The sequence below is a fragment of the Sturnira hondurensis genome, unplaced genomic scaffold, assembly GCF_014824575.4.
Source record: "Sturnira hondurensis isolate 20B ecotype Veracruz unplaced genomic scaffold, ASM1482457v3 Scaffold0011253, whole genome shotgun sequence".
NCBI lineage: Eukaryota > Metazoa > Chordata > Mammalia > Chiroptera > Phyllostomidae > Sturnira > Sturnira hondurensis.
In genome coordinates this window covers 1,831,773-1,901,000 of record NW_028083884.1, presented here as the reverse complement: position 1 = coordinate 1,901,000, position 69,228 = coordinate 1,831,773, and the positions used below count along the sequence as shown (strand labels likewise).

Genomic DNA, 69,228 nt, shown 5'->3' with positions numbered 1-69,228 from the left:
AAGTGTGGAGACTAAGAAGGTGGTCGGGAGATCAGAGCATATAAACAGGCCTTGGTGAGGTTTTGTTGTTGTTTAATTTATATAAGTTTATTGTCGTACAAATATTTCATAGAAACAGCAATGTATCAAGCAAGGTCAGGGTAGTAGGAAACGACTTTAAAATGTAGGTTTGGCCCTGGTTGGGTAGCTGAGCTGGTTGGAGCGTTGTCCTGGTATGCCAGGGTTATGGGTTTGACTCCTAGTCAGTCAGGGCACCTCCAGGAGACAACCAATGGATGCATGATGAGGAAGGCAGTGACTCAGTCCCCCCCGCCCTCAAATCAATAAATACAAATTTTAGAAAATAATGGAAAATGTAGGTTTGTACACACTGTTCTGTTTACGTGAGGGAACAGGCTTTTCCAACATCAGGCTGGTACAACACGGGAGGCATCGGCTGCAGCGGCCGCAGGTAGGTCTCTCCTGCAGGAGTGTGTCCGTACCCTTTGCACGTTTGGGAGCGGTGCAGATAAGAGTTCCGGAGCCCCCCAGCAGGAATGTCTGGGGCTCATTTTGGGGCTGAGGCGAGGTCAGAGGCCCAAAGCAAGTGCTGACAAAGTACCGGGGCAGGTGGAAGGTGTGCTCCGGAGCAGGCTGTGAACTTACTTACGGGGCGATCTGGCCAGGCCATCCTACTGGGCAACCTTGACTTCAGTGTCTCTTTCGTTCCCATAACCCGGAGACGATTCTTCTAATATCTTCCTGCCCAGAGGTTGAAGACCTGGCAACAATGTTTCTGTTGTTGAGCAGAGAAATCGGGCTGGGGTTGTGGGAGAAATTGTTTTATGATTCAGTATGTACATATTTGCCTAATCTTCATTTTGTGTTGTCCTCTCGAGGAGGGAAAATTTACAGTCTTCTTCCAAGAAGGGGGTGGTTTATGTTCCAGTTACTCAAGTTGGGGAGGGGACCTAACTGCTTCTTAAACAGTTTCAACCAATCCTCCTAATAATGTGACCTCTCTCTTCCCCTTCGCTGCCACTTCCAGAGGTGTCTGAGGTTATCCGGTCCTAAACCTTTAGGTGATTCCGTGATGCCAATAAAATAGCCTTTGAGCTTCCCCCATAGTTGGTTTCCTAAACCGTCCATTTGGGGATACCTTCCAAAATGTTGTTGCCGCAGCATCCTCTCCCATTCTCCGCATCCTTAGGCACTGATGCTTACAAAACCAGACCCATTTGTGTTTTCAACAGTTTTAGGAGAAAGAAAATAAAGATACATCTGTTCCATCTAGTGTCTTTCCCCGGGGAGCTACTCCTGGTTCTGCTCACGCCTCCTGTGACTGCTCTATAATCTGAGCCACCTCCGTGGCTCCGCTGGTCCTCTGCGGCCGCCTGTGCACTTCCGGGCCCAGTCCCAGGCTGCTCTTTTCTGACCCATTTTATCACACCGAGGTCAGAGTGGACTTTCCACAAAGCAAGTGTTATTATTTCTCCACCCTCCTTTACACACTTTTTTGATTCCCTTTTCCTTTTAACGGTAAGGCCCTGCATCATTCAGCCTTGATCTGTTAGTGGGGAAACGGCACCAGAAAGTTACTGGTGATTGAAACTCGGTTCAGCAGCCTTGATACTTGAGCTCTGGCTAAGAAAGAATTCAGAGTCAAATTGTAACAGTACAACCAGAGGCCCCCCCCACCCCAATAGGGGTTTATAATGGGGGGTCCTGAACTCAGGGTATCCAGGAAATATTAAAAACGACACAGGATGTCTGTCCTTAGCCCCTCGAGTTTGAACTGGGGGATGGGACCCACGAAGCAGGGCTATTGAGAGTTGTTCTGCATAGCAACAGTTTTGCAACTAACCTCAGGCATGGTCATTTAACATATCTGTAACTTTTGACTGTTTTCCTGAGTATGTTAAATAGCTGTGGCCCTGCTTTGAGCCAGGGAGATGGGAGTGACTTCAACCCATGACTTAACTGGGAGGCAACTCCCCCTGGTTACAGAGCCTGAATGAGAGCTTGGAGGTGATTTGCTCTATGCCATGGGGTCATGCCTGCTTGGGCTTATTATAGCAGCCCAGACAAGCAGGACAAAGATGGGAATGCTGGCAGGTGGAGCCAATTGTGGGAGGAATTGGAAATGGGGCCGCAGAGGATTGGCGCTGAGATTTAAACCCAGGCACGGCAGCCACGCTCATTGGGACCACACAGCTCTTGGTGGGTAAGGAGAGTCATGGGGTGTGGGGGCTCCCTTCACCACACAGCTCAGGAAGCTGGGAAGCAAGGTGTGGCCGTGATGCAGAGCTTGCTCTCAGCAGTTTGGAAGGATGCAGGAGAGATGCTGCGGGAAGGAAGGGGGTGGAAGGACTCTTGCCGGTGGGCCATGGGAAGTGCCATGCAGTTTGGGGTTAACTGGAGATTGTGGTGACGACACGGCTGATGGTGCTGGGAACTGCAGGAGGCCTGCCAGCTGAGCATGGACTAGTGGGAATAACCAGGGCTACCTGAGCCACAGACCTCTATTTCTTTTCCTGAGATATAGTACCCCAGACTGGGCAAAGGGGGAAAGGAAGGGTTATGTGTTTGTCGGTATTTTAAGGAACATTGGGATCTTAATGAAGACATGAAGTCATTACTCTAAGTCTGTGTAACCTTTGAATAAATAATTCCTTTCCTTTTCACCAATCTCTGGCATTGAGAGCTATAATTCCCTGGTAGCAGACAAGGGGAATCTAGTTACAGGGGAACCCCGGGAGAAGTGGGGGGTCCATTCAGTAATAGAATATCATCTCACCTCGCCTTGGGTCCATTCTGTAACAAAATGTTTATTTAGAAAGTCAAAGAGGTACAAAATGTGAGCCAGTTGGGCTGTAAGGGCTCAGGAAATGAATTATTGGAGCAAAAGGGGCCCTTGGAACTTAGGAGAAAGAAAGCAAGGATACAGATTCCTGGGGGGAGGCGGGGGCAATGTCTGGGTGTGAGAAAGGGGGAGCATTCGCATGGGCTGGGGTCTTTTATCCCCTTTAAAGGTGGGGACCTTCGGGGAGGTCCTGGAGGAGGATTTCAGTGAAACATTCGTCAGCTTTCCAGGTGTGTCCTTTCACGGTCACGGTCTCTGCTGATTGGTTGGCACCAGAGGGGGAGGTCATTAGCCATCACACTTGGTCCTGATGTCAGCTGTGGCATCACCCTGCCAGGCCTTGCTGCTTTTCTGGACCTGGGGCTGAAACAACAGAAGCCTAGATGTTATCAGTAGTTAGACCAAAACTGTCTCGGACTTCTGGTTAAGATGGCAGCATAGGTAAACATGGCTTGCCTCTTTGTAAAACCGTAACAAAATTACAACTAAAATACAGAACAACCATTGCTCAGAACTGACAGCAATTGAGTTGAATGGAAGTCTGATAATTACAGAATTAAAGAAACCACATCCATCCAGACTGGCAGGAGGGGTGCAGATGTGGAGTGGGCTTTTAATCATATGTGGTGGAGAAAAATTCAGGAAGGATATCTTGGGGGTGAGAAGTCCCGGCCCCACACCAGGTCTCCCAGCCCAGGGTTCTAGTGCCAGGAAGATAATTCTCCACTTATCTGGCTGCAAACACCAGAGGGGATTGACTCAGTGGAAGAAACTTTTGGAGCCCCAAGCAGTTCCCCTTAAAGAACCTACACATGGACTTGCCTACTCAGACTCACTCCCTCTGGGTTCCAGCGCTGGAGCGGCAGGTAGAGTGGCATCAGTGGGTGCAGGCAGGGGCTGAGGTGTCTGGCATCAAGGTGAGAAGACGCCATTGTCCCTTTGCTGAGCCCTCCCCCTGCAGAACTGGCAGACTGGTAGCATATCCAAGATTCCATCAACTTCACTAACACTGTTTGATCTGCCTTGGAGATCCCCAGAGACTCTGCCCCATCCAACTTATGGGCCCATCCAAGCCACTTTTCCATACGAATGGCTGGTCTTAGCTCAAGCTGCACAACTTCCTAAATCCTCTCAAATGGCAGTAGCTGTCCTCAGTGGTTCCCAGGCCTGGAGCTTGCAGCTTCGATTCACAGCTTGGCTTCACCTGGAAATCGCCAAGCCCAGTACAAGTAGCAGCCACCTCAGACTTCTTTATAACTCAGGAAGGGTGGCCCCAAGCAAAACACAGGTGGGGGCTGATCTTGGCCTGCACCATCCAGGAACCCCCAGGGGTCAGCACACCCAGTGGACAGCTACAGACCCTGTCAGAGCACCACCACCCCATCCCTGTCTCTGCACAGCTGATCCTCCACGGAGGGCAGCTGTCGGTGGTCAGTGGTCACAGCCAATCCTTGCAGCTGACTGGCCTGGGAAAGTCCCTCCCATTGATCTGCCAACAGCAACCAAGGCTCAAGAGGCGGGTGCACCTGGAGAACACAGCTTGGGTGGTAGTGAAGCCAGAAAAGATGCCAGAGTTCAGGCTGCCTGTCACTACCAAACCCAATAAGCAGAGACAGGGACTGAATCTTTATGGGTGCTTTATTCAGATGGCTGGCCTAACAGACCATCTTGTCTTTTCTTTCCAGGCCAAGGTTTTTATAGCAGGGAATAAAGGAGGTGTGGTAAGAGGTTTTGAAATTCAGGGAAAAGCTAACTGATTAAAAAACTGGCTTCAGCATTCTTGTCCGGGGCGGTGGTCTCTCACCCTGGAGCACAGTGGCTCAGATATCATTTTGAGTTGTTTGCAGTCCTTTTGAGGCACAAAGGTGGAGCTGCTTCTGGTCTCCTGGAGTCAGGGTGGGTCAGACCTTCAGTTCCCAGAACGAAAGCTTTTGCATGCATTGATTACTAAGCTCTCACTTAAACTAAAATTTTCCAACTCTTAAGTCCCCTATCAATAAGGAGGGCCGTGCCACTGGACCCTACAAGACACCTACTACATTAGGTCACACTACCAAGACAGGGAAGCTGACAAAATGAGACAAAGAAACATGGCCCAAATGCAAGAACAGACCAAAACTCCAGAAAAAGAACTAAACAAAATGGAGATAAGCAATCTATTAGATACAGAGTTCGAAACACTCGTTAAGGATGCTTGAGAAACTTAGTGAAGACCTTAACAGTGTAAAAAAGATCCAGTCAGAAATGAAGGATACACTAATTGAAATGAAGAACAATTTACAGGGAAATCACTGTCGCATGGATGGAGCCGAGAATCAAATCAATAATGAACATAAGGAAGCAAAAACAATCAATCAGAACAGCAAGAAGAAAAGAGAATTCAAAAAAACAAGGATAGTGTAAGCAGCCTTGGGACAACTTTAAGCAATCCAACATTCACTTCATAGGGTGACAGAAGAAGAGTAAGAGCAAGAAATTGGAAATCTATTTGGAAACATAATGAAAGAAAACTTCTCCAATTTGGTGAAGGATATAGTCATGCAAGTCTAGGAAGCACAGAGTCCCAAATAAGATGGAGAAGAGGCTCCCAAGACACATCATAATTAAAATGTCAAAGGTTAAAGATAAAGAGATGGGAGGGGAGTGTGGGAGAATCAGTGAGAGGTGAGGGGATTAAGAAGCACAAAAGGTAGTTACAGAGTAGCCATGGAGATATAAAGTCCAGTGTAGGAAAGGGAGTAGCCAAAGAACTTACTTGGATGTGAACAAGGGTGGCGGGGGGGGGGGGGGGGGGGNGGGGGGGGGGGGGGGGGGGGGGGGGGGGGGGGGGGATTGCCTGAGGGATGACGGGTGCTGGGTGAAGGTGGCAAACAGGGAAAAATCAGGAGAACTGTAACAGCATAATCAATAAAATATAGTTAAAAACAAGGAATACCCCTGGCTGGTGTAGCTCAGTGGATTGAGCGCGGGCCTGCGAACCAGAGGATCGCAGTTCGGTTCCCAGTCAGGGTATATACCTGGGTTGCAGGCCAGTTCCCAGCAGGGGACTCACAAGAGGCAACCATACATTGATATTTCTCTCCCTCTCTCCTTCCGTTCCCCTCTAAGGATAAATAAATAAAAGTTTAAAAAAAACAACACAAGGGGCCCTGGCTGGTGTAGCTCAGTGGACTGAGCGCGGGCCTGCAAACCAGAGGATCGTGGTTCGATTCCCAGTCAGGGCACATGCCTGGGTTGTAGTCCAGTTCCCTGCAGGCCAACTCCCAGCAGGGGACGCACAAAAGGCAACCATACATTGATGTTTCTCTCCCTCTCTCCTTTCCCTCTAAAGATAAATAAATAAAAAATTTAAAAAAAGGAATAATGTAAAACCAAACTAAACCCTGTCTCTGTGGAGGCTTTGATTCCAAGATTATCTGACCCAGGTTAGAACCTCATCTTGAAGGCTCACTGCTGATGGGAGTGCTGATGGGAGTGGCTGAGCCAGGGCAGGGCTTGTCTGGGAGGCTGAGCTTGTCTGGGAGGCTGTTCTCTGGCCCCTTTGTTCCTCCCTTCTACCACATGACTAGCCACCTGCCAAGGCAGGAAAGAGGGTCTGAACTGCGTAAGCAGTGATATGCAGGGGGAGGAAAGGTCACCCTGGGGGTGAGGTCCCACTCTATAATTGTCTGTTGCTAGGCACCCAGGGCTCTCCGCACTGGCTCCCTTCTGTACCTGACCTCTTGCTACTGTTCTGCTCATGCCTGTCTAACTGCCCTCTTTTCATCGCAGCTCCCAGTTTTCTCCCACTTGCTCACAGGGCTCCAGCCATACTCTAACCTCTATTTCTCTGAACACAGAAATTAGCGTCTCAGAGTACCTTTAAGAACTGTCCCTTACCACTTCCTCCAAGCCCTCCTCCTCAAGCTTTTCCAGTTAATTTCTACTGGTTGTCTTTTACAACTTTTGATTTTGCTTCTTCAAGGAAGCCTTTTAGGTCACTCTAGAGTAAGTTGTTGACAGTCTGATTGCTTGAAATGTTTGTTATCTCTCCCCATATAAAAATTATACTTCCCTCTCTTGAGGGGAAATCCTACACTATAACTTTCATCACACTTTACTTTATTGTTGTTATGGGTTTAAGTGTCTGTCTTTCTGACAGACAGGACAGTTGCCATGAAGGAAGGGTTCCGTGTCTACACAATGCTACCCCGTGTTTAGTATACTTCCTTGCCTGTGCNCTACTGGTTGTCTTCTACTAGTCTTTTCCAGTTAATTTCTACTAGTTGTCTTTTACAACTTTTGATTTTGCTTCTTCAAGGAAGCCTTTTAGGTCACTCTAGAGTAAGTTGTTGACAGTCTGATTGCTTGAAATATTTGTTATCTCTCCCCATATAAAAATTATACTTCCCTCTCTTGAGGGGAAATCCTACACTATAACTTTCATCACACTTTACTTTATTGTTGTTATGGGTTTAAGTGTCTGTCTTTCTGACAGACAGGACAGTTGCCATGAAGGAAGGGTTCCGTGTCTACACAATGCTACCCCGTGTTTAGTATACTTCCTTGCCCGTGCATGGTGGCGACATGGACTCTCCTTGGACAAACTTTAGAAGGCTTCTAGCAGCTTAAGGCCATGCGCCTAGGATGATCTGTCCCCTTTAAAATGCCTGCCTGAGAAAGCTCAAGACTGCAAGAAGAATTTACCGTTTGTTCCAGCCAAAACCTGGTGCTAGGCATATAGTCCCCTGACCCCCTTCTTAAAGCAGTTACTTCAGAAAGCTTGCAATTATAAATCCTTTCTCCTCCCCTTTGAGATGCACATCATGCAGAGCTATTTCCTCCAGGACTGGAGAGTTGTCACCGCCCAGCTTGGTGTGTACCTTTCTCTAACTTGTGTCACTGCCTAAGAACAGAGACCTTGGTTGCCCCTCCAGATGAAGTTCCAATGAACAAACTCAGGTGGCCTAGCCCATTGGACCAGTCCGCCTCAGCGCCCTTCAGTGGCTCTGCCTCAGCACAGTGTTTAAAAAGTCTCAAGCCTTTTGTTTTGGGGAAGTTTAGTTCGCAATGTTCCCTCTTCCCTATTTCAATAGTTAGTATTTAATAAAAATCTATCCTTACTGCTTTTACTAGTGTCTGGGTTTGTTTTTAGGTTTGACAGTAAACACTAAATAGTTACTGAATTAACCAATAAACAGGTTCTCCGTAGGTGTGAACAGCTATAGGGGAAGGTGTCATAATTTCGAAGCTTCTTTTGAGGTCTCTTCTGTTTCCCTCTTAGAGAAACTGCTTGTCTGTTATTTTTTTCTTTCTTCATTTCTATGAAAAAAAAGACAATTAGATCCTTATTATCCACAGTGCATGTTGGGGATGAACTAGTCAGATTATTGTAATATAAAAAGCTATTTAAAAAGTCACAACCCTGAATTTCAATGACCTGGTTTCTCTCTCTTTCTTAAAAGGGATTGTCCTTACTTACTTTTAGAGAGAAGGGAAGGGAGGCAAGAGAGAGGGAGAGAAACACCGATGTGTGGTTGCCTCTCCCGCGCTCCCCTACCAGGGACCTGGCCCATAACCCAGGCATGTGCCCTGACTGGGAATCCAACCAGTGACCCTTTGGTTCACAGGCCAGCGCTCAATCCATTGAGCCACACCAACCAGGGCTGGTTTTATCTTTTAAACATTTTTTCCCCTTATGGCTTATAAACTTCAAAAGTTTTACCATTTCTATTTCTGAGCCAAAGACAAGTTCAGTTCAGCCAGAAAAAACACGTAGGCGAGTGAGGCATGGCTGAATTTGGCTAGGCCCGGCTACAACTGCCCCCACACCCCTTTTTTGCCTGCGGATTGCGCCCTGCTGCCAGTTCCCGTGGGCTTCTGCTGTTCCTCCAAAATGTTTGCCACTTACATACTCTTGTCAGTACTTTTAAAAAGCTCCCCCTTCAATTCAGGACTTTCTCCATTTAGAGCCAATACCGCTTCCTCTTCCGCAACCCTGCCTCTAGCCTCCGCCTGCACCTCCAACCTCGCCTCCGCTGCGGCCAGGTGTCACGTGCTAGGACTCCAGCATGAAGCCAGCGCCGCCATATTAATTCATGGCAGCTCCGAGAGGGTCACGGACCATCCGGAGTTCTGGTCCTTGTGCGCAAATGCGGAAGTGTGTTGGCCCTGAGTGTGACTGGTTTCCGGCCGGTGGTGCTTCACCGGCTTCCCGGAGACGTGTAACGGGTGGTGGGCCACAGTCATGGCCGAAAGGAAACCTAATGGTGGGGGCGCCGCCTCCACTTCCTTGTCGGGCACTAATTTACTCTTCTCATCTTCGGCAACGGAGTTCAGCTTCAATGTGCCCTTCATCCCAGTTACTCAAGCCGCCGCTGCCTCGGCCTCCTTGCTCCTGCCTGGAGGTAGTGAGGGATGGGGGTCTGGTGGGGCGAGTGTGTGGGGGAGGAGGGGGAGGGGCGGGTGATTGGGTGACAACAGTCGGACTGCAGGTTTTTCTTCTGCCTCCACCCGACCCCCTGGGTAGTTGCCAGGGCCATCAGTGGCTAACTTTGAGTGGCCTGGGTACTTTAGGACCATGGAGGCGGGGTCAGGTCACAAGACTTGCTTTGCTCTTCGTTAAAGGACCCCTGTTCCGAGTGGTGGACACCACTGCGCTCCACAGATTTTTATTGAACACTTCCTGGTGTGCCCGGTACTTTCAGGGAATGCACACGAAGTATACAGGGCTCTCTCTTCTAGGATACAGTAGGGTATCTCCTAGGGTAGACGTGTAACATTCGCAAAGTTGAGGTACGGAATTCAATGCTCATCTCAAGACGCTGCATCACTTCCTCTAGGGCTGTTTCTTGTTCTCTTAGGTCCCACTCCTGTGTGTACCTTAACTCCTCGTTCACATTTTTGTTATTGTAGCGAGACTGCTTTTTAGTGGCCGTGTGGGATAACCCAGAGAGTGGTGTTTAGGAGCACAGGCTGTGCTTCTGCCCTGGCCCTGCCAGGAACTTTCTGTGCGACCTCGGGCATGTGGCTTTACCTCTCTGTGCGCAGTTTCCATTATGTGCAGCCTGATAGGGCTGTAATGAGAAGTGAGTTAATTTTTGTAAGGCGCTGAGTATAGTATAGTGCCTGGTGCATAGTGTTACATAAGTGTTTGCAAAATAAACACACATGCCTATTTGGATTGTGGGCTTCTTGAAGTTTGCAGCTCAGACTTACTCGCCGTTTTTATTTCTAAGATATTTAGTGCCTAGCACACAGATCCTCAGTAAATGCTGACTATTTTCCCATTGAATAACTCGTTCTTGCTTGGGGGACTGAGAAGAGGTTTCGTTGGAGAGGTGAAGGGCAAGCTGGAGGCAGTTGTACGTGCAGATTCCCCTTCCCTTGTGGTGTGTTTCTTCTTGGGGCTTGTCAATGACCTGAACATATATTTATCCTACCCTCTAGGACATAGGCTCCACAAGAGCAGGGATTTATACCCAGAACGGTTCCTGGTACGCTGTAGACCGATTTTTCAATGGTTGGTTGTTGAATAAATGAAAGGATGGGAGTCAGGAATATATACGTCTCATTTTGACAGTGTGGCTGGAAGGTTAGGCGTTGCCGTGTTGGGTGAAGGACTAGCATGGTTGGAGCAGAATGCGGCAGGAGGTTGCAGAAACGAATAAGGCCATACGCGGGACTTTTGCATCATCCCCTGCTTCACAAATGCTTGGTTCAGGCCCACCTTCCTTGCTCTACAGTGTTTCGTCTGTGTGTGTCGCTGTCAATTAGTGCTAAACATTTTCGTTGTCAGGTACTGGGGGAATGTACCTATTTTGAAAACTCTGGGTTCTTGGACATACCTTATTTTGTAGTGAGAAAATTAATATTTTTTGGAACTGAAATTCTGTACAATTATTTTTCCATTGCTAAAAAACATTTGATCATTAGCAACCCATTCAGAAAATTTCCAGAGACAAAGGAAGTAACAGTTAATCATCTTGGGGAAGGAGATAACCTCATACATAGGAAGCAGTTTCATTCGATCAGCAAACATGGATTGAGTAGCTTCTGTTTGTCAGGCCTTGTCCCGTGTGTCTGGGAGAGCCAGAGCAGATAGCGTTGCCCACAGTGATTGCACAGTGTACGTGTACACACTAGCCAACTGCGTGAGCAGTTGCGTTGCAGGCTTATAGTGGCTAGAGGGGGGGATTGATAGGCTGCTGTGAAAGCTGTGGGTTTCAGTCTGGCTGACCTGGGAGTGGACATTGCTTGGGCCTCGGGGCCTCCAGGCCTCCCAGAAGAGGTGATTCTTGAACTCAGTGCAGAAGGATACACAGAAATTAGGGAGTCTGGAGAGGCAGGCATATGTAAGAGTCTGAGGTGTGAGAGAATATCTGCATGTCTGGCAGGGTTTGGTGGTAGGTGCCCACATTCTCTCTCCTCACCCACCTCCTCTCCTTGTCCCTCTCCCCTCCCCCTCCCAGTAGAGCAGTATGACCAGAGGGTGTGCAGGGGGGCAGCTTGAGTGGTCAACGGGGACCAGATCATGAAGGGCCTCTTGTAACATACTGAGTTTGTGACCACCCTTGATAAGCAAGGCAGCGAGATTAAAGGTTTCAGAAAGACTGGAGTGTTCTGAGATTGCCCTGGAGTAAAGCTGGTGGTAGCAGGAGTGGGTAGCACTATAGCCCTAGTCAGCCACGTTGAGTATGGAGAGCAGGGAATGGATGCGAGAGATTTTCAGGCTATAAAATCGTTGGGACTTAGTGACTCATTGGTGGCCAGGCTGTCTACTGTAGTGACTCCTCCTCCTAGTTCAGTTTTAGCCTCAAGACCTAGCTCCAGCACCTGGCACGTAATGGATGCTTTGTACATATTTCTTGAATGAGGATCCGAATGATTAAATGGAGGGGATGGGAGAGAGGGTGGAGTCCGAGGGGCGAGGTTCTGGTTTGAGAGGGTGGATGGAAGGATGGATGTCGTGGTAGTGTGACGTGGTAAAGGAGCACGTGGAAGGGGGCGGTGGTGATGGTAAATTCCATTTTATGCATACTGCACTTGAGGTGTATGTGGCCGAGCCTGCTGAAAGTCCAGAGGAAGCAGGTGGAAAATAGGTTCTGGAACTAATGAGAACAGTCTTGTTTGAGACAGAGTTGGGAGTGTCACAATATACAGGTAGGTAGGTGCCCATTAAAGGTGTGGGTTTTGATGTTAAGGGTGTTCACATGTAATTGGAAAGTGCCTGTGAGGTGAGGCTGGCATTATGGTGAGATCACTATTTCATTTGTAATTGATGCTAATCAGAAGAAAGCTTCCTGAATGAGAAAGGTTTCCCCAAATTGTCCTAAAGAGTGAAAGAGGTTCCCCCCCTCCTATGCTTGTAGTTATTTTTCTTTTCTTTAAGATTTTCTAAATCTATTTTTAGAGAGAGGGGAAAGGAGGGGGAAAAAGAGGTAGAGAAACATCAATGTGTGGTTGCCTCCCGCGCACTCCCCTACTGGGGACCTGGCCTGCAACCCAGGCATGTGCTTTGACTGGGAATCGAACTGGTAACCCTTTGGTTCTCATGCCCGCATTCAATCCACTGAGCCACACCAGCCAGGGCAATGCTGGTAGTTATTGAGAGGTAAATAAGTCCAAGTGAGGTTTACGTGACTGAATAGAGAGGGTGGAACTGGAAATACGTAAGAAAAGTAGAATGATACAAGCAGACAGAAGCCCTTGTGCAGGAGGTGATATTTTATTTTTAGTTACAGAGAAACAACCTAGAAGAGTATTTTGAATAGTGGGTTATTTTTGTTAAGTGGATGAAATATAGTGGGAACAACCTAGAAGCTCAAGCCAGAATCCGCCAGCCCAGGGTCCTCCTTCAGCAGATCAGGATGGAGCCTGCAGCTGGAAAGAAGGCCCCCTTTGTCAGGTCTCAGAGGCAGGGACCACAGTGTGCCTGAGTGCTGGGAGCAGGTCCACCCACGGACAGGCTCCACCCTTCAGGAGTAGGAGATGAGAGGGGATGAAACCAGAGAGGGGAGAGATTAGGGAGAAGACAACAGAAGGTACAGCAAGCGGAGGGCTCACCCAAGTTAGGGTGGAAGAGTGGGCTGGGCTTTTGAGGCCACGTAGAGGAGAAACGCTTTAATTTTACAACTTGGTAGTAGAATAGAAGTTAAATAGATGGTGCCGATAATACCTACAGTGAAGATCAAGTTGGGCAAAGGGAGGTGAGGGAACCTCCCTTGGTGAGAAAAGGACTTTCTAGTGATTGGGCATTCTCTGATGACAAATGACCTGGTTGTGATACTCTGTGGTTTTAGGGCTGGCAGTTCGTGGTTGACCTCTTTTGCCTTGTGAATACAAATGCCACGTGTTCATTTGTACAGTCTGTGCTTTGCTGGTGAGAGCCCTGACATACCCCTTCCTGTCTTGCCATTACTGTAGAAATAAAATAATGTGTATTGGGTAGCAGAACACTATTTGATTTCTTACCAGGAAACAAGCGCATTCAAAAGAACATGTAAAAAAAAAGGGTACATGTAAAAATAGTAGGCATAGATTTTGTTTCTGTTTTTAAAATTTTCTATATACAAACATGTATAATGTCCGTATATTTACAAAAAGAAGTAACACGTAACTATTTATATTCATTTAAAAAGTATGGAAAGGTATGGACCAAAATGTTGTTAGTGGTGATTGTCTCTGGAAAGTGGGCTTATGAATGAATTAGAATTTTTTCTTCCTTTTTCATTTCTTTTCTTTATTTATTTTTAATTTTTAAAAATATGTTTATTTTTAGAAAGGGGGAAGGGAGGGAGAAAAAGAGGGAAACATGTACAAGAGATACATCAATTGGTTGCCTTTTGCATTCTTTCAACTGGGGACTTGGCCTGCACCTCAGGCAAAAACCCTGACTGGGAATCGAACTGGCGACCTTTCGGTTCACAGGCCGGCACTCAGTCCACTGAGCCACACCATCTAGGGCTATTTATTTTCTTTAAAAATGTTTTTTTTACTAATTGACTTTTAGAGAGAGAGAGAGAAACATCAATTTGTTGTTCCACTTATTTATGCATTCATTGGTTGATTCTTGTATGTGCCCTGACTGGGGATTGAACCTGCAACCTTGGTATATGGATATGACAGTCTAACCAACTGAGCTACCTGGCAAGAGCCTTTTTGTTGTTTCTTATTAATATTTTTTAGTCAAAAAGTAGTTTTCAAAGGAAAAAATAAAAGTTTTTCATTTTTTTCCTGTAATGTGGAAATGAAAGTTTGAACAACAAAATAAGAGTTACAGGCGCTAGATCTGTAGAATGATGTCATACTTTTGAAACCATTTGGCCTTCTGTCTTTTTCAGAGGATTCCGCAGATGTTGGTGAGGAGGACAGCTTCCTTGGTCAGACTTCTGTTCACACGTCTACCCCACAGACATTTAGTTATTTCTCTCAGGCATCAAGCAGTGGTGATCCGTTTGGGAATATCGGGCAGTCGCCGTTAACAACTGCAGTAACGTCAGCTGGGCAGCCAGCGTTCCCCGAGCCCCCAGCTGCTCTCCCTTATGCAGCCGGGTCCCAGGATGCGTTTCCACCGTCCAGCTCGAAGGCTCAGCATGGTGCTCCACCGTCTTCGCAGATGGGAACAAGTAATTATTTGCCTTCTCAGCCAAGTAGTCTCCCTCCTTCAAATTTTGGGAGCCCACCCCAAGGAATGCCGCAACAGGGGTACAATCCCTATCGCCATACTCCTGTAAGCAGCAGAGCTAACCCGTACATCACACCACCACAGCTGCAGCAGTGCCAAACGCCGGGCCATCCCGCCCACGCCCCACCCCCTGGACCCCCTGTTCACATGTACCAGATGCCGCCGGGATCTTTGCCACCGGTATGGAGACCTGTTTTTGTTTATTTTATTTTGTTGTACTAACTATTCACTTTGTAAGCTCTCTCATTGCTTTTTGTAATCAATATGATGATACGTTATTTTCAGAGGATAGCTTTGTAAGCTGTATGCTTTGATTTCTTACCAGGAGAAAAAAGTATTCAAAAAAACGTAAAAATACTAGGTACAGATTTTGTGTCTATTTTCAAAAACTTTTTATACCAACATGTTTTAAAAGTAGCGCATGAATGGTTCACATTTTAGTTTCTATTATCTGTATTGAAGCAGTAATTGATTTTAATGAGTTAATCTGTGCCAATATTTCCAGATTTTAGTGCTAGATAGATATCAATAATTAATGGGATCTAAGGACCAGTGAGAGTCAAAGCAATTATTATCTTAACAGACTGCCAACCTCTCATTTTTTAATTATGCTTTTTAATCTAGATAATTACAGGGACTAAAATTAATTACTCCAGTAGTTTCTTTTATTTACATTTATGGAGTTTGGAGCTAGACAGTTAAACTCTGTTTCAGGAGAGTGATAGTGACATTTACATAGGGTAAATTTTGTAAAATTCCCTTACGCTTTTTTCCCAACTGATATCCAACTGACTTCCAAGGGGAAATCAACTAAATCAAAAAAGGGGAAACAGTGGAAAGGACCCAACCCAGAGTGGCAGAAATATCAGTATTATAATAAGACTGTAACATAACTTTACTCTTGGGGATGGAGAATGGGTTTCATTTTATTCAATTTATATCAGACTAATACACAGACTCTTGATAATGGGTCTGAAGCGTATACAAAACTGCTCCTTGGAACAAGCGTGACAGTCGGAACTTCTTGTCCCCTCCAGATTCCTCCTCCAGTGCAGTCAGGGCCCCCCTCTGCAGGACAGCCACAAGCCCACGCTAGACCTGCGGGCCCTGCTGTGCAAGGGCCGCCTCCTTTCTTACTTCAGAACCAGTATGAACCCGTCCAGCCGCACTGGTTTTACTGCAAAGAGGTCGAATACAAACAAGTGTGGTTGCCTTTCAGTGTGTTTGACTCTTTGAATCTTGAAGAAGTCTATAATTCAGGTAAGCACTGATTATAGGTCATTTATCGATATAGCAGATTTTAGGGAGAGAAGTGAAGGGTGTTTAGCCATGGCTTACTTTTTGTGAATGTCGCATTGCTTAATCCTCGTCAATCCCAGCAGACTGTACTTTAAGATGGTGATAGTAATATAATTCCTGAGTTATTTGAGCAAGTTATTTGGAGAAGTGTTTTAACAGAGGCCTTTTGAATCAGAGAAATAGAGCAGTTCATATAATCTAGGTGTCAGTTCTCTTTTGGGGTATAAATTTTCCTATTTCCCTTATTCATTTTAGCTATAGGGTGTTTGTAAAGTGTTTTCTCTGGAAATTTTATTTTTTAAGATACTGTGGAAAAAAGTGACCACGGTCAGCTGAGTCTTGGAACTGCGGTAGCTACATCTCTTGAAATAGCCAGTGCACAGGAGCGCGCTAAGGCTCTGAGAAGTCTTGCAGTATAGAAATATGGTGTGTTCTTTTTGGTGTATCCTGATGATATTTTATCATGAGACTTAATTACCTATTGATATTCTTTAGAAATATACTTCATGAGTATTGCTGCTTTGGTTTAAAAAATATACCAGTTATTTCACTTATTTTACTATCATATTTTTAAAAAGTTTGCTCTGGCTCTTTGTTCACTTGAGCAGAATCATGCCCTGGTCAGCGTGGCTCAAGTTGATTGAGTGTTGTCCCTCAAAATGAAGGTCGCTGGTTCGATTCCTACTCAGGGCACGTGCCTGGGTTGTGGTCTTGGTCCCCTGTTGGGCATGTGTGAGGGGCAACCAGTCGTGTTCCTCTCACACATCAGTGTTTCCCTCCCTCTTTTTCCTTACCCCCCCCAAAATACATAAACAAAATCTTTAAAAAAATCATAATTTTGATCAGCACAGATTAATCTTAAATATTTTCAAATAAAAATGAGCTTAGTTCTTTGTCTTTCAGGATCAGTCACTGGATTCATTATTTATTACTTTTAAACATGCCTTGTAACTGTCCGGTTAAAATGTGGACTTTGCAGTGCAGCCAGACCCGGAGAGTGTGGTTCTAGGCACGGACGGAGGGCGCTACGACGTTCACCTCTATGAGCGGATGAGGAGAGCTGTGTACTGGGAAGAGGAGCCTGCTGAAGTGAGGCGCTGCACTTGGTTTTACAAAGGGGACACAGACAGCAGATTTATTCCCTATACAGAGGAGTTCAGTGAAAAGCTAGAGGTATGTGCGCTTTATTCCTTTATGCTTTTGTTTGAAAAACGTAGGCCCTGTGTACATTGGAGCCTCAGGTAATCCCACTCACAGGAGCGGACTTTGTTTACTGGAGAGCCTGTCTTGGTCCTGTGCACAGAAATCGTCGTCGGTGTCAGACGGTTGCAGGCAGGAGTGAACTGCAGCTCTGCCTTTGTTGCTTACCGTTGTAATCTCACGCAGCTGTGAACTTGAAAGGCCTGCTAGGGGTTGAATTGTGTCCCCTCCAAAAAAGGTATGTTGAAGTCCTAACCTCCAGTAGCTCAGAATGTGATTTTGTTTGCAAATAGGGTCGTTGGCACTTTATGATGAGATGATTGTGGAGTAGGGTGGCCCCTTCTCCCATATAACTGGTATTTTAAGAAGACAGCATGTTGCCCTGGCTGGTGGAGCTCGGTGGATTGAGCACAGGCCTGTGAACCAAAGAAGACAACACGTTTAGACAGACATAGGGAGAACGCTCTATGAAAATAGAAGATTGGAGTGATGCTCCTGTAAGCCAAAGGGCACTGAAGGTTGTCGGCAAGCAGCCAGCAGCCGGGGGAGGAGAGGAAGGAGTCCCCTGTAGGTCTCCAGGGGAATGTGGCCCTGCGGACACCTAGGTTTCAGGCTCCTGGCCTCCAGGGCTGAGGGAATCGGTTTCTGTTATTTTGAGCCTTGCAGCTTGTGGTCCTTTGTGATGGCGGCTCCAGGAAACAACTGACTCTCTAATCTTGGTTTTTGCTGCTGTGTAATGTGGATAGTATTGTTAGGAAGTGATTGAAAGTAATTAATTAAATGAGGTAATACATGTAGAGTGATAAGTATGGGAAGCAGTTAGTACATGAGAGCTGCTGTTACTGTTATTTTTATTACCATCATAGTTACGATTTTCTCCCTTTTTCTCTTAATATGTTACAGATTTGTAATCATGAGTATATGTTCTTTCCATTATCGTAGGCTGAATACAAAAAAGCTGTGACCACAAATCAGTGGCACCGCAGGTTAGAATTTCCAAGTGGAGAGACAATTGTTATGCACAATCCAAAGGTAATGGTATTTTTTAAGATATTAAAGTTTATAGGTTCATTAAAATAATTATTTTGTAGAACGTGTTTGATAAATGTTTGTTTTTATTTCTGCAGTAGGGATAGATTTATGACAGTGCATTGAATGCTTTTAAGTTTATAGTTCACATTGATCATAGAAACAAAAATAACACTTAAATCTGGCTCATGAAGTTTCTGTTTGTGGCAACATGTTAGCTGAGCTTAGTATGCGGTACAGAGGTTGCTTGATGAACTTTTGCACTTGATCAGAGGTCAGCTGACTTTTTCTGTAAAGGGCAAGAGAGTAAATATTTAAGGCTTTTTACATCGTATGGTCTTTGCTGCAGCTATCAGCTCTGCCTTTGTAGCCTAAAAGCAGCTATAGGCATTGGGCATTGGGCATTAGACATTGGGCATGGTTGTTTTTAATAAAACTTTATTTGCGAAAACAAGTGGTGAGCCAGTTTGGCTTACAGGCCCTAGTTTGCCCACTGTGCCCTTGATGACAGTTTGTTTCAACCTTTGAAATGGAAAATGTGTTTTTCCTTCTTATTTGTATTGTCTTTAGAATAGAGACTTTTCTAAAGATAATAGAGACAATAGAGACTTTTTTCTGCTTATTATTTTTAATGTACTGTTAGTGGTGTTTGCATCCTTTTATTTACCATTTTCAATCTCTGAGCTCCGGCTTCCCCACTTGCAATAAGATTCACCTCCCTGGGCCATAGTGGTTTGTCTAGTGATTTAACTAGATGAAGTGAGGTAATTTATGCCAAAGCATCTAGCATAGTGCTTGGCATACAGTTGCTCAGAACACAGGCTATTTATTTATTACAGGAAAGTATAAAGTAACCTATACTCTAACCACCTCTGTAGTCCTTATTGATATATTCTTATAAAAATAGCCCTGGCCAGGTGGCTCAGTTGGTCCCATACATCAACAGGTTGTGGGTTGGGACACATACGGGAGGCAACCCATTGATGTTTCTCCCTCATACTGAAATCTGTCTGTCTATATCTCTCTCCCCTCCCCTCCCCCTCCCTTCCTCTCTCAAATCAATTAAAAAACGTATTCTTGGGTGAAGATTAAAACAAAAAAATAAGTAAAAATAAAAACATTTATATGTCAACAAAGTTTAAACAGTATAAAAAGGTATGAAATGAAAAATAGCCTCAAAATAACAGCGTCTTACTTCTGCATCCCCCAGTATTTTGTCTTGATGGTAACCACTCTTATCTTTTTGTTAAAAAAAATTTTTAAACTTTTTGTTTTGTGTACAAACACAAAATTTTGCATAGCATTTTGCATGCATTTATTTTTTTGAAAGACATATTTTCATATGACTTCAGGTTTAATTTAATACAGTTGGATTTAACAGAATATATGTCTTCCTGCCCTGGCTGGTGTGGCTCAGTGGATTGAGCGCTGGCCTGTGAACCAAAGGATCGCTGGTTCGATGCCCAGTCAGGACACATGCCTGAGTTGCAGGCAGGGTCCCCAGTAGGGGACTGGTGAGAGGCAATACACAGTGGTGTTTCTCTCCCTCTCTTTCTGCCTCCCTTCCCCTCTCTCTAAAAATGAATAAAATATTTTTAAAAAAAGAATATGCCTTTCTAAAAAGTGGTGAGTAAGTCTGTTTTTGGCAGTGAAAAAGCAGTTGTCAATAGACTCCTGTTGCAGGTAACTTTTCCTTAATTTCTTATGTGTAAACTGGGATGTTTATATTACATTTGTAAATCCAGGTATATTATTTCTGATTTAGTTGTATTATTTTCTGACATCAGCATTGGAAATAATGGTATATATTTGCTTAGTTTTAATGGTTACTGAACCCTATCAGGACTGTTACAGATTGGTTTTGGGGGAACAGTAGTAGTACTTGGCGTATAAATTGTCCATACTCTGAAGGTAGTTTATTATGTACTGAAACACATATTTAGCCCGCAGTGGAAATGAATTTGGTAGTGAGACCTGTCACAGTGCTTCTGTTGTATCTTGAAGGTTATTGTTCAGTTCCAGCCTTCATCAGTGCCAGATGAGTGGGGGACCACACAAGATGGACAGACAAGGCCCAGGGTTGTAAAGCGCGGGATTGATGACAACCTTGATGAAATTCCTGATGGTGTGTATGATTTGTTTGGGACCAGTGTCGTTTCTAGACTTCTCTCTCTTAGCATCATTTATAGAAGGAGGACGTAAAGAGGCAGATGTTAGGGTTACCTGCCATAACATGCAGAAATCAGCCAGGTTTATCTTTTAAAATTTTTTATTGCCTTTTTTCTTTATTTTTACATTTTGAATTCTGTGAAGATATACAAATCATGTAATGTAGATTCTAAATTTTGTTGGTTGAAACTAGGCTTTTCGCTGTGTTTATGGGCTTGTTTTGTCATGCCTTAATTCGTTTTTCTTACTTTAGTGCCAGCATGGCAAATGTTTTCTGTAAAGGCTAAGTAGTAAATATTTTAGGCTTTGCAGGCCATATGGATTCTGTTGCATCTATTCTGCTCTGCTGTTGCATTGTGAATGCATCTATAGACTATGTGAACAAATGGGCATAGCTGTGTTTCAATAAAACTTTATTTATATAAACAGACAGCATGATTAGGACCATTAGTCCTGGTTTGCTAATCCCTGCTCCAGTGTTGGTCCTGTGAACCAAAGAAGACAACACGTTTAGACAGACATAGGGAGAACGCTCTGTGAAAATAGAAGACTGGAGTGATACTCCTGTAAGCCAAAGGACACTGAAGGTTGTCGGCAAGCAGCCAGCAGCCGGGGGAGGAGAAGAAGGAGTCCCCTGTAGGTCTCGGGGGGAATGTGGCCCTGCGGACACCTAGGTTTCAGGTTCCTGGCCTCCAGGGCTGAGGGAATCGGTTTCTGTTATTTTGAGCCTCGCAGCTTGTGGTCCGCCACTTAAAGTATAGATTTTATTTTGACAGTTACATACTTTATATTTATTTAATTGTGTTATGAAATTACAAAATGAATGTACTCATTATGAATCTGAATGAAATAACCAGAATAAAATAGTAGATTTAACTTGGAGATGTTCTTATTATAGTATATGTGAATCTAACAAATCAAAGAAAAGGATTTGGGGGAAATATTTTGAAGTTTTATATTGGCAAATTGCTTCTCCATAGAGGGTTCATAGAGGGTTCTTCACTCCCTGTGGAGTTCGGAAGAAATCCCAAGGTTATGGAGCCTCTGTAGGTACAAACCTGCTGGCCATCGTGTGCTGATAACTTCTGGGACCAGAGACAGCCTGCTTCCTCCGCTCCTTGGTCCAGCTCGCGGCTGTTTGCCGAGACAGACTTTGGGTTTTGTTCTAATTTGGTAGAGGGTAATGAGGCTCATTAGGTTGGAAGGGCCATGCATTTTGGGGGAACTTTGTGATGACAAAAGGGAAATCTGAATATTGCTGTTCAATTAAGGAAACCCAAACACATGTCCAGCTTACATGTGTGTGTATTTCTTTTGTAGGGGAGATGCCTCAGGTTGACCATTTGGTGTTCATGGTACATGGCATTGGGCCTGTGTGTGACTTGCGCTTCAGAAGCATTATTGAATGTGGTGAGTGTTAGTCATTTTACTTCATGGAATGATTTGAGAGCTGATAGAGGGACTTTTAAATGTTCGTTTTTAAAATAGCTTCCAGCTGAAGGGCTGTAAGAGGTGATTTATTTGATCACTGGGAATATTAATTTGTACTTGATTTGATTTTATGACGTGTATAACTCATAAAAATCTAGACTGTGAAGAATTAGACGGGATCTGGGAACTGACTGGGCCTTTCTCGTAGCCTCTGCTGAAGCGCCTCTAGCGACTGGGGCACCTGTACATGAAACCGGTTTACAGTGAGTCAGTGGTGGGGGGTTGTTTAGTGGGCGTGGGAATCCCTGTGGTTCACGGAGATTTTTGAGGTTTTTTAAAGTATATTTTATTGATTATGCTATTAAGAGTTGTCCCTTTTTTCTCCCCTTTATTCTCCTCCACCCTGTAATCCCCTCCCTCCAGCATTTCCTCCCCGTAGTTCATGTCCGTGGGTTGTACATATAAGTTCTTTGGCTTCTCCTTTTCCTGTACTATTCTTAACATCCCCTGTCTGTTTTGTATCTACCCGTTATACTTCTTATTCCCTGCACCTTTGCCTCCATTGTCCCACCAACCCCTTCCCGCTGATAACCCTCCACATGATCTCCGTTCCTGTGATTCTGTACCTGTTCTAGTTGCCGGACCACCCGGTCTGCCAGCTGCCAGCCTGCTGCATATCTTCCCCCCCTGGTTGCCCATCTCCGCCCCTCCTACCAGTCTGGATGAATGTTTCTTCTTTACCTCCTTGGTTGTCAGACTTCCTTACAGTTCAATTTTCTGGCAGTTCTTGTGGTTTTTTGCTTTTAAATTGGTTGCTATCCTCCTTCTGGTTTTGTGAGGAAGCACAGTGTGTCCACCTATGCCTTCATCTTGTCTGGAGAAATCTGAAGCTTTATTTTTATGTCTGTGTAAATAGTTCTTATTTATTGAATACTTAGTAGGTGCCAAATATCTTGCATGTATATATGCATTTATTTATTTCCTCACCTGAGGACATGTTTATTGATTTTAGAGAGGGGAAGGGAGGGGGAGAGAGAGAGAGAGAAACACTGATTGAAGAAACATTGATTGATTGCCTCTTGTATGTTTCCCAGCTGGGCACCAAATCTGCATCCCAGGCATGTGCCTGACTGGGAATCGAACCAGTGACCCTTTAGTTCAGAGGCCCAGGCCCAGTCTACTGAGCCATGTAACTCAGGGCAAGTTTGTGATAGTTAAACTAACACTTTTTAGTCATCAACATGCCTCTAAAATAATGAAAAGTTTAAAAGAACTTTCTAAACATTAGGTTTATTTATTTTTTTATTCTTGAAAAGTTGGTGTTATAAAAAATACTGATCTAGTTGAGATAATTGCTAACTACCTATCAAGCTAGGCGAATTTAATTAATATAACTTGTTGTTTTCCTTGATATTTTTTTTGAAGTGGATGATTTTAGGGTGGTTTCACTCAAATTGCTACAGACACATTTCAAGAAATCTTTAGAAGATCGGAAAATAAGCAGAGTGGAGTTCCTTCCAGTCCACTGGCATAGTGCGTTGGGTGGGGATGCCACAGGCGTTGACAGGTTTGTGGGTTTTGTTACTTGTTCTTCAGATTATTCAAACTTAGATTCAAAATTTAAGCCGTAACATGAAAGTGTTTATTATGACTTTAATGAATGTATTTTTTAATTTTAAATTTATACTTCCTCTGAAACATGATTAAATACTGGTTACATGTACATGGTACTTTTCTGTGTGTGCGTGCATGCACACACGTATATATGCAAGTATATATGTATGCATATATTCTTGTTATCAATATTTAAGAGCATCTAGGAAATTTACGGTGGTTTTAGAATACTGGTGTGTAGTGGTTTAGCGAGGGGCTGTCCTGTATGTTGTAGGTGTTTAGCAGCATCCCTGGCCTCTACTCTCTGGATAGTAGTAGCTCATTCCTTCCCACAGTGTGACCGCCAAAGATGTGTCTGGTCATTGCCAAAGGCACCCTGGGGGTGAAACCACTCCTAGTTGAGAACCACTGATTTAGACGATTGTTTCTCAGTGGAGCACTTTTGGCAGGACAGTTCCTTGTCACGTCAGACTGTTTCGGGTGTGCTGTACGCCATTTTGTATCCTTAGTCTGAATGCCACTGAGTGCCCATAGCACTTACCCAGGCACTGCGACAAGTAAGAATGCCCTCACTCGATTTTGAATGCTCCTAATTGAGAACCACAGATTTAGGTGATTTTTTAAAAAAATTTTTAAGAAAAATTTTTATTTATTTACTTTTAGAGAGAGGGGAAGGGGGGAGAAAGAGAGGGAGAGAAACATCGATTGGTTGCCTCTCACATACCTCCAAACGGGGACCTGGCCTGCAGTCCAGGCGTGTGCCCTGGGTGGGGATCAAACTGACAACCTTTTAGTTAACAGGCTGGCGCTCAGTCCACTGAGCCACACCAGCCAGGCAGGTAATTTTTTTAAAAGTTTAGGTAATATTTATGCTAGAACACAGGGTTAATAGCATCTGAATTTTGGTAAATCATCATGTTTCAGAGCACATGGCTTAAGAAAACTATCCCTGCAAACAGCATTCTGTGCATGCTGGCCCTGTTATGAGGGTGTTTTCTTTTCCTGTGGATGTTCTTGAACTTCGCTATGGCCATTCTGAAACCAGAAAGGATTTTCATCTCTTTAAGCCCCTTTCTTCCTGATACTTTCTCTGTTGTCCTTCCTACCCACAGTTTTTGTCATTCTGATTTCCAATAAATTGGAAGACAAATGAAACTGTAGGCTTTCTTTAAAAAGAAAAATCTTTTTGTAAGCCTTATGTCATATCATAACTCTTCAGAGAGTTCCAAAATTCATAATATAGTTAAAAGCACAAATAGCAAGTTTTTTTGCTATAACTCTGTCTACAAATCAGCTCATAATTAGTCTGTGGGATTTTTTGTACGCAGTATATTTTCAGGATTCAAAATCCGAACTTTAAAAAATTCATAGGTTTAAGGTAGCTACTGACAATATACTTTTTTTCCTTTCTGAACAGGAATATTAAGAAAATCACTTTACCAAGTGTTGGTCGGTTTCGTCACTTTACCAATGAAACCTTGCTGGATATTCTGTTTTACAATAGCCCCACCTACTGTCAGAAGATTGTGGAAAAAGTGGGAATGGAGATAAACCGCCTGCACGCGCTCTTTATGAGTCGGAATCCAGACTTCAAAGGAGGGGTCTCTGTTGCTGGTCACAGTTTAGGTAAAATTGTCAAATATCCACATTTTAAGCAAAATATTTCTGAGTCATCACTGCTTTCAGTGTGGATGACATTGTTAGTGCAGGATTTAGAATTATCGATTTTAAGTTTAATGAAGGATAGAAGTGAATGCTTTGAGTTTAGATTCTGCCATTTCTGTTCACCTTTCATGTTACCTAGTAAAACTTTATATTTTAACTTATTCTGCTGTTGGGTAAAACAAGAATATTTGATTAGCATCAAATATTAGCATCAAATATTATAATTTTTGTATAACTTCTGCCCAGGGACGTGGAGGAAAAGGAGGAGGATGTATTTCGTGTTATAAAAAGCACCTAGAGCATTGTAAAGCAAAATGTTCTCTTTTTTTTTTTAGGTTCCTTAATATTGTTTGACATCCTGTGTAATCAAAAAGATCTGGCTTCACCAGCATCTCCAAGGCCTTTTGCAGTCGCTAACGGAGCGGTGGGGCGGCCGCACTTTCAGGAGAAGCAGGTGCGGCTCACTTAACGTTTAGATTGGAGTTGGAGCCACTAGTTTCCCAAAATCCAAACTGTTGCTGTGGATCGAAGTCCACTGAGGTTTACAGGTGTAATGGAATCGTGTTGCTTGTTGTTGCTGTAAGAAATGGGAAAACAAGTGATTTATTACATTTATATGCTTTTTCAAAAGATAAAACTTGGATGACAAACTGTTAAATATTATGATTTGTTTATGGAGCAGAATGATTTTAGAGTTTCTGTAGATTAGGAGACATTTTATGGGAGTTTTTCTGAGCTTTGTAATGTTTCCCCAACTTTTTTAAAAGATGCATGAAGAGCCAAAGCTGACCTTGGATGAGTCTTGTGACCTTGATGTTGAAAATGAAGAAGTCCTAACTTTGCAAGGAACTCTGGCAGCACTTAGCCTCTCTGAATACATTAGCACTTTTGAAAAGGAAAAGATTGATATGGAATCTCTGGTAATAATGATAGTTTGATTCATTTTTGTATAAAGTTATTTTTCCTGTGTATAAATTCAAAATTCAGAATGATTTACACACACTTATAGTCTTACATCATAATACATTCCAGATAAGGCAGAGACTTAAATGTTTAAAAAGTGGAAAACCACAGGAGAACTTTAAAAAAAAACTGAGGAGATTGTTCTAAGTGTGACACAAAACCCAGAAGCCATAAAGGAAAAACCACTGCAGAGAGGAGAGGCCATAAACAGCATCTAAAGGCCAGTGATAGGGTAAGAGGACTGTTTGAAACACACATTGTGTGCAAGTGGCTTATCTCCTTACTGTTCGAAGCTTCTACAACTGAGTTATGCAAAGATATTGACACAGTAGGAAAACAGGCAACGACTAAGAACAGATGATATACAGAAAAGAAAATAACATGGATTCCTATACTAAATTTCATAGGATACATGCAAATAAAAGTGCAGTGAGATTTTTTTTAACCTATCAGTCTGGCAAAAATAAAGAGTTTGCTGATAGAGTGTGGGGAAAAAGTAAGTTTACAGTTTGTGAGTATGTGAAACACAGTTTGTTTTTGTTATTATTTATTGTTTATGTTCCATAGGAGTGACTGTAGACCCACTTTTGCCCTACTGTGTGTACTGTGCACCTAGGATGAGGGGAAGTCGGCACTGTTACATATTGTCAGTAGCAGTGTGAATCACTCTGGAGGGCAGTTTGCCATTATCTTTTAAAATATAAAAAATACTCTGTCCCCCAGCATATTCACTGCCAGGAATATTTCCTGTAAAGAAATACTCACTCAAGAAGATGCACAAGGGTACTGCACTGTTCACACTAGCAAAACCTTAGAAACACCTTTTGTGCCCCTTTACTAGCAGGGCACTAGTGAGGTTATTTATGGTGCATCTATGTAATGGTGTACCCTGTAGCTGTTGAATGAATGAGCAGTGTCACAGATACCAGTGAGAGTAATCCCTTAGGCACGTCACGTGAAAAGACCAAAAGTTCAGTCCTGCTTGCATAGTAAGGCCACGCACACACACACACGGAAAAGCATGTAGTTGCTATATATGTATAAGATCCCTCTTGAAGGAGAGAGGATTGCCAGCAGCTGCTGCTGAGAGAGCTGGGTTGGGTGGTTGGGGCAGGACTGGCGGGGAGAGACTTCAAAACTTCAGCTTCACTGTAGCTTTTGAATTTGCACATCATGAATATATTTTCTGTAAAAAAAATTAATACAATGATTTGGATGTGGAGGGCTAAGATTTTACAGTCTAAATTAATCAGTGGTTTAAAAACAAAAAAATATTAACTGTTAAAAAAAGTGGATCTTAGATTGCTTTCGATGTGTGGTTTCTCTATAACCATTTTTCTGTTCTGTCAGTAGACTAATTAACATGCTTGTGTGTTTTCTTTTTAAGCTTATGTGTACAGTTGATGATCTGAAGGAAATGGGAATACCTCTGGGGCCCAGAAAGAAGATAGCTAACTTTGTGAAACATAAAGCGAGCAAACTGGTAAAGTTCATCTCTGCCCCCCAGAGAAAAGAAAACGCATCTGGGACTAGTTTGTGTGTATTTTGGAAGGTTTCGTCAATTCCGTCACGGTTAGGCTAGCTAGCGTGCCCCTGCCCCAGGGCACAGTCGTGGAGTTGATGGCAGTCCTGTTAGACTTTGGAGTCTGACAGAACTAGATTTAATTCCAGTTAGGGTTACTGACTACCCAGTTTCCTTGGGACTGAGAATTCCCTTGAAAAAGGACTTTTTATTTGTGAAATGGGAATATCCTAGAGCAAAAACTGGGTGAATCCTGGACAGATGGATGAGTTGATTACCCTGATGCCCAGTTCAACCACTTCCTAACTACATATTTATGAGAAGTTTGCTTACCTTTTCTGTTTCTTGGTTTCCTGTATTCCTAAATTGGGAATGATAATAGAGTTGGAGTGAGAATGAAGTAATACATATGAAGATTAACACCCAATAAATCTTAGCTCCTGTGTCCTGACCAGGAATTGAACTGGCAATCCTTTGTTTTACATGCCAGCACTCAATCCACTGAGCAACACCAGCCAGGGCCAGTTTTGAACTTCCGTGTTTCTTTTATTTGTGTTACTTCTTTAAAACTTCACATGTGCCATTTATGTAATATGACTGTGGTCGTAGGTCTGATGTGTTGTGATTAGCTTAAGCAGTTGAGTTAGTTAACATTTTATAAATGTATCTTTGGGGTCAGGCACAGTGCTTGATTCTTGGAATGTGGTGATGAACTGAGGATATTGTGTCTGGATAGAGGGAGAGATGTGACCACAAATGATGACACACAAGTCCCCTGACAGAATGCTGTCCAGGCTGTCAGAGCCAGGTGAGGGTGGCAGTTCTGGCCAGGGGAGAAGGGACTGGAGTTGGTAAGAGAAGACTTTCCCCAAGATGTTGGTGCTTCAGCTTGAGGGAGGGGTAGGATCGGGGACTTGGCCTTCTAGGCATGGGCCTACAGCTGACACTGAAGGTGAGCTGGGAGCCGGGTAGAGCAGACGGTCCTGAGGCCCACATGGCAGGTGCAGAAGTTTGGGCTTCCTCTTGTATCGGAGTGGGTCTCACGTGTTTTTATGGCCATGAAAGTCATGATGCTTTTCAATGACGGCCATGAAATGCTGACCTGCATATTAATTCTATCACCAGTTATGACTTAGCACCAAATCACCTGTTTAGTCTAAATCTTAATGTTCACTTTAGACATTTTGAAATATAAAAATATGTGCTATAAACTCATTATAAAATCTTAGCTCTGACCAAATGTTTCTATAATAAATGCATTTTAAAACATATTGACTCCTTCCTGGTTTTTCCATGAACATTTTTCTCCTTGTGAAGCACAAGCTTGCAAAAACAAAAACAAATGAGAGGCTGTTTTCAGGCCCTGCAGCATATCCTTGACTTTATTCTGTAATAGAAGGAAAAACAGTAGAAAAGCATTTTATTGTTCTTGGAAAACTTGTGGAAGGGGTCTGGTTTATACACTATAGTTGCTTGTGTATATGAACTATGGCGTTAAAAGATATTTCAAAAGGAGTATAAATCAAAAAAGTGATCTTATTTTTTAAATTCAGAAGTAATTGCCTCTGGATGAACCATGACATTTTCTCAGCCGTGTTGCCATTGATTGCTCTTTGTTTTTTACAGATAACAAGGTGCTGCCAGATCAATAATTAGATAATATGGTGTATCCTGTTGATTTAATGGAACTGAAATAATGGGACCGAAATTAGTCAATTATTTTAGAATATGGACATCAAGTATTTGTAGTCTGAGTGCTCTTTTTCCCCTTTGTAAACTATCTTAATGACTTTCATTTGAAAAGGAGTTTTTAATGTTGGGAATATTGATAGTCAAGTTATGTGTTCGTTGTTTTTATAATCATTGTGTGAGTCTAGGGGAAACAAAACAGTTTGCAACAGGACAGTGTATGGTCTTATTTAGATGGCTCTTAGCAACTTGGAGTAAGTTCTGAGAATGTGATGGGACGTACTTCTGAAGGAGAAGGCAGGTTTGAACTGAAGAACCCTGGACACGTTCTTCGTTTTGGGTTTCAGAGTTATTCCTGTGCTGCCTTCAGAGGGCAGAGAGACACCTTCCAGAACATGAACTGGGGGATCGGTTCTGAGCTGGCTGGCGGGGAGTTTTCTCTTTTCTGAGTTGCCTGTTGAGTTAACCAGTTGGACTCGCCCTGATTTCTTCGTACTGCATTTTGCTGTGAGTGAGGTGTACTTTTTTTTTTGCCCAGATTTTTGAGGGAAAAATAAGCCTGCCCCTTATACATGGGTATAATGATTATATACCACACGTATAATAATCCTGTGCATGATATGCACACAAACGTGGTGTGCGTTATACACAGGAGCACATTATACATGGCAAAATACGGCATTTGGAGTTCATGGAGAGAGAAGACTGTTTGTTTAGGCATTTTCAGTAACTTGAAACGGAGACTTACACAGTCATTGGCAGCCTGCGGATTGAGGGCCATTAGAACATGTACTTGTGGGGAGTGGCCAAGTCCACCCATGACAGCTGTCGCACCCCCGGGAATTGCTGCTGCTGTGTCAGGGTGTGCCGACATGCCCGTGGGAGTGGGTTTCATCTCCTCTGACACACCTGAAGCTTTCGTTTGCTTGTGGAAATGTGGAGATAAATTGATCTTAAGTATTTGTGGCAATAAGTTTTGACAGTTTTTGCACCTTTGTAATGACAGCCTAAAGCAAACAGTGGAGCATTTCTGTTATGCTTCTTTCTGGTCGGCTCCTCCTGCCCATGCAACCACTGGTGTGATTTCTGCCACTATTGAAAGTTTTGCCTGTTCTGTATAGTAGAGTGAACAGTATGGATGCACTCTTTTGTCTTTGGCTTCTTTTACTCAAAATATTCTTTTTGAGATTCACCAAATCATTGAATCGTCCCTCTCTTCCTGAGCAGTCGGTCCGTTGTGTGAGTGTGACACGGTGTGCCTCTTCACTCCTCCCAGACGCTTTCGAGGGAGACTTGGCGGTGGCTCTGGGCAGACACAGGGTTGAGGGAAGAAGTTTCTCCTAAGTTACACATCTTTATAGAAGTATTATTTTAAATTATATAGTGTTTATAAACTGTCAGTCTAAAGTTTAGATCTTAAAGGAAGACATCGACATTTTTACTTTTTATTAAAACTTAATGTGGGAAAGTATTATGAACAGTATAATGATAATGTTTAGATTGAATTGTAGCTATTTTGCGGTATTTTTTCATTGCCTCTTAATCTTTTTTTCTTAAGAATGTTAAAGAAAACTATAGACATAGTGGCACTTCTTTCATAAATATTAGTATGTGTCCTCTAAAAGGGACGTTTCTCTAATGCCACAATGTCGTTGTTGTGCTTAAGAAATTACTAGTCATTTGTTAATATTTAGATGGCATGTTTTGTGGTGATAGCTCATAAATGAACTTTTTCCCTCAAGGTTATGCCATGAAATTTTGGTATTTCACAGGAACAGAAAAAAGCAGCTTCGGAAAAGAAGGCGACGATGGCGGCTTCAGCAGACGGACGGGAGGGAAGTGCTCGGAAACCCAAAGAAACGGTGTCCAGGAGGAGGCTTCCCGTCGGTGCTTGTGCGTCTTCTGTGCAGGTTGATTATGAGTCTTTTCAGGTCGGCACTGGACAGGTAAGTTCCCGTGCGCCTCGGGCCGCGTATTTTATGTTGGAGTCGCATATCTTTATTGTGATCACATTTCTTCAGATTCTTTAACTATTTACTCAACATGTATGGGAGGGGCAGAGAAAACTGTTTTTTTTTTCATTGTTTTATTTTATGTTACTTTGTAAAATATGTTTTATTGATTATACCATTACAGTTGTTCTATTCCCCCCCTTAATTCCCCTCCACCCTGCACACCCCTTCCCCCACCATTCCCCCCCTTTAGTTTATCTCAAGTTCTTTAGATTCTATATTTTCCCTACTATTCTTGCCCTCCCCCCTGTCTGTTTTCTACCTACCGTCTATGCTACTTATTTCTGTATCTTCTCCCCCCTTCTCCTCCTCCCACTCCCCTGTTGCTAACCCTCCATGTGTTCTTCATTTCTATGGTTCCACTCCTGATCTAGCTGTCCTCTTGGTTTGCTTTTATTTTAGGTGTGGTTGTTAATAACTGTGAGTTTGCTGTCCTTTCACAGTTCATATTTTTCATATTCTTCTTTTTCTTAGATAAGTCCCTTTAACATTTCATATAATAAGGGCTTGGTGATGATGAACTCCTGGAATTTGATCTTATCTGAGAAGCACTTTATCTACCCTTTCATTCTAAATGAAAGCTTTGCTGGATAGAGCAGTCTTGGCTGTAGGTCTTTGGATTTCATGACTTGGAATACTTTCTTCCAGCTCCTTCTTGCCTGTAAGGTCTCTTGAGAAATCAGTGGACAGTCTGATGGGAACTTTTTTGTAGGTAACTGTCCCCTTATCTCTTGCTGCTTCTAGGATTCTCCCCTTCATTTTAATCTTGGCTAATGTAATTCTGATTACATTAGTGCCTTGCGTGTTCCTTCTTGGGTCCAACTTCTTTCGGACTCTCTGAGCTTCCTGGAGTTCCTGGAAGTCTATTTCCTTTGCCAGATTGGGGAAGTTCTTCTTTATTATTTGTTCAAATAAGTTTTCCACTCGTGGCTCTTTCTTTTCCCCTTCTGGTACCCCTATAATTCGGATGTTGGAACGTTTAAAGATGTCCTGGAGGTTCCTAAGCCTCTCCTCATTTTTTTAAAATTCTTGTAACTTCACTTTTTTCCATTTGGTCATTTCTTCCTTCTGGTCCACCCCCATGATTTGAGTCCCAGTTTCCTTTCCATCACTATTGGTTTCCTGTGCATTTCCCTTCATTTCAATTAGTTTAGCCTTCATACGTTCCTCTAATTTGTGGCTAAAATGAACCAGTTCTGTGAGCATCCTGATCACCAGTGTTTTGAATTGTGCATCTGAGAGGTTTACTATTTCTTTTTCGCTTAGAGTTTTCGGCTCTGGGGCTTTGAGTTCTTCTTGAGCCATATTTTGGACTGTTCGTGCCTGTTACATATGAGGAGCAGAGCCCTAGGTGTTCACCAGGGCCGGGCCACTCAGTGGCTGGGTTGTGGCACTGTATGTGGGGGCGGGGCCAAAGGAAAGCAATGGCGGGCCCCCTCTGCCTCCTCCTGCCACCACTGCAGGCTGCGCGATCTGTCCCACTGCGTGTGAATGTGCAACCATGGTCAGCCCGCTGCCCTGCGCCCTCGCTGGGTCAGCCCAGCGCAGAGCTGCCTGGGAGCCTGGGGTCCGGGGATCTTTCTTGCCTGTTCCCGCTCTGCTGCTGGCTCCGCCCCTCTTACTGGTCCCAGTTGAATGGTTCGTTGTTTGCGGACTTCCGTATAGTTCAATTTTTCTGTTCTTTGGCTGCGTTTTTGTTCACCAAACCTTTGTTATATTCAAACTTGATTTTGGGAAAAGGCACAGTGCTTCCACCTACACCTCCATCTTGGCGGAAGTCCGAGAAAACTGGTTTTAATAAAACTTGTATAATTCTTCTGTAATGTTCAAAATAGGGGATTGGATCGTCTCACTTTTGGAGTTGCCTTTGTTTCGGTATTTCCCCACTTGGTTTATAGCGTAGTTCTCTCACAGCCACCAGCGGCAGGAGCGGTGCAGCTAGAAGGTTATGCTCAGGTTACACTCAGGTGCCCGTGGGAGGGGCTTGCTGTATTTACTCAGTTCATGTGCTTTTAGTAGTTCTCTCAGTTCTTTCCTCGAGGAAAAATTGATCAAATAGTTGATGATTCTACATTCAGTAATATACTTTGATGTGCCTGTATCTTAATGGCCGAGAAGTCTGAAAGTTTTTTGGATGTTACTTTCAGTATGTTTATTTTTATAGATAAGGTCCCATTATCATGAGTGAGTTCATGACTGGTGTCAAGAAGGCAGAAAATGAAACTGGATGTTTGCTATAGCTTGTTCAAGTTTTTAAGGCCAATTTGTTTATAAAGATTGCCTTTTAAAAATATGAGCATATTTGAACAGACTCTAGCAAGTAAAGGCGGGTATTTCCTCCCCTCACTGGGCAGGATCAGGGGTCAGAGGTTGGTGGAACCAGGGCCTCCTTGCCACCAGGGCCCTCGCCGTGTGCCTGTCTGTGGGGCTTGCGTGCTTCGAGACATTGGAATCACGGTCATCAGTGGCTTTGAGCTCATCTACAGCCGTGTGGTCACAAGAGAAAGGAATCTACCCTGGTAGTAGGTCCTGTTAGGAAATTTCAAGAAGGTATTTTACTTGATCCAGTTTCAGTCACGAGTCCATTTGGGACCAGTTCTCGTTGCCTGGGGAATGGGGTACTGGTTGATGGACCCAGCTCAGGTCACATACCACTTCCGGCATGTGAGGTGGGCAACAAGGATCTTGGGTGGGTTGAGGTGGGCATGCAGGGTCTGTTACCCAGAAGGGTCTCAAGCAACGGTTCTCAAACCACAGCAACGGTGCGCATTGTTTGTTGCCAAGAAATACTGATTAAGCAAACGGAGATTAAAAAATGATCTCTGAATTTTCTTAAGCAGAACTAACTACCATTAGCTGTTTGAAAAGGCCTTCTAGTCTTTTATATAAGCATATATTTACTTACATATTTTAACAAAAGTGGGAGAATAGGACAAACAATGTTTTACTTGGGGGTTGGCGCTCTGGCCTTCCATGTGGTTGCAAGTCTGGCTCCCCCCAAAACGTCATCACTAATAGGCTGCTGTGGACTGGGAGCCCTACTGATAACATAAGCTGTCGATGAACACATTTTATATGTTGTATGTGTTATATATTGTGTTCTTAAAGTAAGCTAGAGAAAAGGAAACGTTAAAATTGTAAGGAAGAGAACATACATTTACAGTATTTATTGAAATACTGTGGACCCATGCAGTTCAAACTCACATTGAAGGGGCAGCTGTATTATGAAAGTATTTTGTATCAGTAAGTATTTTTCTACAATTTCAATTTTTAAAACGATTTTATTTATTTTTAGAGAGAAGGCAAGGGAGGAAGGAAGAGAGGGAAAGAAACATCAGTCGGTTGCCTCTCCCATACCCCCAACTGGGGACCTGGCACGTGCCCTGACTAGAATCGAATCAGCAACTGCTTGGTTAACTAAATTTTCTAAAAACTAAGTAAATTTTTTAGTCTTCTAAGCGATCCAGCAATGAACAGTTTTAAACCAGTTTTTCTGTGCACATTTTTTATTCTTTTTTTCAATTAAATAAGTAGACGAAGGTTAGCTGGGCCAAAGGATATACACATAAAAATTGGTAGTTATTGCCATTTGCGGCTTGAAAGGCTGTGGCAGTTTGCATTTTCCCTGGCAGTTTGTAAAACTGGCTCCCTCACTAGTACAGACAACCCCAGCTTACGGAGGTTCAACATTGTGATAGTTCGGAAGTGACACACAGGCACTAGAAACTGTACTTTGAATTTAGGGTGTTGGTCTCTTCCGGGCTGGTGGTGTGTGCTAGGGCACTCTCTCGTGATGCTGGGCAGTGGCGGCCACGTAATCACGGGGTAGACAGCCAGTGTGTTCTGGGTGTGGTGTGTTTTCATGTAAATTACATGGATAGTCAGCCCTTTATTACAAAATAGGCTTTGTGTTGGGTGATTTTGCCCAACTGTAGGCTAATACAAGTGTTCGGAACATGTTTAAGGAAGGCTCTGCTGAGCTGTGATGTTCTGTGTTAAATGTATTTTTCATTTAAGGTATTTTCAACTCATGATCATTGGAACGATCATCTTTTATTGCTCTTTGGTTCTTTCTAGGTTTCTGTTGTTTACAGCCCATTAGACTTTGAACCAGAGATTTTCTTTGCCTTGGGATCTCCGATTGGTGTGTTTCTCACTATTCGAGGAGTGGATCGGATAGATGAGAACTACAGACTTCCCACCTGTAAAGGGTTCTTGAACATTTATCATCCGGTGAGTGAACAGAATTAGCTCCCTGTTGCGAAGAAGGTGAAGAGCCTGTGCTCTTCATCCGAATCTTTTAGGAGTTAATACTGATCTGGGTTTTGTGCAGCTCAGCAACCAGTCCTAATAGGTACAGTACAGTATGCTCCAGTCTTTCCTGCCAAAAAGCTTTTGTTCAAGGAAATACAGTTATTTTAGCCATAAACTTGAAAGTCTTCTTATAATTACCAATATTTGATAGGTGTAAATAATATATCTGGTTTGCCAGTTTTTGGTTTTTTGCCCAACTAAGGTATATAACTCAAAATAAATTAGCTTTTCATAAATTTCAATTTTCCTATTTATAGCTTGATCCAGTGGCATACAGACTAGAACCGATGATTGTTCCAGATTTGGACCTAAAAGCTGTTCTCATTCCACATCATAAAGGCAGAAAAAGGCTTCATTTAGGTAAAAAGCAAGTATTATACACTTGTTTCCTTCTTGTTCTTTAATCTGTCATTTGTAATAGATTAAAAAAATTTTAACGCTCAGTCCTTTCTTACAGAGTTAATGTTAAGTACCTCCTGTGTTTAGAACTTGTTTACTAAATATTTGGAAAAGCTGTAGAGCACGTTGTGAATGAATTCCTTCTCCTTGATGACTTTATCCTTGATGACATTCCAATTGCTGAAATGTTTAAGGAATGAGGGGAAGACGGTAATAAAGCGATGTGGTACATATGAGGCCTGTCCAGAAAGTATCCAGCCAGGTATTATGAAAAACAGACATTTATTGAACAAGATATAAGAAACATTGTACACAGGATAATGATGCCTCAGACCCCTTCAGAGTAGGGATCAGCCTTACATAGTTCTCCCAATTGCCATCAGCTGCCCCATTGTATTTTTCTGAATTTCATCCATGGTCTGAAATCTCTTCCCTTTCAAAGGTGATTTTAGTTTTGGGAAAAGCCAGAAGTCACTGAGCACCAAACCTGGGCTGTAGCAGGGGCTGAATCACCTGAGTGACTTGATGTTTTGCCAAAAAACTGCGTGAGACATGATTCATGAGTGGGTATGTTGTCATGAAGTTGCCATTCACCAGTTGCCCATAGCTGCGGCCTTCTGAATCATTTGAATAGTTTCCACAGAGCAATGTTAAAGCTTAACATAAAATTTGATGCAGATTTGTTGTTCTCCTCACTCAGTCATTTTGAATGCGATGGCCACACAGTCCACATGCTCACTCGACAACGTCTGCCACCCCCACTGATCAGTACAGTGACGTCGTCCTTGTTCGCACATGCGCATTCCAGTCCATGCCCCTTGGCCGCCAGGTTCATCAGTGTCTTGCAAACCATTCTCATTGTATTAACAATGGTTGGACTTTTTCTGGACAGACCTTGTAGATTTTGATAGAGTGTGATTAAAATTTTGGGAATTGGGAAGCAGAGTAACATTTGAACTGAACAAACCATCAGGAAATGATTTTGATGTTTTTGAAGGCAAGTGGGCTTTTAAAAATTTCCTTGCTAACTAGACAGGCTTTTCCTTTAAAAAATTAATTTAACATATAGATTGATAATAATTCTAAGTGGGGTTTAACGTTTTTCTTATGTCTACTAATGGTGTATATTATCCACAGATTTAAAAGAAGGAAAAGTGATCATGCTCCCTTATTTAAAAGTTTTTTCCCTTTATTTATTCTTTTGTTGCTTTTATGATGCTTTTAAAAATATTTAACTCTTTGGAGTTAAAACGAGAAATTTGCTATTGAGAGATCTCGATTTCAAATAGGAATTACTAGACAACAGTGGAAAGGGTGAAAGTGGGGGTTTCTTCATTTTTAAATGAGAAGTTTAATTGTGCTTTTCATGTTTTCTTTTTTAAAAACATATTTTATTTACTTATTTTTTTAGATAGAGGGGAAGGGAAGGAGAAAGAGTGGGAGAGAGACATCACTGTGTGGTTGCCTCTCATGTATCCCTTAATGGGGACCTGGCCTGCAACCTAGGCATGTGCCCTGACTGGGAATCGAACCGGTGACCCTTTGCTTCACAGGCCTGTGCTCATTTCACTGAGCTAGACCAGCCAGGGCGCTTTTCACGTTTTCAAAATCATGTCACTGTTACAGATTAGAAAAAGTCATCTTTTTAACTTTTGGGGTCTACTTTTTAACTTACAGTAAGAAAAAAACCACGTGCATGTGTTTAGTTACTTCTTTATGGTATTGAACTTCTTTTTGGAGAGAGAAAGTTTCTAGGTTTTGGTTGCATCAAGTTTAGTTGTTACAGAAACGAAAGGGCCAAGACTCCTCAGAACATTTTAACTTGAAGGGTTTGGTCGAGGTGCTCCACGTGCCTGATGTGTAAGAGAGGGCTGGGTGGCTTCACCTACTTGAGAATCCTGTTAACTTTTATTTTTTGTGGTGCAGAATTTTACCCGCTGGCTAATAACTCGATGTGTCGTTTTAATTTCTTTAGAGTTGAAAGAAAGTCTCTCTCGCATGGGATCTGATCTGAAGCAGGGTTTTATTAGCTCTCTGAAAAGCGCGTGGCAGACCCTGAATGAGTTTGCGCGTGCTCATACCTCTTCAGCTCAGTTACAAGAAGAATTGGAGAAGGTGGCCCATCAAATCAAAGAAGAAGAAGAAAAGCAAGTCGTTGAAGGTAAATTTGATGTTTGAGGCCTTTTCCAGTTGTTCCAGATGTTATTTGTGATCGGAACACATAAATAATTTAATGATGTTTGTCCTCCAGTCTTTTTTGTTAAAATGTAGAGACTCCGGTAAAGGGAATTTTGTAGGATACACTGCACTTCAGAACGTGTCATCCTTCTGCAGCTGCCTGGTTCTGCCCGGTAGTGGCTGCACGTTTTTACTCTGCCACGTTAAAACTTTACTGAGATCCTAAGGCCGGAGTGTAACGTCAGAGTGGGAACCCAGTTTGTGTTCGGGCAGTTGGAACACCGACTCGGAGAAATGACCTTTTCCGGTGCTGCTGTTCAACTGTGTTGTTACGTACTTTACTGCAATGTCAGGTCGTTGTGCTGTGATGTGTTTGATTTTTTCAGATTCTAATTCTATTTCTTTTCTTTCTACAATGCTCTTTCACCCCTTTCTTCAAAACCTCTGTCAGCTCCTTGGCTCTCTCTCCTCTGTCTGGGGTAACCAAGCCCCTCTTCCCCTGGCTCTTTGGAGGAATGGAAAGTGAGCCTGGTAGCTCCCCAGGTTGCTGCGTGTGTCAAGCAATATTCTCACTGAGCCCAGTAAATCAGCTAAAGTCAAAGGAAAATGATTATGTGATTGACTTTGATATTGAAATGGTTTGAATTCTAGCAGAAAAGATTGTTGAAAGTCCAGATTTTTCCAAGGATGAGGACTACTTAGGGAAGGTTGGAATGCTAAACGGAGGCCGCCGCATTGACTACGTTCTGCAGGAAAAGCCAATAGAGAGTTTTAATGAGTATCTTTTCGCTCTTCAGAGTCATTTATGCTATTGGTAAGTATTTTCTTCTCTGATAACATGCACTCGGCCTTTAGGCACTAGCACGGGAAGCAGTGGTTTTTTTTAGTGAGACTCTTGCTGATTTATCATGTTCTGCAGTATTAATTTGAACACCCATATGTTCAAAATCAGTATTTTCCTTATTTAGTTCAGTTACTCACAAGATGGCAGTATGTCATCTGCCTTTGACCAGAGGCCCTTGACACTTGCACACTGTTCCTGCAGGGATGCCTTTCACAGAACGGGGTGGCAGGGAAGGCCTCAGGAAAGCCATTCGTGCACAGATCCCCTCGCTCAGGAGAGTCTCAGCGTGCTTGTTCTGGAGCCGAGGGTCTCCGTCCACTTTTTAAGGGCAGCTTTGAGATTGCACTACTTTAATTTCCTTTGCCCTTAAGTGGAATTGAGTGGAACAAAAGCTGCGTTTTCCATTGTTAGGCATACAGGTTAATTTCTATTAATTGTCTTTTAAGCAAATGCACTTTTTTTTATAGGGAATCTGAAGATACTGCCCTGTTATTACTTAAAGAAATTTATCGAACAATGGATGTTAGTCCAGAACAGCCCCAGCATTGACTGGACTTCAGTCTCCCTATGTAAGTTCACTCTCATTGAGTGAATAGATTCTGAATGAAGTCAGTCTCCCTGTGTGTGTTTACCCTTATTGTGTGTATAGATTCTGAACGAAGTCAGTCTCCCTGTGTGAATTTACCTGTATTGTGTGTATAGATTCTGAATGAAGTCAGTCTTTCTCTGTGCATTTACCTGTGTTGTGTGTATAGATTCTGAATGCTTCATTCTCAAGTCCTGTTTATGGAGTTGGCCATAATTTCTTCTTGTTTCTGTTTCCTCTGAGTGCTTTTTTATTTAAAAATTTAGACTAGATGGTAAAGGAAGGGAATTAGTAAACAATGTACATTTCTGACTTGTTATGATCTAATTCTGTGTAGAATTTGAGTTCTTTTAATTTCAGTTTCTTTTAAAAATAGATTCTCAGGAACATTAGCTAGGAATATTTGGTTGTAGATAACAGAACCTAAGTCAAAATTCCTTAAACAGTTAGAAGTTTACTTTTGTTCTGTAACAGGAAGGGTTCGTTTGTTGAATGATGCCAACAGATAAAAGGTAAAATAAGATGTGGAGAGTGACCGGGTTGCTTCTGGGGAAGGCCTTGCTGATTTGGTGACACTTGAATTGAACCTTGAATAATGGGAAGAAGGGTGGCCATCTGAAGATAAGGGGACAAACAACATAAGGAGAAAGAAGAGCAGCTGCAAAGGTCATGAGGTGGGGACAGCTAGGTCAGGTGTGAGGGACTGAAAGCAGGCCAGTGTAGCCAGAGGGCAGTAAGTGAAGGGGAGGGTGGAGGGCGGGGACTAAGACGCACGGGGCGTGGTCATGAGGGAACCGTTAACACAGGTGCATGTACTCTGAGTGAGTAAAGTGGGCGCACTGGGGTCTTGAAGAAGTGACATGGTTGGGTTTCTACTTTAGAAACATTGCTCTGGGTGTTGGTTGGAGGGTGGACTGTTGAGTAACGATGGAGGAAGGCGGACTTTGATGAGGGGAGTGGTAGGGGTGGTCAGAGGTGGTTGAATTCAGATATCTTTTGGAGGTAGAGTTGTTTAGGACTTACTGACGAGTTCATTGTGGAATATTATTCTTGTTTTGTTTTTTAGACTTTATTTATTTATCTTTAGAGGGGAAGGGAAGGAGAGAGGGAGAGAAACATCAATATATGGTTGCCTCTTGTGCGTCTCCTGCCGGGAACTGGCCTGCAACCCAGGCATGTGCCCTGACTGGGAATTGAACCACTATCCTCTGGTTCGTAGGCCCTCGCTCAATCCACTGAGCTACGCCAGCCAGGGCTATTCTTGGGGTTTTGGTGTGAGCAGCTGGGTAGATGGTGGTACCTTTTCCAGGGAGGGCTTCTGGAAGGTTTAGGGGCTGCTGTGCAGGATGAGAAATCAGCAGGTCTGCTTTGTTCAGCCAGCAGTTGCCCTGAAGCACAGAAGAAAGCTCGGAGCTAGAAGTAACACCTTTAGAATCATCGGCATGTGTTTGACTTTTGAAGGCACAGATTGGATGAGACTGCCTAGGAGGAGTGCGTTGGAGAAGGGAAAGGGCTTGCGGAGAGGGAGGAGCCAGTGACGCGAAAGACAGTCCAGGGCTTTGTGACCTCAGGGCAGCCCAGAGGAGGTTGCCTCCAGGAGAGCGTGGGCGACCACCTCAAACGCCGCTGAGAGGTCCAGTGAGGGGAGGACCAGGAATTTGCTGTTGTCTCGCAGAGGGCTTGGGCGTCCATCATTGGTGGCCTTGAGCAGAGGGAAAGCATCTGAGGCGAGGTAAAGGACCGGGGAGGAAGGAGTTATGCTGGGAAGGGTAACAGATGTAAGATGGGGACATCGCGAGACACTCAGGGGTGTTTGCTTACTAGTGGCAGTGACTCTGTGGTGGGGGACCGATGATGCAAGAACAAGATGGGGTAGTGGTTGAAGAAAATGCTTGAAAAGGCAATGGGGGTAGTAGGGCCAGGGCAGACTGCAGGGTTTAGCCTTGGAAAAGGAGCCAGGATGCATCTTTAGGTGGCACCGGGGGGAAGGCAGACAGACCTGGGCACCGACAGGGCTGGGTGAGTGAAATTGGGGGTGGGCAGAGGGGCTTCTCTGGTTCCCTCCGCTTCCTCTCCGGAGTGTGGGAGGGGAGGGTCGCCAGTCCAGAGCCTGGGGGAGCCTGGGGGAGAGGAGCAGAGAGACGCTCGTCTCAGAGAGCTGGGGGTGGGATGTCTCAGCCAAGTGTGGAGGGGTTGTGTGGCCGGCGAGGATGGATGCTCATTTGATATTTCGGTCCAAAATTTGAAGTGAGTACAGTGAACACAGTTGCCAGGCTTTTCTTCTGGCCGTGCGCCACTGCCTTGGTGACGCTCAGAGTAAGCAGGTACGTGGGGTTACCGGGTTACGGTTTTCTGGGTCAGATGGGGAGAGAAAGACACGGGCACTGAAGGAAGTGATGGAGAGCGGACACAGTGAGAGGCCGGGGGTGGGGAGAGGGCGGAGAGTCGCGGGAGAGGGCACCGTGTTCCAAGTGGGGGCCCCAGAGGCGGAGCAGTGCGTCGCCCTGTCCTGGAGTCCAGTGTGGGCGTTGTCACACTCTGCTAGGCAGATGCTCTGTGTGTTTAAAAGCAACTTAAAAATTATAAAATAATAGTGCCTCATACAGAAATGTTAGAAAATACAGAAAAGAATAAGAAGAGAAATCACCTATAGTCTTGCCAGTTAGAAATATTACAAGTTAATCCTTCTAAGTGTCATGTATTTTATATTATTTGTTATTTTGCAGCCTGTTTTTTCCACTTAAGAATGTATTGTGTAATTTCCCCACAGCCTACAGTGTGTGTTAGTGAGTGTGATTACAGCTTCTGTTGGTTTTTCTGCGTTGCATTTACAGTTCGTGCAGCTTTTAAGTGACAGCAGTGAAGGACCCACTCTGTCCCTTTCCCCGTCCTCCTTCCCAAAGGCCGTTGTCGATGGTCTGAGTGTATGTTCCTTTTCAGAAGGCAAGTAACAGCTAAATAGACAAACTGTTTCTACCTTTGTATCTTGAGACCTTCCCGTACCCATCCAGTATCTGATGAACGCTGTGCTAAGTGCCAGGTGCTGATCTCGCCCTGGGTCACGGCCGTGGACCACCCACGTCTCTGCCCTCAGGGACCTTCTCTCCTTTACCGGAGGACGGACAGTGAGTGAAGAGTTGGACTGAGTGGGACAGTCAGAAACAGGGCGGTGGGGTAAGGGTGAGAGGCAGTGCCCTTGTGTGTGAGGTGGCAGAGGACACCCGAACAAAGAAAGTGTCCTTTTTGATTAAGTGCTGGATGGATGGCTTGGAAAGAAGATATTTCAAGGAGAGAGAAGACTGTGTCATAACATAAGAGCTGCCTTATTCTTTTTAATGACTGGATAGTAGTCCATTGACTGTTAAACTGCGATTTGTATAACCTTTTCCTTGCTGGTAGGTATTTACATTGTCCTTTTACTAGTCTAAACAGTGCTTCAGTGATACATGGGATTTAGTAGTTGCATTGTATCCCATTTTATTGTTTTATTTAAAATACATTATTGGGTGTTTAGGTGATTTTTCCAGTTTTCACTATTATAAATAATTCTGACATGTGTTGTACATACATTTCTGACTGTTTGGGATAAATTGCTCAGAAGCAGGATTGTAGATCTCAGCATATCACACATTTCAGAAGGCGTTTTGATGTATACGTATCGACATTTCAGAAAGGTCGGCTCCGTTTTTATATCTATCACCAGTGTACCTGCTAGTTTTTCTGCGCCCTTGCCAACACTGAGTATGATTGTTTTGTAAAACTTTGCCAACTTGATAGAAATTGTTATATCGTTGTTTTATTTTCATTACTAGTGCAACAGGGTTTTTTTGGTGTATTTATTTGGCTGTTTGTGTTTATTGTTTTGTCAGTTTGCATATTCTTGATTTTTACTCATTTTTCTGGATGTGTGGGGTAGGCTATTTTTGTTTCTTACTCATTTATAATTGTGATATTTAAGGATAATAACCCTGGCTGGTGTAGCTCAGTGGATTGAGCACAGGCTTGGGAACCAGAGGATCGCGGTTCGATTCTCAGTGAGGGCACATGCCTGGGTTGCAGGTCGGTTCCCTGCAGGCCAACTCCCAGCAGGGAACACATGAAAGGCAACCATACATTGATGTTTCTCTCCCTCTCTCCATCCCCTCTAAAGATAAAGAAATAAATAAAATCTTAAAAAAAAAAAAGGATAATGACCTTTTGCCATTGCAAATGTATTTGTTTCCGGTTTGACACTTGCCATTTCTTTTTGCTAATGCTTTGGATATTTTGGGGAGCTAGAGGTAGAGAGCACTGTTTTAAAATATATAGGCCGAAATTTTAAGATTATTACTAAATGATATTTAAGTTCTTAAATGATGTTTTCATCTGACTTTATAGTTAGAAGAATATGGTTTAGAGAGGGATTTAATGTTTTTCTTAAATAATCTTTTTTGCCTGTGCCATACTTTGAGTGTAATGTACTTTTTTGTCATTGACTTGATATTTTTATAATATGCTGTTGTTTGACACTTTTTAGCATATGCCCAGTATTTGTTTTTTAGTCTTTCTGCACCTGTGTTATTAAATTATTTATCTGTCTACCATATTTCACTGACTTCAAATTATATATTTTTCACATTTTAGAATCTTTAAAATTGGAATGCGTCTTAAAATCAGCTGTTGCCTGGATGACAGTCAAGTTCTTTCCAGCGTGGTTTGCGTTTCTACGGCCGGTCACTGGGAGGCACTACCAACCTGCGTCTACTTAAGCTAATTTCTCTGAGGTTTTGTTGGACTATGCTGGTGTTGTGAATTTAGACCACAAAATTTGCAGGCAGGACGGGGTGGGTGTATCAATTCAAATAGCAAGGAAACTTCCCCCTCTTCCCATAATTAAGGAGGAGGTATAAAAACTTCTTTGTCATCCCTTCTGTGGGGAGGGTTAATTTTACCCTTCATTGAGGTTGTAGCAATTCGACATCCTCACTTTTTGTGAAGGCCTCTGTCTCCTCTTTGATCTCCCGTCCTGGGCGTCTTTTGTTCCCATGGTACGTAAAGTAGTGATGCATTAGATTCATGGAATGTGGTGTTTTACTGTAACTTTATAGTTTGTACCGTCGGACAGTACAGGTTATCAGTAGCTGGTGATCTTGGCGATTATTCCACATGAACTTTGAAATGATTCAAGTTCCCCAAGAGGCTCTCCCACAAAACGAACTAAACTCTAAACTATACAGTCCTCAGATTTTAATATTACTTACTATGAAAAAGAACCGTGCACACTTAATTTGCTCACTGTTTGTTGTTTCATTTCTTTGTTTACTTTGTTGTAGAGTTTAGGCAAGAATTTTAGTTCCTGATACTGGCCCAATACCACAAAGTAATTAATTTAAAAGACTGGCAGTTCTTCCATACACGGTTCACTCGAGCAGAGATCAGTTGGCTAAACTCTTTCATGTTCATCTCATTTATTCCTCTCTGTTCTTATTCCTCCAAAGGCCCCAGATTAACCTGTCAAAAGCTTTCCTCTGCTTTCTACACTCACTGCATTACCAAGGTGTCACGCTAGTTCGTCTCATGGCGTGCCCCTGGCTGCACCTGTGTCCCTTCCGTCCCCAGGGCCTGTCTGAGGGCTGGCGCTCCGGCCTCTGTGGTTCGGAGGGAGGCACTTTGCAGCACCGGACGGCATGTTCTCCTGGTTTAGGAAGGCGCAGCACTGCGTTGTCATATTACTGTGAGTTCGTGACGTTCACCAAAGGTTCTTTCCTTTAAAGACTTTCTTGTCTTTCCAGAAAGTCGCGGTATAAATTTCATTGCTGAGAAAATCCTCAGAGGACATTCCCAGTTTGCTCCTGTGATGGATGATGCAAGTGATGCGTTGACAGTTGCTCAGATGTAATTTTCAGATGCAGGGACTCGTGGGAAGGAAAACACGCAGAACAGAAGGACAGTGGGAACAGCACCACATTCTGCGGTGTAGATGAGAAAACGTAACTGCCAGGACGACGCACTTAAAAGTCCCTCAGATCCGTTGGTGGTACAGTTGTCAGAACAGTGTGCGACGCCCGAGAGATTTGTGGCACGCAGAGGCTGTTTCTGTTCCTTAAAAACCCATTGTCAGGCCCGTTAAGCTTGCGTTTTTTGTTGTAGTATGTTCTTCTATTCAAGCGGATAACTTGAGAAACTATAGAAATATGATTTAAGAAAATGTATGTTCTGCTTTAAATGTGAATTGTTGTGAGATGCTTTAACGTGGTGTCATTTGTATTGTTACGAGGCAGTAACAAGAGCATTGATACTCCAAGTTAAAGCAGAGGTTTCATCGAGCTGTTGCCGGGAGCGCAGCTGTGGAAGGAGATGCACAGAGGTCCTGGGAGCTCCCCCAGCGTGCCCACTGCCGCGGGAGACGGCTCCCACTGGGTGTTGTGGGGTGGCTGCGTGGTCGCCTCATCGCTGAGGTCCCAGTTAATGTGAGAGCCAAACCAGAGATTTTATAGTTTCTGTTGTTTTACTTTATATTAATTAATTTCACTGACACCAAAGTATTCGAAAGTATGAAATGTATTGCTTCTAGACCATGAATCTACTTCATGAAAAGACTGTCCTGTAATATTTCATTTTGTTTTACTATATCTTTAAATTATCTTGTTTTCCTAATACTACGTGGGAATGCTGATTTTTCTTCTTTTGTTATGCAGTAGAGACATTTTACACTGTTTACATAGTTCTCATGGAACATAGAATTTTTTGAAAGCAACATACAGTACACATTTTTGTGTATATGTTCTAATCAGTGTGAATAAAACAGTAACATCAATGCATTTTTTTAAAGCAGCAAACTTCTGTTTCTCTTGTCTTCCTTGCAAGTATTCCTTTGAAGTCAGCATTTATTTACTTTTCATTGTGAGTGCGTGTTATATATGGTTAATACATGGCATTTGCTTATTCTAATGGTGGAATCAGGACAGTAGGATTTCAGGGCTGCCGCTGACCCCAGACGACGTGTATCCCGCGCACCTCGGTGTGAGGCCACCTCGGTGTGAGGCCACCTCGGTGTGTAGCGGCGGGCACCCCACTGAGCGGCTTTCCCAGGCTGCCGGGGCAGGCCTGGCCGCACCGGGGTTTCCCTGCCTCCCCCCCTCCCGTCCTCAGTTCTCTGCGCCACTGCTCCCGCTTTTTGTTCATTTCCACGCACTTCTTCCCCAAACTGACGGCTTCCAAAAAATGAGGTCGTTTGTGTATATTTTAATAAAATCTAGTGTGATTTTTCAAATTACAACTGGTTTTGTCTGCATTATTCAGCCTGTCTTCTGCGGATGGGGTGGAGGAAAAGGAACACTTAAAGCAGTGTCCATGGAAGAAAGGTGTGCCCGCCGGGTTTCAGGAAATCTTGTGATTTTATTTCAACCCCGAGAAAACATAAAATAGAATTTTGGGTGACTCTGCCTGTTTATGTCACTGTCAGTTTCCTACAAAACAAGCAGTAGATCCCGGAGGGCAGAGCCTCCGTTAGTGCCGAGTCTCCTGTGGGAACCACCATACCCAGCAGTCTTGTCCCAGAGTAAGGCACTTCCCAAATGTTTGGTGGGTAAAAGACTTTGGAAAATGAAAATGTAATTTAGCACTTGCATGAGACCTTGGAAGCCCATTTATATCAGTGGTTTACAAACTTTTAAGCAGCAGCCAAACCCTTTTCCAAGTGAAACTTACACCACATTTCAGTCCATAAACTAGATGAGAGTAAAGCTGAGTGAAGCGTCCTCCCCTCCCGCCCTCCCCTTTCCCCGGAAATGGTTCATCCTGGCCTGGGGACTGGCTGCTGGCCTGGATTAGTGCCCTCATTTTCCCCAGACGAGGGGAGTCAATCTCTAGTTATTTCGGTTTCATATGAATGGTTTGGGACAGACATTGAAATTCTCAGTGTCCAAAGTTGAAGGTCAGAGAACTGTCATAAAGCTGATGAAGATGATAGCGAAGGCCGGGTTTGTCAGTGTGGTGTCGAGCCAGAGGAAACTGCACCCCCGTCTGACAGCCCTGTGCATTTCTTGAATCTAGAACCAGAGTTTGATTTTAATAAATGGAAACTACATAACTTCTGTTGAGTTTTGAGGTAAGTACGAGGTTTGTCCAGGAAAAGTCCAGCCATTATATAATGAGGATGGTTTGTGCAACATCGATGTGACCTGGTAGGCAAAGAGAGGGGACTGGAATGTGCGTGTGTAAACAATGATGACTTCACTGTACTGGTCAGTGGGGGCGGTAGGTGCTGTTGAGTGAGCATGTGGACTGTGTGGCCGTCACATTCAAAATGAGCAAGTAGAACCACCAATCTGCGTCAACTTTGGCGTCAAGCTTGAACATTCCTCCATGGAAACTGTTCACATGATTGAGAAGGCTGAAGCTATGGACAACTGGTGATTGGCAGCTTCATCACAGCAGTGCGCCCACTCATGCATCATGTCTCATGCAGGAAACATCAAGTCAACCAGGTAATAGCCCCCTACAGCCCAGATTTGGTGTCCTGGAAATTTTGTAACGGTGCAGCTGTGGCGGGGGGTGGGGGGCGGCAAAAAGGGGTTTGTAATGGGGCCCAGAACTCAGGGTGTCCAGGAAATATTAAAATATGGGCTGTCCTCACCTCCACAAGTCTGAGCTGGGGGGCGGGACACATGGAGCGGGGCCATTGAGAGTTGTTCTGCATAGCAAGTTTTGCAGATAACGTCTAGAATGGTCATTTACCATATCTAGAACCTTTAACTGGTTTCATAGATGTATTACACAGCTGTGACCATGCTTTGAGCCAGGGGGATGGGAGTGACTTCCACCCAGGATGTAACCGGGAGGCAACTCCCGTTGGTTACAGAGCCTGAGTAAGAGCTTGGAGATAATCGGCTCCACACCACAGGGCCACGCCTACCTGGACCCACTGTGGCAGCCCAGAAACGCTGGGAAAGTACTCCAATGCTGGCAGGTATAACTGATTGTGGGAGGAGTCGGAAAGGGGGCTGCAGAGGAGACTGGCCCTGGGATTTAAACCCAGGCGCAGCAGCCAAGACAAGAACTGCGCAGCTTTGGGGCTCCCTTTGCCACACGGCTCAGGAAGCTGGGAAGCAAGGTGTGGCCGTGATGCAGAGCTTGCTCTCAGCAGTTTGGAAGGATGCAGGAGAGATGCTGCGGGAAGGAAGGGGGTGGAAGGACCCTTGCCGGTGGGGCATGGGAGGGTCCACGAGGTTTTGGATTAAGAACTGGAGATCCTGGTGCCACAGCTGATGGTGCTGGGAACCGAGGGAGGCCTGCCAGCCGAGCACGGAGTGGTAGGAAGAACCGAGGGCTACCTGAGCCACAGACCTCTGTTTCTTTTCCTGAGATACAGTACCCCAGCCCGGACAAAGGGGAAGGAAGGACTGTGTGTTTGTGGGCAATTTAAGGGACTTGGGATTTTAATGAAGACATTAAGTTATTAGTCTTAAGTGTGTATAACTTTCAAATAAATAATTCCTTTTCATCAATCTGTGACACGGAGAGCTATAATTCCCTGTCAGTGGCAAGGCAAACCTAGTACAGAGGGCCCCCAGGAGAAGGGGGGTGTCCATTCAGGAACGTTGTGCCGCCCCTTCTCGGGTGGCCAGTCAAGGAAAGTCATGGGAGACCACGTGTGCAGTAGCTTTAAAGTGACACAACTCCTTGTCCATGCACAATGAGAACCCACTGGAACTAGCCAGGAAGGGTCCCCCCTGTAAGAATAGAGTCCCTTCAGCCTATGAGGTCAGTCTCTGCTTGGAGTTGGCCTGCTCCTGCCGCCGCCCGCGGCAGCAAGGTGGTCGCGAAGTGAGGCGATGGACTTAACTTAATTAAAATAATGGAGAGGTCCATGTGCTCCTGGCGGCAAATGGCAAGTTTATTCAAGAAACTGCTGGCTTGTATGCAGAACTACAGTGGCCCGAGAACAATGCTGTTTTACAAAAGTTTGTACATTCCTGAAGGCTATCAAGAGGGCAAGATGTTCTCACATCCTGAGAACATTTGCCCACAGATAGCAGTGTCCTCAAGATTATCTCTTTCCTGGAACATGACGCACATGCCAAGACCTTGTTCCTGCCTTCAAGGCTGAGAAGGAGAAGGTCCGGAAGATGTCAAGATACCCGCCGGCTCCAGGGACCAGAAACCAAGTCCCTCCACCGTTTTCACAGTGGGGGCTCTGTCCTTGGTCCCCTGCGGCCTGGCGGGCCCCGACACCTGTAAGAATAGAGTCCCTTCAGCCTATGAGGTCAGTCTCTGCTTGGAGTTGGCCTGCTCCCATGTTTTCTGCTATGAACTCTGTGTGTTTGGTACAATTCTTTGTCCCAATCACCAAGAACCTGGTTACCTGTGCCCACCTGTGGCACTTTGGCTGGGTTTTCTTTGTGTGGAGGCGGGGCAGTGTAGGTGAGACAGTCAAGAGGCTGAGTGCTGCAGGGGCATCGGGGGGGTGTGGGGTGTGGAGGTCTGGAGGGGTGTGGGTCTTTGGAAAGGAGGGGGAGCTGTGGAACCCGTGGGGGCTGGCGGGGGTGGGGAGGAATGGCAATGCTCATTTGCCTGTCTTTCATGCAGGTTTGTGGGGCTCTTGACTGTCCCACTTTAGTAAGTTCTACACGCCTTGGTTCTGTGAGCTCAGTTTAGGACAGCACACATGTTGTTCCTTCCTAAATTCTGTCCTCTTTTCTCCCTGGTTTTTATTTCCCTGCTTTAAAATGTCATCTCCATTGCAGATTTTCTCAAACATGTGTGAGAAATAATATTTTTCAAGTATTCTGTTGGCCCCACAGAATACTTGAAACATGACGTGGTGTTGTTCACGCTCGTGGGAACCCCAGAGATGCAGCCTCGCGCAGTCCCAAGTCGGGTGGAATGAGTCTTGGTGCAGCGGACGTATTTTTTCATATTGCAGTGAGCCGCTACAGTATGTGTTCGGGATGCGAAATTGCGTGATGACCTGTGAGACAGAGCCCCGATGATCTAGGACCCACCCGTGAGATGGCGGGCCAGTGCTGCTGTCCGTTTTGGGGTGAGCTGCCGTGCAGGTTCCCGGAGAGGGGGACACTGGGGATGACCCTCTGTGCTCTTCTTTCTTCTGTTAGAAAGTGGCTTCTCACAGACTTTATTGTGGAAGTTTTCACTTGCTCGACATATCATGCAGCCTGGTACAGCAAGTCCCCACATTCCCCTCCCCTAGCTTCTGTGGCGATGACGAGGTAACCTGAAGGACAGTTAAGTGGTGGCCGCCAGGTGAGAAGGGGAGAGGTGCTTGGAGACGAGGAAAGACAAAGATGTGAGATGGGAAAGAGCCTTGGCATTCGGGTGACTGCGAGACATAATTGTGCATGAGATGCAAGAAACTGTAGAAATGTTGGTATGATTTTCATTAAAATTGCTTTAAAGACAACGTTTCTAGTGGTGCCTTTCTTATTGTAGCCACCTGACCGCTTCCCTGCGCCTCTTAAAACCTGCTCCCTGCCGCTTCTCTCAAACCCCTATGCGTCTCTTTCTGGGGCGTACAGGGGTAGGCAGAAATAGGTTTGCCGTGATTTGTGTGGGAAAAGACATTACCTAAAAGATAAATTACAAGGAAGGATACAAAATAATTAGAAGACAAATAGATAATACAGTAATTTATAAAGAATCCAGGAAGAAGTAGCTTTGCATACTTACAACTGCACACCTGCTTTTGCCACCCACCCTCCGCCCCCCCCGCCCTGTATTTATTAGGAGTCGTGTGGCTGTTTTGAAGAGTGCTCTAGGTGCTGGAAGAACTTCAGGTGAACCTGGCTGTAGGGTGTCCCAGCATGCTACTCCCTGGAGTAAAGCCTGAAGGGGAACTCGGGTGTTGGGCGTCAGCTTGTCCAGGCGCTGAGCAGAGCCCCAGCTCTGATGTGATCTCAGCAGAAGCCCGATGGGGACGGCGGTTATCCTCCCATCTCACAGATTGGAGAACCAAGGCTTGTGGGAGCCGACCATGTTGCCACACAGTTAATGGCAGGGCAGAATGCAGTGCGCTTAAACCTCAAAAGTAAAAAAAGGAAGAAGCCTCCACTAGGTATAGCAAGACGTCCCTTCAAACACTTGCAAATCCACTGCTTGCCTCTTTTTAAAAACACTAGGCAGTTGCAAAACCCATTTCATGTCTTTCTTTTTCACCTCCCTTCCTTCCTGCCTTCCCAGGAAAACATTTTGAAAGGATGCCTTTGAAAGAAAAGGGTTGTTTTGGGAGATGTAGGTTACAGTCTGCTTTGTTGTTTTTGCCTGCAGTAGGGTTTCCTCCCTCCCTCCCTCCCTCCCTCCCTCCCTCCCTCCCTTCCTTCTTTTTTGATGTAGGGGTAAGAACCTTGTGTCAGTGAAGATTCCCAAATACTGATCTAAACAGGACCTTAGATCTATATGTAACTACCCTTGAACCAGAAAGGGAGGAATAAACACTGGATGGTCTTTTGTTCCCATTTTTGAGTCTAGAACACCTCCTGCCTCGTCTGCGTGCCCACCTGAGTTTCTCGGTGGTCACAGCCACGCTTTGTTGTTCCCCTTGGTTCCTCCGTTCTCGTTTCCATGGCCTGGGATTTCCTCAAGCCCAGGGAGCCAAGACCCCTCTGCAGTCTGTCCCCAAACCTCTCCCCCCGAGCGTCACCTCAGAAGCCATCCCGGGGCTCCCACTCCCTTTGGGGGCTTTCCTTTGGTCAGAGTTTCACATCATAGTCTTCCTCCTCAGCCTTCTCCAGCCTTGCCTCTGCCCGCCGTGTGGGTCAGGCTAGTCAGTCATTCTCCCGGTTTGCTTTTGTTTGCTGCACTGCCCTGAGCTGCTGGCTTCTCCCTCTGGTTGCAGGAAAGCCGAGCCTGCAGCAATTTTCTGGAAGCTTCCACACGCAGAATCCCTGAGCCAGTGCTGCTCAGTTGATATTTCATTGACATTGATTTTGCGCTGGTTTGGTCTCAGGTATCTTACTCAAAAAAGCAGAGTTCAACAGGGGAGAATGACTAGTAGGATTCTGTTCCTTACCCTGAAAGGACATTAAGGGGAGGCAAACCCAGAGCCCACGGTGAGGCTGATAGGAACCCCTTTCCTCTCCGATGCCCTGGCACCTGCAGCCTCTGCCATGCTGCCCTCACCTTTGCACCCGCCCCCGACAGAATGGGGACACTAGGATGCACGAGTTTCTTACCGTGACATCTTGGAGGGAGCCTTCGCCTGCCCACAAGGTGCGTGCATTACCTGTGAGAGCAGGTTTCAGCCCGTGGCGGGCAAGTGAAGGAGGTGGCGCTTCCTAAAACACCTGGGGAGGTGGCTTTTTTAGGCCAGAAAGCTCCGATTTACTTTAAGGATCTGGACTTCAGGCCTTTTGTTTCTCTGAGTGAAAGAAAACTTGACCACAAAGCCTGTCTTGGAAAGATGGCAAGATACTTCCTCCCCAGAGTCTCCTGTTTCAGTTTCTTTAAATACTCCCCACAACAGCCTTTCCCAGACAGACTTTTCCAGGTGCCATGCTGAGGTGTTTCGTTTGCCTGTTGGGAAGTGTCCCTTTGCGGTCATTCTTTCGAAGTTCCGTCATGTTTTGGGCATGTGTGCAGGGGGCAGGGGAGGTTTGCTGTTTTTTCAACATCTGGTAGGCAGCCCTTTGGTCTTATGTTCAACACACACAGTTGTAGCAGGCGGTGGCTTTATTTTTCTTGAGAACGTGTCCTGTCTCTTTTAGCTCACACACGTTTCACCTGACTCCTTCAGAAGTTCATTTTCCGGTGCTGCATTTCCTTTTCCAACAACTTTCAAGACCCAGCCTTAGCTGTCCAGACAGTTTTTCCCCTTCCTGAGTTGTTTTCGTCAGCGCCTGACTCTGGTTCGGCCGCGGTCTCCGGACGACTGTGTGTCATGATCTCCTTCTGTCATCACTTTTCTTGCCTGGGCCCTGCGGACTGCTGCTCTCTGTGAAATGACAGTGTTTGGGTGCCTGAAAATGATAGCTTCCCTCAGCTCTCGTCCAACAGAGTGAGCTTTGAAGTGGTGATTTTGAGTCTCAATAAACCTCCAGAAGAAACAAGTAATGATTAAGGTTTCTACCCTGGCTGGTGTGGCTCAGTGGATTGAATACTGGCCTGCGGACCAAAGGGTCACCGGTTCGATTCCCAGTCAGCAGGATACATGCCTGGGTTGCAGGTCAGGTCCCGAAGTAGGGGGCGCACAAGAGGCAACCACACTTGGATGCTTCTTCCCCTCTCTATCCCTCTTCCTTTCCCTCTCTCTAAAAATAAAGACATCAAATCTTAAAGAGATGAAGGTTTCTGGCCCTGGCCCAGTAGGTCATTTGGTTGGAGCGTCCTCATGATGCGCTAAGGTTGTGGGGTTGACCTCCAGGCGGGGCACATACAAGAATCAACAAATGAGTGCATAAATGAGTGGAATAAATAAAAACACTTCAAGAAGGATTAAGGTTTCTTTAATCCTTGGGCGTCTCTAGTTGAACATGTGCTGCTTACATGCAGAGTTAAAGCCGGTCTGCCGGCGGGCGTTTGGGGACGCATGTGTCGCTGGAGTGCAGGTCACTCCACTTTTCTGATCGGTCTCCTTATCCACGAAAGAGGCCTGTGCCCTCCGATGCCAAACCTGTTTCTTTGGTGCTGAGAGAAGAACAGTTTGTTCTGTGGCAAACCACAGAGTTCTAGAAAGCTTTCTCGAATTGCAAAAGTGTCGTTAACTGGAACTAAATTCCCACTTGCTGGGCCCCAAGGGGAAATGGATATTAAAGAAGTTTTCAGTTTCTAGGTTTTGTTTAGTGTTGCACAGTAGAAATCACAACCAGCTTAAAAGTGATCACTTTTTATTTTTACGTCTAGAATTGTCTCCCTCCCGTCTTGGCCGTGGAAGAAATTGCTTCTCAGATTTTCTTATGGCAAACTTGGAGCAACTTGAAAAATGGGCAAGGGTGTGAACAGATAATTCACTTAAACACACTAATACACTTAAAATAAAATGTTCATCCTCATCAAGGATACAAATTAAAATGTAAAAAGAAGGGCTGTTTTAAAAACTCACCATTAAACAAAATCGAAAAAGGAGAGATGGGCGCATACTTCGTGGTTGCTAACAGGAGTATCACTCGGCACTTTTTTCCCAGAAAACAATTTGTGTAACATGTAGCAAGATCCTTAAAATGGCCTGTACCTTTTAACCTAGTAATTTCACTTTCAGAAACAGAGTTTTAAAACAACCATACAAACCTGACGGCCCTGGCTGGTGTGGCTCAGTGGTTGGGCACCAGCCTGTGAATCAAAGGGTTGCTGGTTCAATTCCCCGTCAGGGCACATGCCTGGGTTGCGGGCCAGGTTCCCAGTGAGGGGTGCGAGAAACCACATACTGATGTTTCTTTCTTTCTCTTTCCCTCTCCTTTCCCCTCTCTAAATAAATAAGTAACATCTTTAAAAAAGAAACCTGACAGATTTATGTACACTGGACTGTTCACCATGGGAGCGTGGGAGTGTCATGGAGTGAAAACCTGGAAGCCAGAGTTCTCTGGAGTAAAAAAATGGGTTTTGTTCGGGAGGCACTTAGAAGAGAGGAGGAAGAATGAGCTTGAAGTTTCATAAAATTCTTGGCCACCTGGACTCTTACTGGACAATAAGAACCCGTGGACAGGTCAGGGCGAATCTTATTCCTGTAACTATATAAACCACCCGAATGGATTCCCGTCAGTGTGATACTGGCAGGACCATGTGTACCAGGTCCGCACGTCAGACAGAGGCGGCGGCCTAGCCTGAAATAGTAGGGTGGTTCAAGGCATTCCTGGAAGAACACAGCGCTGATGAACACACCTGCCAGGTCTGATTCAGTCGGGCAGTATTTGCCGGGAGGTGGTGTTTGGTGTCTAAACCCACAAACTGGTTTACCCCGTGGGTGCCATTTAACTGTGGCTTGCTCCTGTGGTCGGTCATGTCAACCTAAGGATGCGGTTTTTCTGAGTCTTCTGGAAAGACCTTTTAGTTCAGCGAGTTTTAAATTCCCTTGTTTAGGCCCCATGTGTGATTTGCACTCACTTGCTTTCATTCAGATGCGCACGTCTTCCCTCGGCACTTGGTCTGATTCATGAAGCCCGTGGTACGAGCGCTCGCCGTATCTTACATCCCTTCCACAGTGTCGGTGGCACTTCACTTATTTACTCCTCTCTAAAAATGAAATTTGCCCTTGAACATAAAACTTTCATCTCAGGAAATACCGTTATTGGCTGTAGGTATTGTTTCCTCGCAAACCTGTTCAGATGTCTCTAATTTACCTTCGAAAGATCAGATCCCAGGCACGTGAGTGGGAAGGGCAGAGGGAGAGAGGGTGGTCCCTCAGTGCTGCCTCCCCTCCGGGTGGTCTTGTCTTCCAGAACACACCCAACCCTGCTGGCCCCCCCCATTCTCAGTACCCACCCCATCTTATTTATTTACTTATTTCTGATCCTCACCTGAGGATACGTTCATCAGTTTGAGAGTGAGAGGACGGAGGAGGGTATTGAGATTGGTGCGATCCTCATTGACAAGCTGGACTTCTGCCAGAAGGTAAAGGACCCAGGGTGTACTGTGTGCTGAGATAAAATTATTGTGAGAACTGTGTAGATGGATTCCCCTGTCCCAGACTGACGTGGAAGACTGCTGTCGCAGTTTTGAAGACCTGGGTTTGAATCCCAGCTCCACCACTTGCTGGCTGTGTGACCTTGGGTAAGTTACTGAATATCTCTGAGCACTGGTGTCCTCATGTGTGAAGTGGAGATAATCCTCACAACCTCAGAGTGTGGTTTGGAGTTTTAAATGAGATCGTGTATTTAAATGCTTATTAGCATGTTGCCTAGAACCCCCGCAGTCATGTTAAATGTTATTGTCATCACTCTGTCGATGGGCTGCTTGGGCAGACCGTGTCCGCCTCACAGGGTTTCTGTGAGGGCCAGGTGAAACGAGGTGTGCGAGAGTGCTTTGCGAGTGTTACTACACTTTTAGAGACTCCCCCTGCATGGGAGGAATTGCTGCATGTAAAATGAGTCTGTGTAAGGCCATGTGTCTCAGGGACAGGACATCTGGGCACGTGGGACAGAAAGAGGAGCACAGAGGAGCAGTGGGGGGTTGGAAGGGGGGTGCCTCACTGAGGTCTTGTGAAAGCTGAGGATTTGGGAAGGTGCTAAGTGAGAGGAAGGAGCGAGATTGCTGCAGGGATGCACTCAGCCGTAGAGGGGAGGGCTGGGGGTTTGTGGAGCACTCGGGTAACTGCCTGCATCTTCTCTCATGACGGTGGGGTCTGGTCTGTCACAGGGCAGGGCTGAAGCTTCAAGGCTCAGTGCCCAGGGCTGAGGGTGGACAGAGGGAGGGAAGGGTCTGTGCAAAGGGCCTGGGCGAGGGAACTGGGTCCAAGCCGAAGTGTCAGCCTTGCGGTGGTGACGTGGGACAGACTGCTGGGGAGACTGGGTGGCAGACTGGGCCAAGGACGGTGACTACGCCGAGTTATGGCCAGGGGCGCCATTCACGTGGCATACCAGACACTGTGCCTGCCCCCGGACCCTGTTCTCCCCGTGTGCCACACACCAGCTCTGCTCAGCGTGTTCTTGAATAAGAGAGCCTTTGACGTGGCATCGCTCCCACGGGAATCCACTCGCTGCCTGCCTGGGGGGGAAGCAAGCCCTCCACGGGAGATTTTGTGTTTTCAAGTTGGTGACGATCTAAAAACAACAGCAACAAAGGAAAACAGAATGAGAGGGGACATCCTGGGTGGATCCCAGGCGCAGGGCCATAATGTGTCACTCTGGGTTCGGGCCAATTTGCTCTCAAATCCCAACTCCTGGCAATTTTTTTTAGCCTTGCTTTTAACAGCTTTTTTAGGTGTTATGAAAATAACAGAAATTTAAAATATCTGGGGGTAATTCAAGATGCCTTACTCCATTTGGGCTGCTGTAGCGAACTACTCTAGACTGGATGGCTTGCAAACAGCAGAAACTGATTTCTTACATTTCTGGAGGCTGGAAGTCCAAGATCAACACATCAGCAGATTTGGTGTCTGCTGAGGGTCCGCCACCCCGTTCACAGCCCGTTTCTTCTAGCCCTGCCCTCGTACAGTGGGAAGGGTCTGGGAACCCTCTGAGGCCTCTCTCAAAGGGCACTGACCCCATTCATGGGGGCCCATACTCTAGACCTAGTCGCCTACCAGGGGCCTTACCTCCTAACACCACTACCCTGGGGCTTATGATTTAACGTGAATTTGAGGGATAAGGGGACATATATGTTTAGTCCACTGTGCCAGGGAAAAAGTAAAATTTTTTCAGCCCCGATCAGTGTGGCTCAGTTGGTTGGACGTCATCCCACAAAGCGAAAGGTCGCTGGTTCGATTCCCGGTTAGGTCACATGCCTGGGTGGCCCTGGGTTTGGTCCCAAGATTGAGGCACTTATGGAAGGCGACTAATCCATGTTTCTCTCCTAGGTTGATGTTTCTCTTCCTCTCTCTCACGCTCCCTCCCCTTCGCTCTAAAATCAAAATAAAATTTTGAAAGAGTCAATTTTTTATCTTACTCCATCCCCTTGTCCCAATTTCCTTTCTGTGTACTTTTCAGTCCATCTTTACAGGGCTTCCTGAATGTTTGGTAGTTTTGGTTGTGGCTGTAAACGGGATGATTTAAAGAAAACAGTTTCAAATTGGATGTGGCTAGTACATGGGGCAACATTGATTATTTTTCGTTTATCTCATGTCCACTGGCCTACTCCTTGCTGGTATTAGTGCTATTAGTTTTCAGGGTTTTGGTTTTTTTTTTTTTTTTTTGCTAAGCATCCATTTTCTTACCTGCAAAAAGCAGATAATGTTGACCTTGCTGAGATGTCCCGGATTAAAGGAGATAAAGTAGGAAGCCTAGTGAGTGGCTGGCTCAGCCGGGGCTTGATTGATAGTAACTGCATTCTCCCTGCTGTCGGCTTCCCGATACCATCTTTTCCTCGCCGATCCTGGAGAAGTGGATCACGGAGAAAAACGGTTTGACCACAAAAGGCACTGCTTACAGCGGCTTATCCAGAAAGATGGACATCAACCAAGGGGCTGCCGATAGTTTTTTTTTTCTTTTCACTCTTTACAAAATCTAAGATTGTGGTGAAATACACATAGCACAAAATTCACCATCTTAACCACTCCCAAGTGGACAGTTCAGTCTCCTGCAGCACCCGCACCTTCCTGTGTGGCCATCGCCCCCCCTCCCCCGCTCACCCCCAGAGCTCATTTCGTCTCGCACAAGTGAACCTCCGTGCCCACCAGATGACCGCTCCCGCTCCCTCCCCCTCAGCCCGGGCAACTGCCCTTCTGTTCTCTGCGTCTATGGATTTGACCACAGTGGGTGCCGCATAGAAGTGGGATCACGTAGTGTTCGTGACTGGCCTGTTTCATTTAACACGACGTTCTCGAGGTTCCTCCATGCTGGGGCATTGACCAGAATTTCCTTCCTTTTGAAGGCTGCATACCGTCCTGTTGTATTGAAGGACCACGTTCTGCTTATCTGTTCCTTGGTCAGTGGGCACTGGGGTTGCTTGCACCCCTTGGCTACTTACTGTGACTGATGCTGCTTTGAACATGGGCGTGCCTACATGACTTTGAGTCCCTGCTTTCAAGGCTTCAGGTACACAGGCCAAGGGGTGTTTGAACGCTGTACAGCACTGAGGAAAAAACTCCCATCTGCCTTCCGTGGGGTCAGCAGCCCTGGCTAGACCAGCCTAACGATCGCCCCAGGCTCCCCAGCCTCCTGTGACGGACAGGAGGGGCTGTGTGTTGAGCTTGCAAAGTCCCCACCAGCCTGCTGTCTCAGCACTCGGGGCTGCAGGAGGCGCTAGACGATTGCGAGATTTGCTGCGTCTGCTGCTACTTTCGGGACTTCCCCAAATGTACACTTTCCTGTTTCACTGTGTGATTCCAGCCGTCAAAATGACCCCAAACAGTGTGCAAACTGCAGTAAAGCACCAACATTTGGCTCCCAGGAAAACATAAATGCAACAGGAAGGAAGAGCAGCAGGAGAAAGAAATCATGGGGGAACACTGACGGAATGAAGTGCCTCGGCTGTGGTTTACGTTTCCCCCGTTGTTTAAACTCTGTGTGTTACTCGGAGCAGCGCTGTGTGTGATGGTGGAAGACCGCTGACACCCGGGGTGTCTGTGAGTGGGAGATGGGACAGCATGGGGCACCACGCAGCTGTGGAAGAGAGCGGAGAGCCGGCCCCTTGACGAAGAGCAACCAGGCATTTTGAGCGAAATAAAAAGGGCAAAATGCAGAGCAGATTGGAGGGTATGCTGTCCGTGTGGGAAAAGCCAGCCCATGACAATATGCGCGTGCACACACAAGACGTTCTCAGGCTTCTGTGCACACAAGCAAACTCTGGAAAGATGCCTAAGAAACCGGCGGTTATATATAGGGGTGGGAAGGAGACTTTTGCAGTATGAAGTTGTATACATTTTATTTCATTTTTGAGCCATATGAACACATCACCTTTTAATTATAAAGAAAGAGAAAGGGCTTATATTTCTCCACCAAACGGACCAGAGGAGAGGCTCAGAATCTAAATTAAGTTGATTTATAGGTAATAAACAATTGTACAATTTGTTGTAAGAAAAAAAATCAGTTACAGGCTATTTAGGGTTTATCTGTGGTCAAAGAAACCAACGACTTGTTCTGCTCTCAACCTTGGAGATGCCTGAGAAGAGATGAGGGGAGAGGACCCAAAGCCTCACTCTGACCTTGAACCCCGAGGATAAAGCTAGAGTAGCTGGGCAGAACTGAGACCAAAGCCAGGGTGGACCAGGACTGCTTTCTCTCCCCCTCACACTACCCTGATGAACCAGGTGGTTGCTGGGAGTTGCTCGCCAGTGCAACGGCCAACCTTAGCTTGTATGGCTAGATCAGAACTTGGGTTGTTTACAACTGCACAATCTACAGACACTCAGAATCAAGCAGGTGAGCGAGCACACTGATTGGTGAGTGCCCACCTTCATGTGACCAGAGCTTCCAGCACTGCCAGCCCAGAGCATGCCCAGGCAGGAGTTGCTGGACCTTGGAAAGCCTAGGTAGGGGCTTTCTGTCCCCATGCCCCCAAGTCACCTGGAGAAGTGCACGGTAGAGCCCCTTCTCTCTACCAGAGAACCACACCTGGTTGAGGGATTGTTTTCAGGGAAAATAATGGACTTGAGAGAACAATTAGGAGACATCTGAAGAGCAGGAGCCCCCTGAAGGAAGGATGACTGCCAAGTATGACAGTCTTGAGGGGGCTGAACAAGAAAGTCCCGAGACCCAGCAACATCTGGGAAAGGGCAGAGAGCAACCCACAGGATTGCTTTCTTCACCCTTGCTTCCTAATACCTTTGTGTGGGGTTATGTGAGAAAATGGTCTTTGGACTGTGGCCATCCAAGGGAATGAACCAACCTTGAGAGCTTTCTCCTTTGACTTTCTTGTAATGTAAAATAATATACCTCTCTTACTTAAGTCATTTTAGTTGGTCATTCTATTACTTGTATCTAAAAGCATCCAATTCATTATAACTTACAATATTAATGGGCGTGAAAAGAAAAATCACGATCATTTCAATATTTTAAAATATATTTAAAAAGCACTTGAAAATGGTATTTAAAGAAATTCTGTTGTTAACATCATATGGACTATAACTACAGTAGACAGAGGGAGGTCTTGGCCAACAGAGAGAGGTGAAGAAAAGTAAGAGGCCTTCAAAAATATGACGGCACCTGCTAAGCAGCCCCCTGTAGCTGTCTTTCTCTTCTTGTTCTGTAATGGAGTCTTGGAATTCTTGCTGCTGCCACAGCCACTTAGAATAGAGGCTACATTTCCCTGCTTCCCTTGCAGCTAGGTTCTGGACAGTAGGTTGTAAATAGGAGTTGTATAGGCAACTTCTGAGATGTTCCTTTGTTTGTCCTGCTGCAGGGGGTACACAGGGAATGCCAGGAGCAACACTGTAGAACATGAGGATGAGTGACACATTCTAAGGCTAGTGAGCTAGCCTGAGTCCTCGATGACTGCAGAGCCATCCCGCCCGACTGACTTTTTACAGCCCAACTTTTACAGGAGAGAGAAATTTCTGTCCTTTTTAAGCCGCTGTTACTTTGTGTCTCTTTTAGATGCAGCTGAACCTAAATCATAACTAATAATGAGTTGAAGAGACGAAAATATCCTTATTTTTAAATGGTATGAGACTTTTATAGTAAGCCCATGAGAATAAATAAAGCATCAGAACAAATAAGAGAATTAAAAGTTCATCAAGGTTTGGGGTACAAAATCATTATGAATAAAAACTTCTACTCTAGAAATAACCTATAAAATGTAAAAGAAAACCCAATTAAAATAGAAGAAAGCTAGAAGCCCCATAAACTTACAAATTCTTTAGGAATTAATGTCATAAAAAGTCTCAAGACTTTTATGAAGAAAAAATTTAAACTCTTCTAAAGGATATAATATAAAATGTAAATAAATTAAGAGCTAGAGTTGGAATGATAACATTATAAAACTATTGATTTTCATGTAATCTATAAATTCAGTGCAACTCTGATTATGATTCCAAGAGTGTTTTTAGGGGACTTACACAGATTAGGTATATAAATAAAGTTTCATAAGTAAGATTTTTTGGGAGGGAGAAAGGAGCAAAGAAAAGAGACTTCCACTATAAGATATTAACATATATTATAGAACCAGGTGTAAAAATAGGCCCAAATGGAACAGGAGAGTACCCAATATACACTATGCATATAAAGGAACTTGCTGTTGTATAGAGATGGGAGAAAGATGGAATATTCATTAGATAATCTTAGGATAATTATGATCTGAATCCTCATCTCATTCTGTATTCATAAGTAAATTCCTGCTGGATTAAAGACCTAAATTTAGAGTTAAAACTTTAAGATTATAGGGGAAAAACATACATTACTTTTTGTGATCTTGGGTGGGGAAGGATTTCGTAACAGGATCTTCAGAATACATACAATGAAGGAAAACGAATTCAAATACGCTAAAATAGGCTTTTGGGGCCACTGGTCAAAGGTTAATGCCACTGTCGGAGCTCATGGGCAGGGAATATCTGGTGATAGATTGGCAACATCTATGACTGAAGAAAATTAGTTCCTGGACTGGAGAAAAGAACAGCTAAAAATCAGCATGGAAAACGATAGGAAACAAATTGGGAAAAAACGAAAGGGGGCATTATATGAACAGGCAGATCACTGAAGGGGAGGCTGGAATGAACGGGAAGTATGGGAAGAGATGCTCAACCTCATTCAGAGAAACACAGTTAAATCGTGGTGAGACCCCATATGTATCAGATGGGGGTAACGTCCCTCCCCTGCAGGGGCTCCCTGTTTAGGAAACGCCCACGGACCTGGACTGCATGGTGGGCCGCGTGCCCAGCCTCTCCACGCCCCTTTCCTTCCGCACACCAGACTTACATTTTAGTAAAGCTCTATGACAATGGGGATTGGCCAGAGAAGGTACCAGAAGCGGAATGACTAGTTAGAAAACCACCGAAAGAGAACAGGAAAAGATATGCCAAGGTTGGGGTCCACAGAGGTGAGGCAATGTGGAGGAATACTGAGAAAGGAGCATACACAGACCTGCTCCTGAGAGACAGGGCGTGGCTGTGACTGAGGTGTGGCTTGAGTCACTCGTTACAGAGGGGCACCGCTCACTGAGGCCGAAGGAAGAAAGCAGAGTTTGAAAGGCCGAATGCTGTGATTTGGTGAGTTAGGTCAGAGGGAGCCACAGGCTCTCCAGTGGGGCACGTGCAGTTGCAGTGGCTTTGGAGAAGCTGCCTGGCCAGAGCGGGTGATTAGGTCGCATCGATCCACAGGGACCCTAAAGCACAACAGCTTCCCATGGTGAGTAAAGAGGGCACTTTCTAGTAATCATCGGAACATGTTTTTTTTACAGAATTGGGTGATTCCCCACCTTTCCAATTTGACCACCTCATTTTTGGCCGCACAGTAAAACTTATTACCTCTTGTTTCAGAGTCAGACTTGAAGTGTTTGAAAAGGGACTGGTTGCCACTAGTGACAAACGTGAGAGCAGTGGAACCGAGGAAAGGAAACCGGTGTACCTGCAGATTCCAGTTCATGACCTTGGCCTCTTTAGCGCTGTGCTTGAATCAGAGACCTCAGATCTGAGTATGTGGCATGAAAACAAGTGAAGGAGCCTCCTTAATGCACTTGAGTATTAGGTGACATTTTGAGGGACTTGTAGGCTAAACTGATCATTGCTGTTACGCTAACGTCCAAGCTATTGATATTCAAAGGTTTGTTTTAGGGTCACTTCCTGGTATGCATTAATATACAAGTTCAAGTTGCAGAGATTCTAGAAAACTGCCCTGAGCTAATTACAGGCACTTTGTGAGTGACCTATTGTGACATAGTAGGAGCCACAGGTGTGACTTTTCCTTGAGGCCGTTACCCTGGTTAGTCTTTCGGTGTTTATCCTATAGAAGACGCAGAAATAATTCAATGTGAGACCTGCGTATTTGTCTAAATGCAGTAAGTGACATTTGTTTTGTTTTGTATGTGGAAAAAGTAAGAATGTGTTTCAGAGTAAAGTACAGAAAAAGTCGGTGGAGTATAAAGACAGGATTAGGACCTGGAAATATTTTGGTAGTGGCAAGGTACTCCAATAAATCAGATTTGCTTGTTTATGTTCTTTATAATTGATTTTCTATATATTTCAGCAAGCCACAAAAATTCAGCTTTAAACATGCCTGTTTTTATCTAAGACCTTCTATGGGAAGAAATTACTTGTGTCCATATTTTGAATTATTTGACCGCAGGAAATGTTCATGACCTTACTGCCAGGTTGCTATTCTCTGAAAGGGCTCATTCATTCATTCATCTGTTGTTTGTAAACACCTTGCAGTGGGTTCCCCATGATTAGCTCAGTGTCTGACGTATAGGAGCATTTTATGCATATTTATTGAAAAAATGTTGTCTGCATGCACATAACATCATTTTGAATGGATTTCCTAAGACACAGTTGCTTGGGATGGCTAATTTTATCTTACTTTGGTAGTAAGAACAGTGGTAGGTAATTTTTACTAAGTATTTACTATATACCAGACACTAGTCTCTGGTGGATAGTGACTGAGTCCCTTCTGACAGCCAAGTAGAAGGCAGGAACGTGGCCTTCCCTGACCACCTTCCCCCTTTCTTACTGGCTGGAAAGTAGTAAGCCATTGGAGACAGATAAAGGCAACCCTCCAAGGATGGCAGAATCACACGTGGAAGGTTCCTGGATCCCTGCATCACATAGCGGAGCAGTGCCACCCCCCAGCCTCACACTCGGCACCTGTACCACTGTGTGAGGGAGTGACTTATTCCCATCTTGTTGGAGCCATTGTTATTCAGAAATGTCTTGCACAGCCGTCACATGCATCTCTTAACCATACAGTTCCCAGGCACTTAACTTTTTAAGGTGTGACAAGAGCAGTTCTCAAGTACAGTGTAACTGTAATGCAGGTAAGGAGTCCCACGAGAGAGCCCAATAAACGCTCTGAGGGTTTGGAGGAGGGAGTGCTCCTATCCATTAGGAGAGCAAGGTAGGTCCCTGGTTGGGGCATGTGCTAAAGGCAACCGATCCATGTTTCTCTCTCACATCAATGTTTCTCTCCATCTGTTTCACCATCCCTTCCCGTCTCCCTAAAAATAACTAAATATAATCTTTTTTAAAAGGCAGAGAAAGTTAGATGTGCTTGACAAAGTGGGACATCTGAATGTCGAGAGCAGCATTTCTCTAGAGTCTGGTGGGTGTGGATATTATTATCCTTGGTACCCTAATACCTGGCTCACTTGTCTGTGTGCCTGGCACCGACCTGCCACCTTCAGACTTGGGAGTAGGGACTCAAACATTCCAGAGGACCTGGCATGGGGTGGTCAGTGTGGACTCGGCCTGCACCAGGACAAAGAGGCTGACTGAGCTTTCTCTATGTCAATGAATTGTAGCCCTGGCAAATTTCCCAGGGGGTTCAGGAACTTTGGAGTCAGACAGATATGGGGTTTGAATTCTGCCTCTACCCTCAGCAAGCTGTGAGACTGAGCAAAAAGACTGGGCTAGCTGAGACCTGGCCCAGGCCTGGCTTCCGATCTCTGCTCTGCCATTTAGGAATTATGGGGCCAGGGCAGCTGGGTTCACCTCTCCACAACCTGGTTTCATCATGGGGGTAACAAGAGTACTCACTTGTTAGGGCTGTCGGGGGAAAAAGTGAGAACTCCTGATAATAAGTCATTAACACACACTGCTTGGTATGTGCCAGGCTCGCAAGTATATTCATATATCTATTTAACTTATATAGATATATATTCATATATCTATATATCTTCTCTATCTATGGAAAGAGAATAGTGTCTGCTATCTAGTAAACACTTAATAGAAAATAGCTATTAATGTGGTTGCTAATGACATGACTTTATGTAACTTAATAGCCTCAGTTTACTCCTATGTGAAACAAGAGGTAATAACACTTATTCCATGTGTGTCCTTATTTATGAAAAGAGGACCCTTAGGTCCAGAGAATTGTGTGTCTATGAAGGAGTTGCAGAATGCCTGGTGGACACACAAGGTATGTCCTTTGCTTAGAGCTTCTGTGTGTGCATGTGAGTGCACGAGTGTGTGCACACGTGTGCGTTTGCATCCTCCCTTTGCCTTATAAACCCTTAAAGTGATGAGACAAGTTCTGCCGAGTCACAAACTTTGCACAGAAACATGTCGTGACTACCAGTTTCTGTCACCTGGTAACCGTTAGGGCCACCATGTGTGAGTTTTTCTGTGTTAGGGGTTTTTGAGGAATTATCCCAAGCACCCATAGGTCATCTTTTGTATCAAGGACATCCATCAGAGGTTTACCGGATTCAGGACAAGCCTGCGTAGTAGGTTCCATGAGTGAGGGCAGCGTGTTGTTCAGCCAAACTGCCCTGTTTGGTTTTGCCATGCACTCTCTACCCTGAATCTGTTCTCGATAAAAGCCATCTGCTGCTCCAACAGCCTCAGCCTGGGGGTATCACAGAGTAGCCTTCTCTGGGGGAATTCGCCCTTTACCTGGGGATCTGCAGGTATCTTCAGTAGGATGAACGCTTTGAGTTGCAGATCTGGACACAACGGATGTGGACATTCGGGGCACCGAGGAAGCCTGGAGAACATTACGTGTGGGAGCTGCTCCTGTACAGGGTCACTTCTGAGCCTGTCTGAACACTGAGGTTAGTTGGAAACGTCAGCACTTATTGGCCGCGTCAACAGATGTTGCCTAAGACGGGTAGTTGGGAGTGATGTGGAGAATCTGTAGGCGCAGTGGGGAGCAAATGGGAACTTTCTGTTTTAACTAAAATGTTTAGGGGTGAGATAATGAGGGTGAGAAATGACTTAAGGTACAAAATTTATCTTGAAATTCACCGTGATTGTTATTTTCCCATACAATAAAAGTAGAAAAATTGGGAGATACAATTTTAAGAAGAAAACAACTACCCATCATTCCACTACCCAGAGACAAATTTTTCCCAATGTATATATTCCTGCATGTGTCATGTTATATAAGAATATGTTGTACTTGGTGCTTTATAAACATTTCCTTGGAAGAGTCTCTATAATTGCTAAAGCAGCGCACACACGGATGGACCAGGTGAGCTAATAGGCCCCCTGCCACCGGCTAGAGGGTTGCTGTCCACATTAGGGGTGTCCCCTTCCGGACGTTTTCTTCACATGTGTACTCTCTGCAAACTGACTGCTTTCATTAGCTGTTCGGTCCCACAGCCACTGGGCCATAGATTTCCAATATTTCCCTCCTGTTCCCTGTACCAGTGCCGGTTGGGTTCAAATCCCTGTGCTGGTGCTGGATGAGCTCACCGTGCTAGACAGACCGGGGTCACTGGTTCAGCCCCAGCTAGTGCCCTTGGAGTCACAACCCATGATGGCACTCCCACCAGACCGGCCATCGAACATGGGTGGGATGGTTTCCAGGACAGTGGCTGACAGCGACAGTCCACTTTCCTTTCTGGGAGACAGGACTCCTCAGGGTGATGTCTCTGAAGGACCCCTGGGGACAGGGTGGGCTCTCCCTGTTGGCTCAGGGCTCAGTCATTCCCATCCGCCTGCAGCGGTCCTCCGTGAGGTTGTGGGGACTTACTCAGCAAGTGCCACCTGCATCTGAGTTGATTTAAAGACGTGAAAGATGGGACGTGTCTCACATCTCAACGTTTGCAGTCGCACGTCTGTATGTGTTCCAAACTTGCACTTGATCAGCCTCTCAGAAACGGGAGGGGTAGCTTCTGAGTCGGCCTCTGACTTGTCTGGGAAGTTCTTTCTGCACAGGGGAGTCAGATTGTCTAATTTTCCCCAGCAACGCATCGTCCGCCAAAACTACCCACCTCCTGGGGAGGATGGTGGCGAGCATTAACACTGGCTTGGCCTGCTCTCTCTCTCCCTCTCTCCCCGTCCAGTCTTCCCTCTCTGTTTCTCCTTCCTCTCTCCCTGACATGCTGGAGGGCGGGCTCAGTGTTGCCAGAAATGCATTTACAAAGTGTACTTGGAACCTCACATTCTTCTGTGAACTGCTCCAATTTTTAAATGCAGGCAATTAACTCGCTTTTCCCCAAACTCCATGCAGGTGAAAAGAACCACATCTCTGAGCTACATCGGGCATCTATGGTGCTGGAGGTGAGGGCCGAACTCCAGCTGCCCTTCAGGCTACGTTGTCTTTTCACAGATTTTTGGATCTATCTCAAATCCTCAAGTCCATATTTGCCTAGGTCATGAGATTTGTAGGCGATCAGCCGAGTAGTTGTACTAAAGACCCTTTAGCTTGCCCTCCAATGGGACTGAGGTCCTGACCCTAAAATGGAAGGTGACTGTTCTTGGGGATGGGCTTTTAATGCCCACTAACGGGGCTTCGGTTCAAGCAATGAGTTCTGTGGCCCCGTGAAGGGAGGCTGAATGGGAATTCAACTTCCTATGGAAATATCAGTGGTCCCATTCACCTTCCTCACGTACGTTTAAGCCTAAATTGATTTAAGAGCATTATGATTTTATTTATCTCTTTGAACAGAGTCAAATGGTAGCATAGATGATAAAACTAAATGGTTGTACAGCTTCTTTCCCCCTTATTACAGTCTAAAGCTCATTCTTTTTCTATGTGAAATAAAGATGACGATTATAGAGGAAAATACACTCTCTCTAGCCTCCCCCCTCCCCCCACGTATCTTTCTCCTGCTCTGGGGTGCGTTGGCACACTGCCCACCAGGGTGGTGAGAATGTGAGGCGGCCTCATCTCGTCAGCCCTGACCAGGGATGCGTCCATTTTCTGGCTCATCACCTTTTCCTTTCGAGAAGTTAACTGGCTCTCAGGACTCTGGGAGCTGTGAACGAGGGATTCTCTAGGACGATAAGAGAAACGAGCGAATAGACTTAGGCCACAGCTGCTGCCTTCACTCTTCATGTTCTCGTCACCAGGGTTGTACAATGACAAAAGCCATTTCTTTGGTGCAATTTCTTTTCCCAGGGATCTGGAGGCTCCAAGTGTCTAATTTAGTTCCCAGACCAGTGGGGGCTTTAAAACCTTGCCCTTCTGTTCACAGTGGGAAGTTTGCTTTCCAAAGCAGCTCAAATATCTGACAATTAGAAAAAATTCCTCATTTGGAGTGTGGGGTAAAAATAGACCTTTGTGAGATCTAATTTTTCTATTTAATCTGAGGACAAACACTACATTGGAGGGTCACAGAAACTGTTCCTTTGGACCATATTTATTTTTTCATGGTTCTTCATGACAAGCCACTGGGGCTTAAAATTCACGGAT

The 69,228-nt window shown here is 44.8% G+C and overlaps 1 protein-coding gene across 4 annotated transcripts; it reads left to right on the top strand.

Annotated features, from left to right (window-relative positions):
• Positions 1–8,986: 8,986 nt before the first annotated feature.
• Positions 8,987–46,676, top strand: SEC23IP (SEC23 interacting protein). 4 transcript variants are annotated; one of them, XM_037059633.1, is made up of 19 exons: positions 8,988–9,228; positions 14,164–14,687; positions 15,545–15,767; positions 16,786–16,979; positions 17,949–18,038; positions 20,040–20,160; positions 21,525–21,614; positions 23,061–23,202; positions 24,667–24,875; positions 25,250–25,368; positions 25,682–25,834; positions 27,265–27,360; positions 30,861–31,034; positions 35,178–35,333; positions 35,672–35,774; positions 37,789–37,974; positions 38,646–38,805; positions 39,303–39,404; positions 44,045–46,676. In XM_037059633.1, exons 1-18 carry the CDS (start codon positions 9,069–9,071, stop codon positions 39,382–39,384), a joined length of 2,982 nt encoding a protein of 993 aa, XP_036915528.1. In that variant the 5' UTR covers positions 8,988–9,068; the 3' UTR covers positions 39,385–39,404; positions 44,045–46,676. The 4 variants fall into 4 exon arrangements, with proteins under 4 accessions (XP_036915529.1, XP_036915528.1, XP_036915527.1 ...); XM_037059632.1 differs by having other exon boundaries at positions 38,643–38,805; positions 45,193–46,676; XM_037059631.1 differs by having other exon boundaries at positions 38,643–38,805.
• The last annotated feature ends 22,552 nt before the right edge of the window (positions 46,677–69,228 follow it).

Excerpts from the sequence above, each read along its gene's own strand:
- SEC23IP (XM_037059632.1), top strand. The coding sequence starts at position 9,069 with ATGGCCGAAAGGAAACCTAATGGTGGGGGCGCCGCCTCCACTTCCTTG. Across the intron at positions 25,369-25,681 it reads CGCACTTTCAGGAGAAGCAG|ATGCATGAAGAGCCAAAGCT; the intron begins GTGCGGCTCACT and ends CTTTTTTAAAAG. Across the intron at positions 35,775-37,788 it reads CAGAAAAAGGCTTCATTTAG|AGTTGAAAGAAAGTCTCTCT; the intron begins GTAAAAAGCAAG and ends TAATTTCTTTAG.